This window comes from Apteryx rowi, unplaced genomic scaffold (genome assembly GCF_003343035.1).
Source record: "Apteryx rowi isolate R43461 unplaced genomic scaffold, aptRow1 scaffold_938, whole genome shotgun sequence".
Classification (NCBI taxonomy): domain Eukaryota; kingdom Metazoa; phylum Chordata; class Aves; order Apterygiformes; family Apterygidae; genus Apteryx; species Apteryx rowi.
In genome coordinates this window covers 69,403-141,491 of record NW_020451247.1, presented here as the reverse complement: position 1 = coordinate 141,491, position 72,089 = coordinate 69,403, and the positions used below count along the sequence as shown (strand labels likewise).

The 72,089-nt window shown below is 45.0% G+C and overlaps 1 protein-coding gene across 1 annotated transcript; it reads right to left on the bottom strand.

The window, feature by feature from the left end:
- Positions 1-12,713: 12,713 nt before the first annotated feature.
- On the bottom strand, positions 12,714-45,128 carry DAGLA (diacylglycerol lipase alpha). The gene is made up of 19 exons (XM_026091977.1): positions 45,034-45,128; positions 44,245-44,456; positions 41,591-41,692; positions 40,858-40,996; positions 37,649-37,736; positions 32,960-33,094; positions 32,210-32,287; positions 30,805-30,929; positions 29,449-29,605; positions 29,041-29,124; positions 28,841-28,918; positions 24,584-24,664; positions 22,154-22,296; positions 20,418-20,486; positions 19,252-19,324; positions 17,931-18,127; positions 17,444-17,573; positions 16,199-16,380; positions 12,714-13,641 (listed from the first exon to the last, which is right to left on the bottom strand). Exons 1-19 carry the CDS (start codon positions 45,126-45,128, stop codon positions 12,714-12,716), a joined length of 3,096 nt encoding a protein of 1,031 aa, XP_025947762.1.
- Between the last annotated feature and the right edge of the window lie 26,961 nt (positions 45,129-72,089).

The following is a 72,089-nucleotide window of genomic DNA, read 5'->3' as shown; positions in this document are numbered from 1 at the left end:
CGGCGGCTGCGAGCACGGGCATAGCTCCCTCTGCTGCAGCACAGCCGACCGGCACCGCGCTGCCCGGGCGCCCGGCACCGTGGGCCGGAGAAACCGGCACGGGGCTCCGCAGCTGCACGCGGGGAAGCAACGCGCACCCGCCTCGGCGCATCGCCCAGCAAAGAAATTAAGGCTTGCTCAAGCTCCCACACTGACTTCCAGCAGGAAAAAAAACAATCACATCCAGGCTTTTCCATTTCCGCAGTTTTCCAAGATTTTCCCTTTACACCGAGGCAGACTGACCTGACTCTTCGCCTCTTTGTATTAATCTGGCCCTGTAAGACAAACCAGGGTTACCCACCAATTCCAAACAGCATGCCTATTTTTTTCTACTGTACCATTAATTGAAAGAAAGAAATAAATCCGTATCACACCACTGAGAGCTAGAGACATCACCCAGCTAAAAGCCCTTTCCATCTGTAAATTGTTTTTATTTCCCTTGAGCTTAACACTGTTCCCAAGAAATATCACTTGGTCAAGTAAAATTTTGTGTAATACAGCTGACCAGATCAGTACCTCTTCTAATAAGTAAAGACTCTAATTAAATAACTGTTGACCTTTCTTGGCATGATTTTTTAAAATATACTCTCTGTACAGTCACCTCTAAGTTATTGTTTCTTAACCTTTTCTTTTTCTTCTTTTCTAACTGAAGGACTGCCTAGCATTCTTCAAAAAAAAAAAAAAAAGAGAGAAAAAAGAAGAACCCTGATGAACCAGCTTGTGCAATGCTGCCACCGTGGTTTTCATTTACAAGCAATTAAAACAACTTTAACGACTCATGTTACTGTTAGTTTTCACATACTTTCTTTGTTTGTTTTGGGAATGCATTGGCCTGGCTTGCAAATTGTTTTAAAAACTGTTTTGTGCTGTAGTTCTGGATACTTTAGGGATAAGGAAATATGTTCCTTAGTAGACTAGAAGTTTCTCCTACGGCCACCAACATGTCAAACAGTCTTCCTGAAAATGGCAGCTACATCCCTAGCTACATTCATTAGCTAAGGCCCTTAGTAGTAAAAGAGGGTTTAAAGCAACATCCAAAATGCCTGCTATGTACACATTCATATACTTTCACCTTAGTAATTCTATTAAGTCGCTCATTCCTAAGCATGGATTATTTTATGTTTATACAACGGTAGTGTCCAGAGATTTGTTGCTGTTGGTTGGTTTTTTTTTAGCTCAAGAAAGTGCTTATAGAAGAGGTAATATCCTTTTATCAGACTAACTGATATGGTGGGGGCCAAAAAACCCCAAAGCATCAGACAAGCATTTATACATACCAGCACTTTTTCTAGACATTTTTATAGGAACTCAGCAGTTCAGCCACTTTGTAGCTCTTAATTCCATGACAGTGCTAAGTTTGTTCAGGAACAACCATAAAAACTATTCCATGCAGCCATTAATGGGATTATTTTCTTCCAGGCCTTCTTTTCCCTGCCCGTATTTCTAACGGCTGATCGCAAAGCTCCTGTACCTTTCACTAACCCGTTCCATTGGCTTCCCTTACTCTCCTTGCCTCTCTGTCCCTGTAGTCAGGCTACTGTTTCCCCCTTTCCAGAATATGGTTTACTACAGTATTTTTCATACATAGCGTAAACGGCACCAAACATTCATATCCTGCTTTACAAACCTACACTAAGACGTGTCCATTGCTCTGAAGAGTACTTATTGCCAGATTTCTGTGAAACTCTGCTCACCCATTCGAATTCGCCACCTTCTTCGCAGATGGATCCCAGCGCCTTTCTATTTCTCCACGTGGTCGACGTCCATACTATTCTTGCTTGCATTCAGTCCCTCTCTCCTCTCCCTGTAACTTTCTCACACCTTAAAGGTCCCCTCTTAATCACCCACCTTCGTTCACACTAATGCCATTCTTGTCACACGGCATGTTGAATTCAAATATCTGACAGCTAAAAGTGCCAAGTTTCTTCCTATCCCTCTTCTCCACCAAAGAGAAAGAGGTTGGAGATCACTACTAGCTGAGTCTCTTGCAGTTTCCACGCTTGGCTTCACAGGGCCAAGCTGGAGCTAGAGACTGCCACAAGAAAGGCAAGGCTYAGAAGTGTCAGGCTAGTCTCAAGGGACAGAGGTGTTCCCCAAAGTTTTTCTCCCACTCCTTGGAAGGTTGAGATCCAGAACAGACAGGGCTAGAGAGGTGACACCACCTGAATTGTTCCACAGAAGCCTTCAGAGCAGCTGTAGTGATAAAACACCAACATCATCTTCCTTGTCCCTCTGCAATAAGGGTACAAAGCAGTTTCTTCCAACTTTCAAACACACACAATCCTTTAGGACATAACCTCAGGCAAATCACATGACTATCATTCTCCAGGTCAGGCTTGGGAACAGTCACATACACCAGTCATGCTTCTACATCCATTTTATACACAGTGCCATACAATATACAGAAATTTTTATATACATATATCTTTATATAATATGCTATATTAATCTGTATCTTTCTTTACAGCAATATTAGTTTAGATCTTTCATACATAGGTACAAAAAGTCACATGAGAATGGCACATGAAGAGTGCTCGAGTTTCCTTGTAGTCTTCATGCTGGGGCAGCTCGGAGCAGGGATCCAGAGGGCAGCATTCCTAGGAAGGGCAGTGACCTTGAGCATGGGGACAGAGGCTCCTGTGTTGCTTCCCCACTGATTGCATATGAAAGTGCTCTAAGCCCTGGGAGAGGCAGCCAGAGCAGCTCAGAGCTCCCTAGAAGAACCATTTCTTCCCATAAATACAAAAGGCTTTAGCTATAAAGAGACAGTTGGGGTGAAAGAGTTAATTTCATAGCTACCCTAGTCTGAGTTGCCCCAGCACATGATGTGAGATAGGTGACAGAAGCAGGCAAAAGGGCTTTTTCTATAGAGGCATTGGTGTCTGCTGATAAAAGAGAGGTGTGGGAGGCAAGGGAGCTATTCTACAGCATTGCTCAGTGGAGCCCCCCATCAAAACACAGTTGGGGCTCCTGTAGCATGGAGGTCATCCAGCTGGGCTCCACCCAGCACAGCTGGCACTAAGGAACACACACAAAAAAAAAAAAATGAGAGAAGTAGCTTCTGCCCAGCTTCTCCAGTCTTACTGTCTCTGCTCATGCACAGCCATATGGGAGAAGAGGCCGGACTGGGGGCTGTCATGGCAGGACACGGCAGCAGACAGCTGAGCTAAAGGAAAGGGTTTTAAAGTGCAGAGTGCTCCTCTCCTGCTGCCCCATGCATGCAGACAGTGAGGTGCAACTCATTGCCAATAATCCCTGCGTTGACATTAGTAATGAAGTTTATCGGTAGGACAGGAACTTGGGACTATTCCCTGGACGTCACCTCTGCTGTCAGTTGCAGCGTTTGTGGAGGGAAAGCTGGAAAGCTGTAACCATGGTAGCTGCAGGTGATGCCACATCCCCACCAGACAGTGGCTGCCAGTGGAAACTGTGGATATGCTGATAAAGGAGCTAAGACCCAAGGAGGTGCGTGGYAGCGGTCTAGCAAACGCACAATGATGAGATCATTTTTATACGCACAACACCCCCCCTCCCCAACGTAATGCGTTGAGACAGGACAGACCGTACAGGCAAGTGCCACTAAACAAGTCTGAGCGCTGAGCAATGTACATGCTGCTTTGGATTGCTCCCTCCTCATCTCGGTACTGCCACGTGTATCACATTTCTCTGACTCTGAGGCATCACAACTGCACAAAGCCCGTGACAGAAAGCAGGGCAGCAGAGTCCCAATAAAACCAAAAATGAAGGCTCATTTCTGTGCTGATCTGTGTTTAATGATTTTACAGAAATAAGTAAGTAGCCAAATAGAGGTCCCTTTATCATATGGACGTGAAGCATGGGTGGAATACTTCAGCAAGTGAAAAACAGAGCAAGGGAYGACATGGTGAAGTCAACAGGGGTCTCAAACACAGCAATGACAACAACAAAAATGCCCAACCCCCTAATAAAAGCGCTCACCTTTGGAAGCTATTCTAGAGCCAATCTGAGAACTGTCATTACACCAAAACTGTAGGGAACAGTTTAGAATATGACAAGTCCCTTTCAGCACAAGTCCTTGCACGAACAGGGTCAGCTCTTGAAGAAGGGGAGTTTTACTCATGAATAGACCTGTTAAACACTGACTGAGGTCACATACACCACAGGTAAGAAATAGTGGGCGAGTCTTCCTTTTCTACCACACGTAAAACTTGCCTTGCCTTAGCCAGGCAAGGTTTAAGATTGGAGGGGGATGGCTGGTAACTGTGGTGTGGGTGTGAAGAAGCAGCCTGCCTCAGGTCAGACTTTGCTATTGGCACTTTGAGATAACCTGAAGGAGCAGGGGATAGCAGGGAAATCTGGCAAAGCCTAACTGAGGCAGAAAAAGAGGTACTGATAGTAAGAACAACTCTGCACCGGTCCTTGGCCAAACCTCATCTCCTTGCATCCGCACTCCAGAGAAGAAAAAATGTGTAGAAGTGGGAAAGGAAGCTAGCAGACGTATGATCCCAAGCAGAGGGCTTGTACCTCGAGCCAATGGAAAACAAAGGCACAACATGTGTGAACTCAAGAAAATAAGCAAAAAAGGAAAAGATATCAATAACGGAGACAGCAAAGTCCTTGAAGGCAAGTGCATACTCTTCCTCTTGCCGTTTAGGGCCACCACTTCCTAGGACACAAGGAGGAACTGCTCTCCGATTGTTTCAAATTTTCGGTGCGTATGTCCACTAATAGCCAGAGTTTAGAACAGCAACATTCTCCTGCGCGGAGCACAGGGCGTAACAGCTCTAACAGAAGCACAGGGTGCAGATACAGTGGAGAGATGGTGAAGAAGAAAGCGCAACAGAAGCTTGGCAGTTTGCAATATCTCTCTCACGTGAGGAAGCCAACAGTCTTGCTGCCATGCAGAACACGGCACCCTCCACGCCACGGGTTATTGTTATACAACAAAGGATCTCCTTCCTAAAATATTTCTCAGTTCTAATGACACAGAGTTTACAAATCATCGGGGTTTAGGTTTCCAGCTCTGTCCACCACAGATATGATACCCACTCACCTAGGCAGTGAAGGCGGCCTTGACTCTCAGGCATGGAAGGTAAAACTTTGATTGAAGCAAACAAACTGCAGGCCCCATGCCATCCGACCTGCAGCATCTCACTACAAGGGGCACTGGCTTCTCACGTGAAGGGAACAGAGCAGGCACACAGCCCACTCGGGAGTTGGCAAGGAGGGGAAGAACATAAATTAACGTTGATACAATCCATTTCACACACACCTCTCCTACTTCTCCACCCATAACAGCTGTATGACTACCTTACTGGAGAGCAATAAACTCCCAGACTAAGTCCTATCTCTCAGTTCCAGCCTCTCTCACTCTTCCCACCTGCAAAGAAAGGGCAGTGTCTGCCTCCCAGCACGATGCACTCCCTGCCTGCAACACGAAACACAGCCTCATCCATGAGGGAGCACCATGGGAGGGAACTTTGGCACAAGAGATGTAGTTCTTCCCTAAATTCAGCTTTGCAGTTCAGTACTGAACAGCCTCCGAGAAGAATGTGCAACAAGCCTGGGGGAACCAGTGCTTTCGAATGCTTCAAAGCAGTAAGTTCTCTCAGAGTATCTGGCAGAGCAGTCTGTGCAAAACAACTGCTCCCTTTCTTTAGGCAGGTTGAAGAGGTACCACGTACACTGCAAGCAGGGAAGACGTTGACATTTCATCTGTTAAGAAAAGGACCTGACAGGAGTTTTAGACTGTATGTGTCCTTTTCCATTTTGTGCACTGTTGCCCAAAGCTAACAGCAACAACAGCCGTTCCTGTTAAGTCTATCTTGGGATTCCACATTGAACTTTCAGGTTCAACGTGTTAGATATTTAATCCATTTTCCTTTCACTTCCCTTTACTTTTGTAACTCATTACTTCTGTTGCTACAGAACTCTAACAAGGGAGCATTTAGCCAACAAATATTTACTCACCCCATGCTTTTCCGACTAGAAAGAAGAGGATCACAGCTCTGTGAAAGTTTGTTGGCAGCAGCATAATTATATAACAGCTCTCGGCAAAAATCCAGCTCCAGTTGGGAATAATTTAAACACAAGAGTGGATAACAAATGTATGACAGCATGGAAGGATCTTCAGCAAAAGAAATCTAAGATTTCACTTGTCTGAGTGGAGAAACATAAATGTAATGCTACAGATTCAAAAAAAGCTGAAGGAGCTTTTAAGCAAACAGCAAAGCTGCTAGGCTTGTTGAGGGCTAAGGGTTAAATATCTGCCAGTATTTCTGCATTGCATTTAAAGACTTACAAGCCACTTTATCAGCAAATTACTGGCATATGTGGTTTAATGTGTTCTGCAGGCAGTAGTTACAGCCACCATCCCTAAAAAAAAGGGAGATCGAATGCTACTGCTAACCTTGCTGCAAACTGAGAAAAGCTGCTGCAGGCAGAACGTTCTCACACTGCCAAGAGAGGAGAATATCCAAGCTGTGGCTATGTATAACCACACAGTGAACACTCAGTATCTAGCAGATCTCCAGCCCAGCTGATTCCCAAGGCAGATACAGAAGTGCTTCTGTTGACCATGGGAATTAAACAGAGCAGGCTAGAATGCCTTCCAGAGTCACGGTCATGTTGGGATTTAGGCATAGCAGGCAGCATCTATGAGTATATGCAATACTTATGCGTGCGTACGACATCCATTCACCAGCCGAAACAGGGAGGTAGCTTGTAACTCAGCAGTTGAATTTTAAGACACCCCAATGAATTTCACAATATCTAGAAACACATCTGTTCAGCTTGTAAAACCTGCGGAGGAAACCAGGCATATTTTGCATAGGTAAGGTAACACATATCCTGTTTTGCTCCCAGAGAGATGTGAGAGAGATTCTAGGAAAGGGGGCAAGTATAAGGTTGTCAATACACTGGCAGATGACAAAAAAATGTATTTTCAACTAAGACTGAAGCTACTTCCAGGCTTCTCTGAAGGGATATAGCTGCAAAAGGCGAATTGCAAACACACCAACAAATACATTTCAGCAACGATCAACACATGGCCATTTTAAGGAATAATTCTGATCACTCATATGCCCTAAGCTCTAAATTAAACTGGGTAGCTGTGTGGGCAGTTCAATGAAAACATTGGTCTTGGCCCACCCGCAGATTTAAAAAAAAAAAGAGAGAGAGAGAGAAAACATCCAAATGCATGAAGAATATATTACAAGAGGCCATTTTACAAATCAACAAGATGCTTGCAAACATGTATAGATCTCATCACCCAGTCCAAAAGCAGAACACAGCAAGGATTAAAAAGGAATTTTAAAATGGGAAGCAGCAATAGACAAAACCATGGAAAAGCTTCACAGAGAGTGGGACAACATGCATCTAGAGCAGGGACGAATCAGAAAGACTCAATAAAGAAACAAAATCACTGAAGGCAGAGAGAAGGTTTTAACACCCCTCTTAATTAGCCCCTCATTACAAACACACAGTGGAAACGAGGAGGGGGTGGAACTTATTTGGAAATGATATCAGAAAAAGTAATCCCACATCCATTTAGCTTGCTGGGCTTGCCACAGATCCCCTCTACTCCGTTTCCTTTGGCAGAGACAGGATACACTGACCAAGGCAGGGCAATAAGCCAGCTCCCGCAGCAGAAGTTCCGGAGAGCATATACCGAATGTGCATACCCCCACCGCTCACCGGTTTTCTTCCTTCTCACGTTCCTTTGCTCACCGACGGCAACACCTAGTTCCCCTTTAAATCCCATTCCTGTTTGGGACCTTCAGCCATTAGTGTAATCTAAAGTAACATATTTAATAACCTAAAAGCACAGAAATGGGAGTCAGTGGATATTTATATTTACGCTCACAACTAGCTTTGCCATCTCAGTCCTCTGTGCAGAGCAAAATATCTCATATAACTCCTGTTCACTTCTGAATAAAGTTCTTTAAAAAAAAAAAACTGCAGAAGCTATGAATAAACATGGAAAATACTGACCAGAAACAAGAGAAGCAAAAGCTAGAGATACTACACTTGCATCTAAGAACCTTTCAGTGCTGACAACTCTATGACCTTTCTAGACATCCTTATCTGCCACAGATAGCAGCAGCTCTCAAGTGAATCAAGACACAAATCCAGGGAAGATAGACAATGACAGGAATCCCATTCCACTGTGTTTTGAGTCATTATGAGAATATGGGGGATAGTTGTGCAAGTGGTGCTACCAAGGGTGTGGACGGAGACACCATCATCCTGAGATGGAGTAGCCAAGAAGACAGATAAGGTAGCTCCTGATTACACAACAGGAATAGAGAGTAGATAAATAAAGAAAGATCAAAGGGTGGTAACTTCAGAAGAAAATGCATTTCCAAATGGATAGGACAGCTCCACAGAGGAGAGGGAAGAACATTAAGTGCTGGAGAAGAGATGTCTTTCTGTTCCGCATTTGTACACACGGCACAGCAGGATCCTGTCTATGTGCTTGGCACTGCTGCAATTAAAACAACAATAAAAGCAGTATTATTGAGGTAGAAGAGCTACCAAAAACAAAGTTAGCCAGCACTACATGCTCAGGGCTCAATACCAGAATATTATCGATGGGAATATTTTCTTCCACTTTGGACATACTCAAAGTGTTTAGAGTGCAGCCTACAGATGTGAAAAACGGAGCAACATCAAATCCATCACATCTGGCGAGAGCATTTAGGGAAGGGTCAGAGGCCCTTCCTCACTAAGCTGATGGATGCAGTTAAACACGCACCTAAGTTAAGGGCCTCCCATGTTGCCCCAAATGTTTCAAGGCTTCAGGACTACATCCCACTACAGTCTGCTGAGGATGTCACCAACAAACACGTGATGACAACTGCCACATCCCATCCTTACACAGTTAACTGAAACCTGCCTGCCTGGAAGGTTGGGGAAAGAACAGAGAAAACCCTGCTAGAGCCTTTGACAAAGCTGCATCAGCATACAGGGTTTCACTTACTATGCTTTAATTTTAAGGTGCACAAAGTCCAGTCTCTGCCCTCCAGGAACTGGATGCCCTCAGTTCCACTCCTTTATCCAGTAGCTCTAAATTGCGATTTAAGCATATGCCAATGAACCAGGTGAACTGTTGGTTGCTTAGCTGAGGTCCAGTGTGTCAGGTACCACAAACTGCACTTCCAGCACTGCCTCTGTGGGGTGTAACGTCCCATTGAAATATTAAGGGAGCTTCTAAACGTTAAAAGGCACAAAGTGGCTGCATAACGGCTTGAGAGTAGGAATCGGCAGCCAAGTGGTTAAGAAACCTGAAGAAGCTTCATGTTTCCCAAGACAGCTACACCTCAGAGTGGAAGAAGGGCAGAGAAAGTAGGCAACAGTATGCAGTATGAATGAAAGAGGTAGCTACAGTCTTAGCATTTATTTTTAACTTTTCAGATATGCTCTTCCAGGATGGAATACAACACCAGCCTGTGCAAATGCTCCTATAGCACAGAAATTATGAGAATGAAGACGCACAAAGACATTTAAAGCAGAAATGCAAAAAAACATGGATTTACATTGTGAGGGCCAGCAACTGGGAACCGACCTGTTTGTCAGGAGAGAACAGTGGAAAATGGTGATTACCCATAATATGATGCAATAAGAACCTTAACTAAATGGGCTCTTTTGCACCTTTACTGCCTTGGTCTATGGCAAGCCGGGTCACAAGCAGAAGGCATTTCCAGGCTTTTCAGAAGAAGCCTAATAATCACAGAGCGCAAACAAAGCAAAAAATGCAGCATGCCAGGCTGTTTCCTGATACAGCTGGTCAGGGCAAGGTAGCCGCGTTCCCCCACAACACAGTTCCAATGGCACAGAGAAGGGAAACAGCCATGCACAGGATCATGTATGCCAGGAAATAATGGAGTTACACCCAGATCAGAAGTGACTTTCTAGTGCAATTAGTGCAATCCGTTAAACATGATCAGGTCACTACTAAAACAATAACTCTTTCCTAACAGGGAGGAATCCACCTTCCTTGCTTTGAGTCAACTCCCACCTCCCTTGTGCAGGGCACCAGTAGTTCCACCTAGTCTCAGAGAGAGCCATCTCCTCATACCTAACTGCCAGGGATTGAGATGCTCCTTTCATTAATGTTTGTAAAGTGCTTTGCAGATATAAAGCTCTACCTAAGTGCTAAGTGTTATTACTACTCACTTTCTGCCAATGTTTAAGGGCAGAAATGAACTCCTTTTCCTCACTCTACCAAAATGTCAGCAGCTTGCATCAGGAGGTGAGCTAGCCTGCTAGTCTCAGTCTCCGAACTACCTTTTCTCCCTCAAAACTATCCAGCTTACTGTATGCATTCCTGGACATCACCTTTTTAGTCTTTCTTGGGTATCTGCAGCAATTCAGCCTTACCCTGTGTCTGCAATAGTGGATGATCTCATGGCACTTACACAGCTGTTCTATATGAGTTCCTGAACCACAGAAGCTCTCAGCAAGGGGAATACAACACACTGCTCTTTTCTGAAGGACCTACAAAAAAAGAGTAACTTTTTGTTGCTCGGAATGGAATGCATTGTCTTTTACAAAGTACTTAGAATCCAGAGAGGCTTATTCCCTTCAATTCAAGAAGTTATAGAAGAGGTCGCATTTTGAATCTAAACCACAGGGACAATATTTTACTGCCTGTTTGACAAAGCCCCTGCACTTCTAGAGGTCCTGTAATTTGTAAGGAGTAGAGGATACAGTATCCTACATTGAACTGTTACAAGGGACATCAGCACTTGGACACAAAGTCCAGTTCAGCATTTCTATGCACCTGCTGAAGTCATTTACGTCAATGCACAAAGGATATAAAGTGCTACTGTTCTGATGCGATGGTATTCGATACCACTCTTGCTCTGTTCGTACAGCACCCAGGACATCAGAGTCCAGATCCATGGCCAGGGCTTCTAGTTACTATTTGATGAACATAGCTAGAGGCTATGGATAACAAGATCCCAGGTAGTACTCATGAACGGTTGGACTAAGCTCATGGGAAGCACCGCATCCTCCCACAACGGAAATACTACAGTAAAGGAGGAGGGAGGAGGACAATAACATGGGTACAACGAGAAAGTTAATCAGGAATTTCTTTTCCAGTGAGGGAGGTCAGAGCTCCCGCGAGACCAATTGGTAATTCTGCTGCGCTTTGAGTGCATTTTGTCAGTTAAAGGATTTCTGCAGGTCATGGTATGTTTGACTTTCCAGATAGGTAGTTTCTCTCCTGCCTCCATYGTCGGAAAACTCCTGCCCTATGACAGCTCTGCTAGGCTGCTCTGGGCACAGAGGCTCCGCACAGCAGCGCTCAGGTAGTTTTACCAGCGACATGGTTGGGCTACGTAACGCGTTGTCGTGCAACGGGGAGGCAGAGAAGGGAGGCCGGGTGAGGGATGCATGCAAGCTTCCCCTAGACTTAGATCCAAGGGGTTCTCCCATCACCGTACCCCCACTTTAAAAACAGGGGACTTGCAATTGTACCAACGTCTGCCCATCCTCTCTCCCCTAAATCCCCAGACGGAATGGCACAGGAAGGAGAGAATGAACATGCTTTTCGCTTAGGGAAAGCTTTCCTATTTGCTTAATAAATACCTTCCAAAAAGCTTAGCAGCTCTGTAAACATACGAGAGATTTCAATACTTAGTAGAAGTTCATCTTTTCCCTGAACTCTCAACGACAGAGGCTGGCACTGATCTGTGATTACTACATACGGGTGGTGCGAGGACCCAGAAGGGTCCAGCGGAGGCTCCCAGGCTCCACAGGGGCCTGGCAAATAATGCTGGGTGCTGACAAGCCTTTTAAATGTTGAAGTTGATCCATCCATGCGGCTCTGAGATGAGAATCCCGTCAGTCCTGCGGGAACGTTGCCAGCTCAGAGTAGTCCAGGGAACTGTGAAGTGACAACGGTGACATCCAGGAGAACTCCTTCTGGCAAAGGAGGGAATGCGGCAAAGGGCTTTGGCTCTCCAGAACACAGTTTCCTTTCCTCTCAGAAGAAGCCTGGTGGTCACTGAACACAGAAATACTAAARGGAGTGAAAACACAATGCCAGCCTGATTGTTGCTGTGCCTGGCCAGGGAAGGGGAGACTGCATTTAGGGAGAATACAGCCCCAATGGCTTTAAAACGGGAGAGTGTCCTACAAAAACAATCCCCATGGAAGTGTGACGAATTGGATCTTGGGCCAGATCCAACATGTTAGTGCAATAGGGCCCAAAGTCTCAATCCGCTCATTTCCAAAACCATTGAAAATAGTACCAGGGAGGTGATCTGGTCCCCTTGCTTCTGTCTATCCAACCTTCAAGCTTCAGAGAATCCACTTCTTCACCCCAAAGGATTCCCTGAAGCAGGATATCTCACTCCCACACCTCAGCAGRTGCCCTGGGGCAAGCAATCTGCCCCTTAATAGAAACCAGACAGGCTAAGGTAGGGAAATTGCATCTACCTTCAGTGACTTAGACCCTCTTAGTGTAGCAGGCATTGTGAGGCAATGCTTCTTCTCCCAAATAAAAGCATGGGACCCGAGCACAATCCATCCTCCAGACACCACTGTGCTGCACTGTGGCACCCCAGAAAGAATGTTTCCAGGTGTCTCCTCCGACCTGAACTGCCCAATGACCAGCTCTTCCAAGTATTATCCCAGCACTCAGTCTATGGGATCAGCTCGCAGAGCCGCACCCCTTTACCCCTGCACTAGAGGGCCGAAATCATGAGGTCCTCCTGCTTGGCAGGGCTGGTTACGTGCCCAGAGGGGGTGGAAGTCCGGATTTTGTCAGTGGCCAGGCACTCCTGGCTGCTCACACCTGTGGGAGTGATGTCCATGAGTTCTCCGGATGAACTAAGGGGGAAGGAGGGTGAGACAGAGATGCCCGACGAAGGATCTGTTGAGCCTGCAAACAACCTTGGAGGCTTTGGGACTAAGTTGGGCTCGTATTGTGCCCTTAACAGGATCTCCTGATCACTGACAGACTTGGGCATCTCTGCAAAGTCACTGGAGCTGTCTGACACCATCATGCAGTAGATGTCCTGGAAGGAGCTGCTTTTGCTATCCAAATTAAAGAGGCTGTCTATGAACTCAGCAAACTCCAGTACTTGTGGACTGGGAACATCAGTGAGACGTCCATTCTGGAGCGAAAGCTCCTCACGAGGGGCTAAAGAAACATGGTCCCCTTCACTGCTGGCCCCCTCCTCACTGCAGCGTCGCTGCGGGGTAGTACCACCACTGTTGAGCACAGTGTCTGGGGCCTGAGTCTCCTGGGAGTGCTTGGAAAGGCTATCAGCAGCCAGCAGCTCTGTCCGCGAGCTGAGGGAGGGGTTCTCCTCAGGGATAGCAGGGTCTATATAAAAGCAGTGTGTCTCATCCTTCTCCATGACAGCATGGAGGCTGGGGGAGCCCCGGATGCTCCGAAAACCAGAGGAGCGCCTTGAATCAAAGCTGTAGATGGATTCATTATCAGAGAGGCTCTCCATGGTCGCTAGAGGGGCACGACGGTCCTGCAGCTCCACAGACAGACGTTCCTTTGTATCCAGGAGGAGAAGCTCCACAGGGTCTTTCTGCACAGGAGAAAGTGCCTTTGTCTCATAAAACCCCTCCAAGCTAATTTCAGAATGGGACTTGCTCCTGCAAAGAGAAACAGGGACAACATGGGTTTGCATCACTCCTTAGAGAACCACAAGCTCTCAGAATAGCCAGAGGAACCGAGTCTTGGGCACAGACTTCCTGTGCACACTGAGGGCACACATCACTTCTCTRACCAGAGCCATCTCATACAAYCRCAGGAGACACCTCTTTCATTTCTCCCTCCTCCCAGCTGAAAGCTAACCCCCTACCGAACACTTCTACACCTACCCCCCCACATCTAACTCCCATATTAATAGAGAGGCTTGAGGTATGAGACACTGAAGGACAGGCTTACACTTAACCTATGACTATTTTCTCCTTCTTCTCATTCTCTGAACCGTTCCAGTCTCACGCCCTTCCCTACTTCTCCCTGCTGGCAATCCCTACCTTACTATCAAAAAGTGCCAGGAGACTATGTTACAGCATGGTCTGTGACCAACTCAGCTACCGTTTCCAATGGCAGACTTTAAATAGGTAAAAGAGCAATTTACTCAGCTTATTTAAGACAAGTAAAGATCTTTAGAAAGACTCCAGTCACACTAAGACTTCTATGGATCAGGAAGGCTCCTCCTGATATAGGGTCAAAGACACAGAAAAAGAACTTCCCACACCAAGCCTACACAAAACTTGAGATTACTGGCAGTCAGAAAGTGACTGCCCTAAAACCAGAAACTTGAGAAATATCTGGGACAAGAACCTGGGCTTAGGAAAGGACTGCTGCAGCTGCCAAAAGGCACAGGACAATTGATGTATAGGGAAAGGCTTTTAATTTAAGCCAATATTTGATCCAGCTGTTATTTCAATAGAGCAGACTGTAAAATGCGCACGGCTGGCCTTGCTAAGGTATGTGAACAGGTTTCACGAACCCCCAAAAGAGGGAATCTGACACAGTAACTGGCTCCAGTCTTGAATTAAGCACAACCAAGTTACAACTCTTCCTTCTCTAATATCTCCCCAAAGCCTCTTTGCCCTCTCCCTCTCCTCCTTTCCCTTTCACATCTCACAAGAATCCCCCTCTGCTTTCACTCACCTCAAGATGAAGCAGTTCCTTAGGCTACTTCACTCCAGGGTTTGCTCTGGCTATGACATGGAAACCACTCTCTTCCTCCCTGCTGCTTGACCTAATCCATCTTCTTGGACTTACTGGAGCCTTCACAAACATGAGCTGCTCCCTCCTCTTGCCGTTTCAGTGCTGTGGCTCTGCTCCTGTCTAAGCTCTCCTTTGCTGTCTCTGGCCATCACTCACTCACTCTGTGACAAGAACCTTATCATTTTCATATTATTTACTGTCTTCTCCCTCATCTTTCCTTTAAATTTACACCTCACTCATGTTACCTCAAGGATACTCAGCTGTGCATCGCTTTCAGCACAGACCATCTCATCCTGCCTTTTCCCACATCCTACTCAGACGCTGCACAGCTTCTCTTTCAGTCTCTTTACCCAAAATGTCCAAAGCAGAAGAGATTCCCTTGCAAAGAAACAAGCCTCTCACCACAGTGTCATCTTCTGTTTCCACCCATGAATCCCATTTGCCATCTCCAGCTATGGACCATCTTCCTTCTCATCTTCTCATACCTGTTCTGTCTGTAAATTTGCCTTATATTGCACATTTCTGTGCTGAAAGTCATGTGCTCTATCTTACAACTTTGAAACATATCTTTGTCCATACTTTTATATCTATTTTCTCTGCCTCTTGCAAATCTGTGGTCTCCTTCAGTACCTCAAACGTTATCTGAAAATGTGCAAGGAGTTCTGCCATTTGGAGAGGAGAGCTGTTTACATCTACTAGAAAGAACGAGCTCTTCCTCACACCAATTCTTTGTGTATCCGCTAGATGTACTACCCAGCCTCCACCTTATGGTCTTTGCCAGCATATTTATGTCACTGCTCACTGGCCAGTGGTCTAGCTTTCATAAAATAATCCCTGCAGGAACACTTTCAGAACATGCCTTTCTCCCTTGCTTGCTTTCCACTGGACTGAGCTTCCGGCTCTTGTCCTTCACAAACGGAACACCAATCACTTTCCCCTCACACTGACATTGCCTTCATTCTTGTCCCATACTGCTGGCCCAGACACCTGTATCTACGTTCCCAGATTCTCCTGTTTATAATATTCCACAAGTCACATATCATAAAGAAGCATTAAGTGCGCATATTTCCTGGTAAGCTTATGGTATCTGCTGCTTTTGAGAATCACCACACAGGGTATCTTTGAGCGCATAATTCACACAGGAAAATGGAGATTTTGCTGCAAGACTGCAAGTTTTGGTTTTGTGGTTTCAGGGAAAACCCTAGTAGTCTTGATAAATGGAAAAAAAAGTTTCCATACCTTCTCTTCTAGGTCCTCCTGACCTTGCTGCATCAACGTATTCTTCAGCAAGACAAAGGTTCTTTTTTCCTCTAACATGGCCAAGGCATACTGAAGCTAAGTAGAAGTCCCACATAGGCAGGCCTTGGATCTGTCCCTCCCACAAATGTTGATTGCAATGCCCCAAGAGGAAGAGGACCCACACCCAGAGCCAGTAAGCCTCTTAAGAAATCAAAGATATATCCTTACTTAATACTGCTGTTCCTTCTGTCCACTGTTACGGCTCCAGTTCCAATCTGTACTGAGGGTCCGCTAGGCAAGGGTTGACTCTGGAAGATCAACTCTGGGGTTAGATCCACTTCTGTAGGACTCACCATTACTTTGGCTGCAGAAAGTAAAGCTGTTTTCCCCTTGTTGTAATTCTCCAGGACCTATTCAAAGTGAGCAAAGGAACAGTAGCGCTTTACTGGAGATAGCAGTTTTGCTGTTCTCAGCTCAGGACTTTCATGAAACTGCTAAATTTGCCCATTTGTTTCTTATCAATGCCTTCTGCAAGCACGGAGCAAGATCTTGAAATAAAGGATTATATTGACTAACTTTGACACCATCTACCCTGTCAGAATGCCCTACTGGGAAATCAGCATTGGAAAGGTGACCAAAGATGCTGCCAGAAGCAGCCTCAAGACCCCAGCAGGACAGAGTCTTGACTAAATCTACGTGGCAGAGCTGCATGGCTTAGACATTCTGCAAGCTTAATACATAAGCTTAATCACCCCGCGGTGTAACAGAAGGGCTGCAGCAGCAGGCTGTAAGACTTTTGAAACCCCCCTCCACCCCTGCTGCTGCACAAACAGATGTCTAGTTCTATCACAACTCACTAGATTCCACCTGAAGCACAACCTGGAACGAGCAGGTTCTGAGAGAAGGAACCAAACACCACCCCAACCTCACATAACTGTGGCATGATATTTGGAAAGGGGGCCCAGTTTAGGACACTGGTATTGGGATGAAGATCTACATTCAATTTCCAGATCTCATTAAATTTGACACTAATAGCTTGTGCAAGACTGGTCCAGAGCACAGTCTTCTCCCCCTCTCCACAAAATAAATGGTATTAGGTGTTTAAATAGCCAGCTCTGTTGGGCAAAGACCACCTATTTTGTGTTCATGAAGGCCTGTGACAAGGCACCAGTTTTAGTTAGGGCATCTAAGTGCTTTTGCAGTAAGAATTAATAAAACTGGACCCCACCAGGGGGGCTTCCTGACTTTCCAACACACATGCAGAGCTTTTGCTTGGCACTGAGAAGCCTAACCAGCTCATATGCTTAAATCACCACACCCCTTGTCCATTTGCGACTATAAACTCGTCTCATCAGTACTGTCATGCCAAGCCTTTCCTGACCAAACCATGACTTCTCGTGCATTCAAGTCAAAGACCATGTTGTCCCACCGAATGACCCCTCCCAACCCCTTGACCCTAATTCTCAGTGTTACCTTATTGAGCCCTTCCATGACCACATATGGGAGGTGTTCATGCAACATCGCTGGTGAGATGATCACTTCATTAAATGCCTTATTGTCACCCCAGATAGCAAAGTAAGTGGGATCCTCTTGCTCACAGCAACTAGAAGAGGAGTTGGGATCCAAACAGAGGGGAAAATGGGGAGCAAGGGATGAAAGAGCAGGCCAGTATTTTGGYATGCAAAAGTGAGAAACAAGAGGTTACAGAGACAGAAAAAGCAACAAGAGGAAAAAGAGAGAAAGGAGATATTACGGTACACATGCTACTGCCATTGCTCCAGAAGTCTGCACCAGTGATAGAGTATCTTCCCATCCTCACAGCACAGACATAGTCACCATAGGACAGTGGAAAAAAAAAATCAACTCCCTCATAGATGGAGTCATCTCCTGGGGAGTCTTTTCCAAAAGTAAATTTTCATCCCCATCCACGGACTGGCTTCACAACTCTGCAYGCACTCACCAGCATTGCTCTGCAGGATGATTGTGTACCACGTGGATGATGCGGCCAGGYGGGTAGAGTGGTGTGCTTGCAGACAGGGCAATAGTTAGATCACTGGGATGGGTCCAGAGGCGATTACTGGTTACCGAATTCTCTTCCGTCTCTTCAGGGAGCTCTGACTTTGGTATGCACTTTGTAGCACCCACAATGATTCGCCACTGTCCAACACAAGAACGGGGAGGGACAAAATGGAGAAAAGGGAAGGATTCAGAGAAAAGCAAACCGTCTTACCAGAGACTGTTCGGTAGGTTTATTTAAATTGAATACCTGAAGAGAATGGGGCTTGTGCCCTTGGTTCCTTAATCGTGTACCCAAAGAGAGAGATAACTCTGCCCAGAAAGAAAAGTTGTTTCTTCCTCCTTTCCTCCCCCAATTTTAACCTTAAAAACAGCAAAATCTTGTCTTTCCTCTTTTKGCTGGAAGCTTTCTTAGAGTTAGGGATCTAGAGCAAGGACATTTTTGTCCCCCAAATGATAACTTACCAAATCTTCCAAAATAAACAAAGTAGACAAAATCTGAATTTTTGATATTTAAAAATAAGCAACAGACTATAGAACATAACCAGACAAAAATTCCCTTTAGGCCCTTCTTTATGCACTAACACAAATCCCAAAAAACAAAAACCCACCAAAAGCCCCTAAGTCAAACCACAGAAAAAAAACCAAACATAAAATGCTAACAAGGAAAATAAATGTAAGCTCACTTTTCTCCCTCTACAGATCATTTTTATAATATTTTACCCCTGAAAATCTTAAAATCTTACGGCTTTTCTGTCTCAATGCGACAGTCAAGAAGCCTGAGCAGTAACAACTTTACATACCTATCTCGGAAATGTTAACAAGCTGCTTATCCTAGAACAACACTATCCAGACAGCACACAGCTGTGCCTATATAAACTCACAATTGCTGTACTTCCAAGACTGTTACCATTTGTTACCGACAAGAAAAAGCCACAGTTGGAGCACAGACTTCAAAACAGGCTCAGGTGGGAGAATTGCCTGCTCAGTTGTTTTAGGCCTGTGACACTGAACTTACAGCATGTGAACCAGAATCATCACACAGAACTACGATCATTGGGCTGCAGAGTATGGCCCTAAGCTCTGACTTCTCTAGCTGCCTTCCAGCTCTTGCCATCACTCCTACAGTTACCTAGACAGTAGTCACAGTGGACCTGAGGAGACCTGGGGGCCAGAGAAGTCTGCAGTATTGCTGTGACACTAAGAAAATTTACCATCGCTGTTCAGGGACTTACGTTCAGGTGTTTGTTCATCTTCATTCTTACCTTTGGTTTGTTACTTCTCTGAAGAACATCAAGTAGCTGACGGCGAAACCCCTCTAGCTGTGAGAGACCAATCCTGGAAGAGAGAGGAAGAAGCGTTTACAACGGCTGGACAGGGAACTGCTGACAGGTAACAGAGGATAGTAGGGACACACAGCATGGAAGAACAAGGAACTATGCTACAAGAGATACTACAAGAATGCAACAACGCCATAAYGCAGATGGCTTCAGAGATGAGGTGTGACATCACCAGGGAAAAGAGGTCACAGGAAACCAACGCAACAATAAACAAGTATGAAATGCAGTAACACAATCAGAGTAGTGAACACAGGTGCGAGAGAGGTCAATGAACAGATAAAGAGGGAGATGATACAGGGGTGCAATCACAGAAACAAGCAAGCAGGAAATGATTCAAGTATAGGATGCCACAGAACAAATAAACCAGGAAGATGGTACAGAGCTATATGACACCACTAAACAGATTACTTGATGGACAAGGTTTTGTCCTACAGGTTACCAACAGGCATACTCAAGTAGTACTGTAGTACTTTTCCTCCACTGAACTCTACATGCCTAAGAAATGGCACCATTTATCTGAGATCACGCAACAAGGCAGAGGTGAAAATAAAACCCAGGCTTCCTGGCTCCTAGTCCAATGCCCCATTCAGGGGAACGTATCCTGGGAGGTGATGAGAGGTGAGAAATGTCAAGACACAAGAAATTAGGGAGCTGGTTCAGAGATGAGAGATGATATGGAACAGGTAATCAGGGACAAACAGTATAAAATATGAGCTGACAGCATAACTAGTTTGGGGCAGAGGGTGAAGAAAGCTGATGTAACACAGGCAACCAGGGAGATGGTACAGACATGTCAGATACTGCAATGCATATATTTATAGAGAAAGGATATTCACCTTTTTCTTTCATACAGGCAACTGAGAGACAGGGGAGGGATATGCTCACACAAAGGTGTGTGAAACACCAATATAGGTGTCTACATAAAAGATACAGCAATACAGGTAACTAGGGAGACAAGTAAGAAGCACACAAGGACAGGTAAATGAGGAAACTGGAGAGAGAGATGATCTGAGGGTTTCTGAGAGGAAACAGGTGACTTTAGTATAGAACAGCAGATATTTGTCAAGGAATTCAGAGGCTTCTGAACTTGCCTGGGCACTAGATCTTTGCCAAGCACGACTGCGGTCACAAACTCTTTTGAATACTCCATGGCATCCTCGCTGGAAGAGAAACAGGACCAAGAGGAAGCAAACGGTTTCACTGGCAGCAAACTGCACTCCATTCCCAATTTCTGTCACTGGCCTCTGAGAGACTCCCAGACTTGAACCTGATCAAACAAAYAATCTAAACTGCTCAAAGCCTTTGGGACTTGCACCCTGTTAAGGCAAGGCTGAAATTCACATCCCATGCCCCAAGAAACATTACTCCTTAATGGTATAGTGGACCCTTCCTACAGCTAGAATAGCTCCTTCCTTCCTTTCTTCCTTCCTTGCATATGGCTCTGAATATACTTGGAAAAGGAAATACTCAAACTCTATGCCTCATAGTGATTTTCCTATAGTTTGGGAATGGCCAGGACACAAGAAAAGAAGGAARAAAAGAATACTACATGCTCCTGAGACTACTCTAAAAAGATACTGTAGAACTAAGATGGCCACTTTCTGCAGCAACCTTAGCACCAAGATGAGAGGGAATGACGGCTTCCACCCTATGATCTGGTTCTTCACCAGACAGCTACCTTCCTAGAGACCTTCCTCTGAAGAGCCACCACAGGTAGAGGCCAGCATCACTGACCTAGAGATGATCCTGGGAATGACATACAGTGCAATAAAGATGAGATGTGTGGCAGTCAGAGGCACCTCCTTGAACTCTGAGACAGTTGAGGTGACACAGCACAGCTTGGCATGAACTATCCAGGGATCTCAGGAGGGGAAGCTCTGAACAGAAAGCTATAAAACTGTAAGGGAACATTCTGCAGAACAACTCTTCTATAGCAACAGATGACTGGGAATTGCTATCATAACAGGGCATGCTAATGTCCAGATTCATTAGCAGGATGGTTAAAATCCCCTGGCTGGTGCAGGAGCACGATGCAGTAGCTATCACAAGGGGCTTCTCGCAACACAGCTGCTTTCAAGTGCCCTCATGGTGTCTGTCATGACTAGAAAGACTTTATGTCACTCCATGGCCGTCAAGAGGGATGTTTTTACTTGGCTGCTATGGAATTAACTTAACTGGCAGGTCTGTTCAAATTTACAGGCGGAATTCACTTTACCTCTCTGCAGACATATCTGAGGTAGTCACCCTAGATTCCTCCTACAGCCAAAGGAGAGAAACAAACACCAGCGAAGCACAGTCCATCTGACCTATGTTAGGCATCCACTTCAGGATGAGAGAAATCACACCCTGGAAGTGCCTATTTCTTTCTGTCAGCTGCAAAAGGAGTCCAAACAACTAGATCTGATGCAGACATCTATTTTTGGTCAAACATCTCCTATTCTGTATTCTATTCACAGTGGATGGGGAGAGGACACACTGGCACTGTGCAGAGAACAATAAGGAAGGAAATCACACCCTGTTCACTTCCAGCCTCTCAACTTGCATTTTCCACTAATCAGGGTAAAATTAGAGCTTTAGCCAGATGACTGAGTCACAAACCTGAATATTTGGGAGAGTGGCCATCTGCCATCATAACCTAAGCTCCAGACTACAACACAGAGCAAAGGCCGCCAACAGCCCTCAGCTCCTACAACCTGTCACTCTCTTTTCCTATATGCTCCTCAAGGCAGAGACCGTCTTTGACTATCCAAGAAAACATCATAAACAGGATCTGATCCTGCTACCACTACACACCCTCCCTCATCAGACCTCCTGTACCAACACCTACCTCAGCAGCCCACCTGGGGGAGAATATGCAAAGCACTTCAGTGACGGGTACTGTGGACGCAAGAGGAAGGACAGGATGGCAGCTGTGCCAGCCCCTAGAGAATGACCAACCACAATCAGGCCATAGTGTTTTGTCCCTCTGCCCTGAAAACAAAAAACAAAACAAGAAATTAAGATCAGACTGAAAGAAAACTCCACAACAAACCCCAAAATCGGTCCCTTCCCCCGAGCTGCTGAATTTTTCCCTATACATTAGCACTCCACACTCCTGCTAACCAACTTCTCAACCAATGGAAACCAGTGATAGTATGTTAAATTCTGAAATGGGAGCAGAGTTCTGATTTACACTGGCTAGTCTATGCCACAGGGGCAGCCCAAGCACATTCAGTTCCTGCTCTGCAATAGCCCCACATGTTCTGAAGGGACACTGGAACTCATTCTCTTTTGGAAGTCTCTCCCACATCTCCATCTGTCAGTGTTTGACCTATTAGGTCTTTCCTGAAAGAAAGAAAGAAAGAAAGAAAGAAAGAAAGAAAGAAAGAAGTGGGGGGAGGGGGAGGAGATGTGTCCTCAAACTGTTTGGGTTATTTGGGAATTGATATATGCCTTTTGCTCCTCCTCAGATATGAAAGCCTTCTGATAAAACCTGAGTCCAGGTTCACAAATCTGAGCTCTCCTTTATTCTGGAAATGATGATTTGCTCTCATTAATTTCATTCCTTGGGCATGCTGAAAAACAGAAATCTTAACTTGCAGTTTGAACAGTAATCATCTGAAGTCTAGATGTTCGCAACAGTCAGCAGACTTAACTAATTCAGGGACAACACTAATCTCTGAAGTTTAGTACTGTTCTTGATAATCAGAGGCTGGAGTGTTAGGCATGGCTCAAACCCTAGAAGTTTACTAAAACAATGTTTCAGAAGCCTGAGTCTTGTTTCTCTGCAAGATCACAGAGCAGTGCCAGCACCCTATAGGTTTTATATAGGGAYAGAGAATCATCACACTCCAAGACCTCAGGTCATCACAACGGTGGCCATAATTGAATCTCTGCATATGATGAGAAATCAAACATAGAATAAAAGACCAAATTACATGAATGAAAGTTCTATCATTGTGTTGTTTTTCTTCTCAAGGCACCTCTAAGTCACTATGACACCTATTACAGTCAGTGATGTGAACACCAGGGGAGAATTACACTATATAAACCTCACTTGTTATTCTTTTTTCCTGAACATCTGCTGCTCGCAACGGTCAGAAACAATTTACTGAGCTAGATGAACCTTTGGTATGACCTGGGACAGCATTTACGCCCTGTTCATTCCACTACTTTGGATCTTTCTGAGTTTCTCTTTCTGAGTTTCAGACAATATTTCATTTTCTGCACAAAAGCCTGTTTCTCCATGTCCTATTAACTGAGCTCTCTCTCCATCCTTGTGTGGATCAGGTCCAGTTAGTTACACTATTCCACAGCAATTAAAAATTGGCCCAACCATATGTAATGCTAGCTTTGAACAGAACACAACGTGATATGTACTAGCACACACAGAAGACAAGCAAAGTATAGAGCTATGTCACTATATCCTTGCCAGTCAGGTAGCAATTGAGCTCTAGAGCACATCAGGAAAAATTCCCCCTGAGTAACAGCTCACTCAACAAGACCAGTTTTCATTTTCTGGGCAGAGAGGAATAAAGCACCATATAAAGAAGTCAGATGTCTATGCATCTCTCTGTACATCTACCCAACATTACAAGGCAGACACTTCAGTGTTAACTTAAGACACTTAAGTTTCAGGGAGCAATTAAGCCATTCATCCCCCTTATCCTTTTCTCTCTCCCTTCTGTTATTGCTAATTTCCTATAGGCACTGCTCAGGTTAAGGCATTCTTCAGGCACGAGAAGATGACAGCTGTCTGACAGCGGGAAACCAGTCCGTTCAGAAAAGCCTTCTCCAACCAGGCATAGACTGTACTACYACTGACACACATGCTAAGGTAAGCTTCTTCAGAACATCTCTCTTGGGTTCTCCTATAGCTCTCTCCATCACAAGAAATACAGACACACAGTCAGCATGGAATCCCATTACTGTCTCCAAAGAGAGTCTCTACAGATAAGGGATTTTAGTTCCTATTGATTTGTTTTTAGTGTTCCCTAAAACACCATTGCCACCAGATGGGACTTGTTTTAGCTTTGCCTGAGAACAAACTCAACAGCTCCACAGGACTTTTGGGTAGAAGGCTTCAAAATAAAAAAGCCTTGGAGGAATAAGTAACTAGTTGTCCCCCTGGCAATCAAGAGAGATAGGAATTGGAAGGAAGCTTTGAGAAATTAGTACGACAGATTGAGGAACATGGAGATGAAGTTTTAACACCAGTGGTTTAGGGAAATCTCATCTTCTGTATAGCTTGCAAGGATAGAAGAAAACTAATGTTCACCAGGTCTCGTCCAAAGGCTTGAGAAAGCACCATCTCTTGTTCCAATTTCTTCTTAATGTACTCAGCAGAGAGCACCATTCCCTGAAGACAGACATGAAGACAGAGAACAGAATGTGAACAGCTGCATATCAGGCCTAAACCAACAGGCACCATACTACCTGAACGCTATGCTACRCAAGCTACAGAGCGCCACACAGCATGCGTCACGGTTGAGCAAGAATACCGACTCCATCAGGCACACGTCTTGGCTCACTTATTAGCAGAGCCATGAACTATTTGGGAGTAACAGTAGTTCTAAAGTTATGACAATACTCAAAGGCCCTATTCCTGGACTCRCTGTATAGTCTGGGGGGAAAAAAAATAAAAAAAAAAAAATCACTTCTTAAACATAATGTTGTGTATCTGGTAGTTCAGCTCATGCTGAGAGCTGTGGTAGAGCAGAGAACTTTGATTTCTGGCAGTGTCAGTGTCTTAACTACAAAACTCTACACTTTCATTTAAATCTATGAATGAAAACATGAACTAGCCTAACAAGTTTACAGAGAAACACTACAAACACCAAGACCCTACTGGAGGGAAAAAACGGCAGAACTGTCTGTAGAGGAAGGAGTTACTGGTAACTGGAGAAGGCAGCAGATTAAGTGGATTCAGCTGTCCAAAGACATTAGTTGCAAATTACTAGAGGCTTTTCTTTGACAGAAACTAAGAACTGCTAGAAGATGGGAAAGGAACTGATAGTCTGGTTTTAAACATCTATCATCTCTCTGGTGTTTGCTGCATTTGAAGATTTTCAGTCTAAGTACACTAATTACAGATGCAGTTGGTCTCTGTTATAAACAAGCACTAGAATTTGGTCTGTTGCATAAATTCTTGGTTACCCCTTTGTTATAGTTTAATTCAGTGGTAGGAAAGCCTGAACTGCAAAGGCTGAAAAACAGTAATGTAATCCAGGATAAACATGGGTAAACAGAAACCAGCTACTTCCAATTTGCTCAATTCAGACTTCAAATAATTCACGCTGCCTGGGCTGGCCAAAAAACAGGAAAGTTTATCTACTCTGCTATTTTCAATTATGCCTTTCCATGAAAACATTTAAATACAAAATGAACATTACTGAGCACTGTTTAATCTCAGACATAAAAGGAATTCACGATCCTCACAAAAAGGAAAGAAATGGGTGATTTTCAAAGTCTTCGATATCAAACATATTATCAAGCCAATCTGACTACTGAAGAAAAACAGCAGAACACAGGTGATTTTGCTGAGCCTGTAAACGGGACATTTGTAATGCTATCATCACTATCAAAAAGCAGATGTCATAATATTTCATGTCTGTGCTCAGACCTTTCAGTAGCTAGTTGGCTTCAGCTGCATTTAGAACAGTCTCCGTTTCCAACTCTAATAAAAAACGAACGGTAGACTACTTACATAAATTTCTAACATGGATTTAGAATCCTATTTTTGTAAAGCATGACCTGAATCCATGGTAATGTTTAGTAACGGACTGTTAGACCTTGATAATGATAATACACTATAATATAAACAGTGATTTTAAAATCATGGAATCAGAGTTTCATCACTGCAAAGTTGCACTTAAGCTCTCTGTTAAAGTGGATACTGTTTTATAGATTTCAAAAGAAAAAAAAAAAATCTGGACTTAATTTTAAAACCTCACATGTAGATGACCAGAGGGATTGGAGATCTATGGAAAGGGAGAAGGAAATATTCTGTATTGCTTTGCAGTTTTAAGGCACAAAACTTCTCTGCAATATTTGAAAAACAAAGCATTCTTTTTGTATAATATCACTTCAGTTCTCTCCAGCATGGAAAGTCTTCAGGCTTCCTTGCACACAGGTGTGAATACCCACAGAGGGCTCTATTTGGCAGAGATGATAAAAAAAAGTTATTAAAAGTTATTGCTAGTACTAGCTTCTATCAAATGGGTGAAAGCTGTTATCACGGCTGAGCTTTCAAGCTTTCAGGGCACCCTTTTAGCAGCTGCTTGCTGTCACCTTGGCTGGCCCACCGCCGCAACATAAGCCTCCATTACATCATCATTTTAGTAGTTTAGTTCTGTACAAGTTCAATAGAATTAAGTATGGATTTAGGGCCTGGACTTGTAATTATTTTTAAATTAACTTTGTTATAAATATCAGTGGATTTTTTTTAAAAACAGGGAGGCTACGATTTTTTTTTTTTGTAGTTAATTTCCCCTCCAAATTGTGACAGTCCCCTGTTTTTAGGCATACCAACCCATAAACCTTAGTTACAGTTATGCTTTATGGCCCCAAATAGCTCACAGACCTAATAAACGTTAACTGAGGCATTAACGGTAACCCAAACACTCCAACATTTCCAGCTGTAGTAGTGGTGGAGCGATAAGTTGGCTCATGTAATGTAAACACCAAGAGTTTTAATTTGCAGAATGTCTGATCAACACCGCAGGAAGCAGAATGACAGGCTGGCTCCGCAGGTGGAGTTAACAGGCGATTTCAGCTTGCTGGGTATGCAGGACAGAATCAGCATGAAAAATAATAAAAATCAAACAACTTACAGGAAGCTCCCAAATGGCCAAGTACTTTTCTCCAAATTAAATGCAAGTGCTAGCAAAACATTTCATTTATTTTTGTATTAAAATTGACTTATGGACATTAAAAATGCATTAAGACAGACATTTTAAAATTCTATTATCTCCATTAGTCTCCCCCAGGAATCAACAGTACATTATTGTCTAATGATTAATTTTGAAAATACTTTAAAATAAAGCTATATCTGCATACTAATAACAATAGAAAAGGAAATAATGAAAAGTCCAAATAAAAACTCAGTATAGAACAAAAGGGAATGGTCTGATAATATGTTTCAGATAAATTACTGGCATATGAATATTCCCACTTAAAGATCAAAATAAAATCTTTAACTTCTGCAAATATCTATTACTAGTTTTTGTACACATTTAAAAATAGAACTGGTTCCCATTACTTTCCTTTGGTTTCTTTTTACCTTTTTTTACTTCATACAAACTGTTTATCATAACGATTGTGCAAAGGCATTTTGAACTAAAGGAATTAGTTCAAAAACAAGTGGCATGAGCTTTGACAGTTGACAGCGCTTAAAAATTGTTAAAAAGAAATAAAGGTTTACATATTTAAATATAAATTATGTGATAAAATACTGCCTCATTTATCTGTGTTTCCTTACTATGTACCACTTAACTGCTACACTGATTCATTTGGGGGGAAATATAAAAGGGATACTAATTATCACAGCAGCAGGAACACAACATTGTTTCCAAAAAGGGCTCATTTCTGGAAGACCGTCGGAGATCAAAATCCTTCAGGAAAGAACGGAGAGTCTCAGTGGTCACTCCCGCCCCCAAAGGGAACCACTTCGTTATCAGGCTCGTATCCAGCTAAGCRTTTGAGCATGGGGTTATCAGCTGCTAATACTCCACTTTATAAAGCAGAGTTTACATTAAAGCACCGAGGAGGAGGGGGGCGGCGTTTGGGCAGGACATCAGGAATGAAGCAGGAGCTCCCAGCTCGCGGCTCCCACTGAGTTAGGAGCTCCAGGCGCTGCCCTGAAGGGACCCTGACCAGATGATCAGCAGCCTCTTGCTTCCCTGAGAGGCGGCGTTTCCCAGYCGCCGCTAACTTCGGACACACGCAACCTCCAGTTTCTATTTTTCTTTCCCAGGCTGTCAAATTCCTGATAATCTTAAAGCTCAGCACGTGTGTCGTTACTTTGCTGGACTGGGGCAAAGGTGAGCTCTGTACTAAACTGATTTAGTCAGCCCAGTCCCGATCACTAAGACAGACACGTAGCATCAGTCTAATTACACAGATGCAAGTCCTGCCCCTATCCTTTTATGAGGTTCAACGACTATGCCATTGCAACAGATTCTTCTTAAACACACTGTCAGGATTTCATGGCAAATTCTGAAAAGGTCATTGGAAGAAAAAGTAACTTCAACGCCACAGTACTTTTGTTCTAGGGTTCTACAAATTCCTTTTGCAGTTCTTTTTTCACTAATTGTCTAGTGGTTTGGGTTTTTTTTAATTACAGACATAGTGGTTTCAACTGTTGCAATTTAAGGATTGTTTTTACTCTTATAGCCATTTCACTGCAACCATATAACACCCTTCCTGAGAGCACCTCAAGCAATTAAGACTACTAAAGTTTTTTGTTTGTTTGTTTGTCTTTTTTGTCTATACTTAAAAAGTCAAGACATAAGAATAGGAAGTGGTTTCTACTTACTTTGTGTCCCAGCCATGTTCCATGGTGACCCTCAACTGGAAGGCGTTCTGCATCCCCAGTTAGGTCAGTCAAGGCATCCTGGAAGAAAGAATTCAGCATGTTTCGAACAACAAGTCAAACACCAAGAGCAAGTCAGGAAGGTCTCAGATTAAGATTGCTAAGGGCCCAGGGTATTTGAGGCCACTACACAGTGCACTTACTTTTGGAGACAGAGTTCCTCGGATACTGATGACCACCTTCTTTTTATCATGATCCACAGCAACATAGAAAGGAGTTTCATAAACCTGGAAAAGATCCACTACTGTAACACACTGGTGAGGCATTCCAGCTTACTTATTCTCCTACTCAGGGAAAAGCAGGCAGAGCAGCATGACAAACTATGCCTTAGAGGGAAGGACTGCACTGAATGAGCTCTGATTTTTGGCAGTAGCAAACACTTCTGTCCAAAGGGCAGAATTTCTTGGCAGAGGCTGGAGAAGGGGCTCCAGGGTCAGGAAAGGGCTTAGGTTACCTTCTTTGCACCACTACACCTGAAAGCAYGCAGACCCAGTAACGAGGGGCCACAGGAGCGTGCCCCAAATACGAAAGGGCTTGCAGACTCTCCTCACCGCATCGTGACAAGAAGTGTAAACAATGTCCACTGAGGTCATGTTCTCATCCAAGAAGTGCCGCCGGATGGCAATGGCATTGCAGCCACAGCAGTTATCCTCCTCAATGGTGACACTAGGTGCATAGCGGGGACGCGAGGGACAGAGACAGCAACATCTGCAGAAGTAAAAAGAAAATTGCTTTGTGGAAAAGAGAGGAATGTGGGAGAGACCCTGCATGCCACACACAGGCCTTATCTCAACACCAGCGATTTCCCCTCACTTTTAGGTGTTCTTGCGCAAAACAGGACACAAAACTTGTTTCAGCATCAAAAAAAGGCACTGGGATGGGCTGTAGTTTTCCTTTTGAGCACCAGAGAGAGCTACAGTGCAACAAGTCTCCAAGTAATCACTGCATGATGGGGTTGGGATCTCTCCTCAGGGGATGCTATGCTTAATAGCACGGTCCTAAATTGCTTCAATACACAAAGCAGCTAGCATTTATTGAGCTCTACATCTATTTTTTAGCATTAATTATAACAAAACAACAAAACAGTTCTAGAATCATTCCAGAACAGAAAAGGAAGCTTAAATTTTCTTTGTTTCCCACATGAGACACTTCATACATAAAAGCATCTCAAAAGGTAACATATTCTTCCCAATATACAAGCAACTTATGTGCTGAATCTAACTGTAAAAAGTTCGATCCCAAACAGAATCTGGTGACAGAATTATGATGGCTGGAGGGAAACATTTAAAAYGACAGTGCAATCCTGAACTGAACTATGGTATTACTACCACAAGGTAAGCAATATATAGCATGGCAGAAAAAACCCAATCAGTCAGAGAGAACACAGCACAAACTGCAGCCAAGTCTTGCTGATGCTCCAATAAAGACCCAAATGCCAACTCCCTGCATATCTGGGTTTGCTGATAAATCTGATTACTGAGCACCAAGCAGCTACTTCGACTCAGTGTGAATATAGTCTTATGCCAGATGAGTTTTCTCTGCTGGCTGTTCAAACTGTACAGGACTGGCATGATATTTAGTGCACCAGAGATGAGAGAGCATAAGATGGCCTAGTTTATTTAACAGGGTAAGCAGATAAGCAACTGTAAGAAAGAAGGACTGAGGAAAAAGACATGGGAGTAGGAAAGGYTTGGAAAGTGACTGAGCAAGAGAGATGGAAAGAAAGAATGAGAAAGGAAAAGGAGAAAGAGAGGAAAAAAGCAGAGGAGAAAAGGAGGAGAAAAATAGAAGAGGGATGAAAAGAGAGCAAACTGATAAAAGAGTGGAATTCCAAAGTGGGTGAAAAACAGAAGGGAAAAAGGAAAAAGTAAGAGAAGGGAGAGCAAACAGACAGGACAGCCACTCACGAGCAGGATCTGGCCAGGCGACAGAGTCCACATGTGGGCTTCCTCATCAGGTACATGGGCCAGCCATAGGCAGCCAGGGCAAACAGCATGTAGTAACACACCTCTTTATACCGCTGCATCTCTTGCTGAAAGAGACGAGAGACTCACTAAAGGCCTGATACTCTTCTAGATGGTGAGTTTTTCTACCGTTTCCCTTTTCCCATCACAGTTAGAGAAGCGCGCCCTTTTTTTCCCTGAAAGTCATCCTTCTCTCTCACCACCACCAGAACAGCAGACACTGACTGCACYTCCAGGGCACTACTGGAGAGCAAGCTGGTTACACTGAGCTAGATCCTCCCCCTCCTAAGAACAGCTGTGCCAAATTTTGTGAGYGGAGGGGCCAAGCTTAACAAAGCCAGAAAACAGTTACGGAGACATCCTCCTCTGTATACCAAAAAGCATTCTGCAAGGGAAGGCCATGYCCTGTGGGTTTTGTTCTACCCTACCCTAGCTGAGGAGAGGAGAAACTAGTCTAAGTCTCAAGAAGATGAGCTCCCTAAACGTACTGCTTCCACATAGTTGCAGGCCATAAGATGCCCAGAGAGAAGACTGTAAAGCCACTAAGCCAGTCTGGGACCATATGCCTCCGTGCTGTCTTCTATAAGCCACGTTGATCTCTCTCCCCACATACGCCTATTCAGAATAAGAGATAGTCTGAACACAAGCAGGATGTCAGCATTAAATGCAGCACAGTAGAGCACAGCCACAAGCAGGTTAATCACAGAATCACCTCGGATCAGAGAGGCTTGGATTTGGTCAGCCTCTCTCTTGCAACAGTTATCATCTAATCAAGGGGGAAGAAAACAAGTTTTCCCAATGAAGGGCTGCAGTGACAACATGGAGCCAGGAGAAGAGCCAGGCTTAATTTRCACAGAACAGAACAGACCACAGCCATTTTCATTTTCAGAACCGCCGAGAGAATCGGCGCCAGGGAGGAAGGCTCCATCGCACTCCAGCTCCCTGCYCTAGTCAAGACGGAGCCCAGAACGTCAGGCTTCATGAGCGCTGCTGGTGGTACCTCCATATGGAGCTCTGCATGACACTCCTGCAGCACTGCAGCACTGCACTCATACCTCTGGCTTTGGAGAAACCTCACGCTACCTTTCCCCTTCTGAGGGGAAATAGTACTACCTCCCTCAAAGTGGAGGACAGAGACAAATAACGCTTTAGAAGTGCTCTGAAGTCCAAAAAAGCCTCCAGGAGAGCTAGCATTGTTATTATAATCTGCTGTTATAATCCTTCATTTCTTTAACTATTACAGAAAAGAGGCAGGGGCAGAGAGGAGGAAAAGGGAAAACACAGAAAAAGATGACAGGCTACGTGGGGAAGCATGGTGAGTTTGCAAGATCACAGTCCAGTAACTTACCGCATTTTTCAGGTCCAGATATTTTGTGTTCCTGGTCACTGGCATCCCAGACAGAAAAGCTAAAATGTCATTGTTTGCCTGTAAGTCACAAACATACATAAAAATTCTTCTCCATGCCACCAAGACAAAATTTATGCCTGAGAAACAGAAAGCACTATGTAACCCAGGACAAGAGAGCTTGCAAGTATCTTGATCTGTTTCCTGATCTGGTTCTGATTTCTACCTCATCTGAGCACTGGCGTCTGAACCCCACCTCTGAATATAACCTCTTCTACTGGGTTGGCAATTTGCAAATCTCAATGCCAGTAACTGCTTGGAAATTTAGGAATTTTTCCCTAAAGTTCCTCCCGTAGTTTCATCCAGATGATGGAGTCGTCTTTACATAACTAGAAGGGGGAGGAGTAATCTCCCCATTCACTTTCAAGTAACTGCCCCCTTCTTTAAGGCTGTTGGCGCATTTGGGGTCAAGAACACAATTCCATACGCACCACCTGCCTAGAAAAGAGGACAGGTTTCACGATTGACTCAGTGTCAGCTGAACCCTTTGCAAGCCTCAGAAAAGTTGCTTGAAAAGGTCGGTATTTTTATTTCACAGCTTAGTGACTGGCAATAGCCCACCGCACAACAGAAACAAGGTGGGCAGAGACGTGTAGCTCTCACACCATGAGTCACAGAAGAGCAGCAGGTAAGTCAGAGGCCAAATGAGATACCCACCGCCTCGGTGCAAAGCGACGTGCCCCCTCCACCCACCTCATCCAGCACAGCATTGCGTTTTGCCCGCTGCCGTTGGCGCAGAAGAACCAGGCCTGCAATGATGTCAGATGGGACGATGTCAAGGTCTCGAAAAAACTCAGCAAAAAGGTAGGCGATTTCAGAGTAGGCGTCCTGCAAAAATCCAGYGAGATAAGGGTTTAGGAGGAGGAGTTTGGTTGTGGGGAACCTCAAAACAGGACACAGAATGAGAATCAGTGCGGCAGTGATGGCCTCATTTCTGTAGCTCTGTCTCCAAAACATCCAAGAGATTCCTTCAGGGAATACCATTTCTGGTCTAATCACTTTAATATATCTTATTTATTTTATATAGTCACACTCAGAGGCCTCAGCTGAGACTGAAATTATACTGTGCTGGGTGCTTCTGCGTGGACAAGCAGACAAACACTACAACAAAATAGAAAAGACAAACAAAAAGGGAGAGAAAGGAACTATTTTCACCTCCGTATTGCAAATAAGAGGGAGTAAGCAGACAACTGAACACAAATTCCAATCCAGTGTCGTCTCAGAGTCCTTCCTCCTCAAAAGCAATTTCATTTGAACAAAGGTTATTCAGAAAAAAAGAAAAGCACATAGTCTGCCCTACTTAACAACCTCTTTAATTCCGTAACTCAGTCCTGGGATCATTTGCCCCATACTTAAGTCAGATCTCACTGTCCCAGGCACATGACAGAGAAAGTGGGCACYGTTTGAAGCCTGTCACTGGATAGTCGCTGTAGCTGTTTATTGCCCACCATCACCCTGTTTGCTCCATGACTTCAAAGAGTTAACCACCACAGACAGCTGCTACATGTGGCAGCTCTTGGTCCTGAAGGAATTGACAGAGTTATCAAGCTTTTCCAAGTTTATCTTCAACCATGCCCAGCCTCATCCAGATGCAAGCAAAAGGGCCTTGAAGAAGAAAACTCGGAAAAGGGGATCTCTGAGCCAYTAAATGCAGAGTTCCCAGCAGAGAAGGAGACCAGTCCAAAAAAAAAAACATTGCAGAGGGACAGAAGTGGAAGTGACCTGAGAGAGGATGAACACAAAGGCTGTAAAGCAGAGTGATAAACTGGAAGCAGGTTTTGAGGAGCAATGTTATTTTCCATTTGGCTCTGTCCTACAAAAAAAGCATAAGACCTGAAATGAGAATGGTTTGGAAGGATGGAGACTGAATAGACTCTGAGATAGAGCACGTGGTCATTGCTTTGACAAGCAAGCTTAAGGACAAGGGTGACCCAGAGGTTGGACCAACAAAAAGTGGGACTGAGCAAGTGCTGTAGTACACAAATGGTCCGTATTTTGACTGTTGCCATCACCCATCCTTTTCTCTGAAGGTTTGTCATAGCCTTATTCTGACCTTTCAGCTCCTGTTTTCATAGCATCCTTTACTCAGCACCTTAAGTCACAAATGTGACTGTAYATGCGACTGGAGTCTGTCTGGACAAACTCTGGGCTGTGTGCTAGAAGAAAGGTCTTCAGGACAGGATATCTCTCTCTCTCCCTTTTGACAGGTTTTCAAGAAAGTAAATTTGTTCTTTCCCTAGAAGAGTCTTGGAGGAAATGAGCTACATTCTTCTCTCTGACAAAATCCTGGAGTGCAAGATTATTTCCTGCCATTTTTCACTTGTCTGCAGTAGCCAGCAGAATCATCATTAAGAATGGGGCTTCAGGTGCCAACACTGCGGGTTTCCATAACAGCTATACCTTTGAAGAGCAAATTGACTGGCACCAGCCTCTTCTACAATATTACAACCGCACTATCCTCAAAGTGCTGACCCCATAAATTCTAGCACAGTTTCTTGAACGTGCAGGAAATGCAAAAGGGCTCCAAGTAAAAGATGACAAACTCCCGTAAACCCAAAATAATGACACCACTTAATAGTCTGATCAAAGTGAAGGCCATAAAGTTCAATGTGTATTTCTTGCTCGGAAGGAAGAGTTTCTGCTGGAGCTCCCGATATTATATTGTGGGATTGATTGTGACATTTTGCCACAAACCCTGGAGGCTCTGGGGCCTGGCAGAACCTACGGGGACGTAGCGCTGTGTAGGTCACTCCAAACACGTAACAGCAGATTCTTGCCCTGATGCCACATCCACTCTGCAGAATCTTATTTGCCAGCCAAAGGAATGATCATCCTCCGCTAGAACGTTTTTTTCCATGAAGCCTGGGAGAGGCAGCAATGGATTCATTTTTGATCCATTACATATGCATTCATTCCACACACTGCCATGCCAGGACACACAACGTTAGACTCTGTTTTCTCACAGAAAAGAACCTGGAAATTGCTCAAGCTGAATGTAAAATGGAAATCCTATAGCACATGGAACTTGGAGATTCTGGTATCTGCTTTCATTCTGAACTAGAAAGGAAAAAAAAAAAAAAAAAAGGAAGAAAAACACTCACTGCAGAATGTAAAATTTGTTTTAAATAAATAAAAAGCTTAACACAAAGTGAAATATTTTGCGTTCCTGAATGAAATAATTTGAAGGTTGTTCAGAAACTGGGCAACACTGGTGCCTCTCAGGGCTTCCCTTTGAGGTGCCCCTATTCTCCTTTCAAGGCTCCTGAGCCAGGCTGCAGCACCCGTGCTGCCCCCTCAGGACAGACGTCTTTGGACACGTGGGCAAGGCTACCCTGGTCGTGYGGTCAGAGAGAAGGGAAGCCGGGGCACCTGGAAAGCGCCTCTTTGGTGAGGCAGCCCGGGCAAGCAGGGGAACAGGAGGTAACCCCCGAGGGAACATCGCTCTTTGAACTGCCATTGCACAAAGCGCCTTTCGCTTCAGTTTTCCAGGTGGGTTTTCCCAACCGSCTCTAGCAGAGGACCTGTAAAAGCTGGCAGTCCTGGACTACTACTACTACTCAGCGGGACAACAGGTCGGGGCTGGGAAATTCCCTGGGAACATGGTGGCATTTCATCCGGTTCTCCAGGAGCGTGTGATCAGGAGGACCAGCGTGCCAGCACGCRCTGCTGGATTTCTACAAAAGGACTATTACGACTCCTGCAGCCCTTCACACTTTGGAAACTGCATCCTGAGGATAACTGCACAACACTGGCCAACAGTTCCTTTTAATCTTGCCTTCCACGATAAACACAAATGTTCAGGTAGGCTTCACCTGGATCTCCATCATTTTACACAGCTCTTCATTTTATTACACCTTTCACTGTTGAGATTAAYATCCCAGTCTCATTTCTCTTCCTGTACAAGTTCATATCCCTTCCGTCTGCTCCTTTTTCTGCTGCATCTTTAAGGAGACCAAACATCACGCTATATTTAGCGAGGACATATCACTGATGTGGTCGGTCCCTTAGTGTTTTCCATATCATTTTCTGTGCCCTTCTACYGAAGCTTTTAAGGTTCTTTGGCCACTGTTGTGCACAGACGTCTTTTTTGAGCTGTCCTTGATAACTCCTAGCTCTTTTCCTGAGAGGTTGTAACTAATTCAGAACCAATCAGTGTATGCAAGTAATTTAAACTATTTCTTCAGATCTGCATCACTTCGTCCTTCTGTATTATGACTTTCGTCTAACATTGGTAACAATTCCCTGGTTCTGCCTGGTCCTTCAGGAGAAGTTCTCAAATACTCGTAATTCTGACCAACCTAAATACTACTGAGTCATCAGCAAAATTTGCCACCTTATTATTCACTTCTCCAGCAGTTTATTAGGAGTCCTGTTGAACACCACCCTAAGGCACAAACCTGCTCTCACTGCCTTCGATACAAACATACTGATAACTTTTGTGGAAGCAAAATCAAGCTCCTTAGCCTGGTATGTTGGACAGATATCTGCATGGGAAAATCCTGACTGTAGCACATGAAAATTTCAAAGCAACAATCTTCATTTGAATCTATGGATAAAGTAGCAGTTTTGGCCTGTTAGCAGTCTAGAAGCATTCTTTTGCCTATTCTGACAGGTTTATATTTTCCTGCTTTTCCTCTGAGACTGAGGCAAAAAATAGGAAAAACCGCTTAAGCGACCTATCTGATAAAGGAGAAACGGTGAGGCTGACCACAAAAAGTGCTGTCAAGTGCTGAGTCTAAACATGGTTTAACAAAACAAACAAACAAACAAACAAACAACAACAAAACCCAAAACCCCAACCCACCAAACAAAAAAAAACCCTTAAAAGTTCACTGCAGCAGCAAGGTAAAAAACAGCTTCAGGGGAAGTAAGAGCTTAAAACTGAACGCATTGCTTTTCAGGGCTATTAACATTCCCTCCAGAGAGAGTCCTGTAATATTCAAAATCAGAAGGTTAACACTGGCCATTTCCAAAAGGCAGCTGTGCTCTCCAGGGATGTTAAACCTTTATCTAGCGGGAAACATTGGCTTGTATTGAGGCATGGAAGATCTGATCCAGGTGCCCTTCTAGGCAAATGCCATTTTTCTGCAAGACTACTCTGGCTAGAAGGAAGGAGAATGAATAAGCGTACAGCAAAACCTCAAGCCTGTTCCTTCTGAAAGTACTCAGCTTGCTGCTTCTTGGAGGGCATTTCCAGTTCCTGCATACACTACCGTTAAGGCTCACCGGTGTGCCCAAGTCTCAAACAACATCCACACGGAAACAAGACGCACATCCAGGCTTGACAGTGGGAATCCCGCACTGCTGCTCTCTGCTGAGTTCCATGTATCGTCAGCTATACACGGAGCTTGCTCTCCGATAAGGAAGATCATCGGTACCTACCGACTGGGAGTCTTTCGTCCGTGTGCAGCAAAGAAATACTTTGAGTCGGCGTGTCCAGCTGCTGGCTTGCCCTTCCTCCAGGCGATGCCTGCAATAAAGAACGAAAGGGTAGGTATGCCCATAGGGTCAGGCAGGAGAACAKGATTGCACACCAACAACAGCAGGATCCAATATATATACACCATGCAGCCTGTTCTCTATCACCGGCAGCACGCGTACTAAACCATATTCTTATTTATGCTGATCTAGGAGAGTCAAGGGGACTTCACATAGGCCAGAACCCGGCTCACGTTATAGGGAAATGAGGTCATCAGTGATCTAGCTGTTCTGGACGGGACAAAGCTTCAGTATTTATATACACGCTGTCCTGCTCGAATGGGATGGCTGTAATCGGGCTACTGCTGTTCTCTGATCTACTGGAAGCAGGATGTCCAAGAGCACCTGGCCCTCCGGATAGAAGGAGGGTCTAATGGTAACTCGGCAGCTGCATCAGGTCCTAGGATTTACTGCCGCCACCAGTAAGAGAACTTACTTCCGGAGGAGAGGGGAGGCCACAAAAGACTGAGCGCTTACTATAAGAGCGAGACAAATTTTTCTAAGAAATAGCTTATTTGGCAGAACACTGTTATTTATATATAACGATTTGCATTCTTCATTCAAGCATGGTGCATAATTCTAAGCAAAAAAAGGAAAACAAGAAGAAAGGTTCTTTTTTAATTTAAAAAAAGGTTAAAAAATCCTGAATACAACAGGTTTAGTTCAACTCATATTTAGTTTATATGACATTTCAATTTCAGCTTCAAAATTAGCTAATTGAACAACCTTATTTAAAATGAACTATAGGTGAGTTCACTCCACTGTTGTGAGCTTGTCCTTGTTACTACACTTGCAGGGTAATATTGCCTTATTTTTGACWGGTATACTTGCAACCCACAGCTCCTCTGAAGCAGGGTCTTCTTTTTAATTTCAACACAGACTAACTTAACATGGGTCAGGCTGATCAAAAAAAAACATTTCCATTTTCTGTCAGATGATCACATCAGGAAAAGCCCAAGAGCAGAGAGTGGGAAGAAGAACATGCYGATAAAGGAGTATTTACCTGCAATGGAAGGTCAAAATTCTGCTGGGCAATCCATCTGCTCACGTCTGAACGTTTTAAAACAACAACTATCCATACCCTCCAAGTAAGATTCGAAAAGTGGAACAGGAATACRGCTGTCCTAAGACGGAGCTGGCAATGATCAATTTGCTCCACAAATGCCAAAGAACTCGGACAGCAGCGCTAAGAACTTCACCACTTCACYGCGGAGGTTGAGAAAGCAAGTGTGCTCTGAGCTATTTTCACTCCAAGTTTTCCCAAATACTTCTAACACTGAACTTCCACGTGTTTAATATGGGCCTTAAAGCGACTTTCTTAAAAAAGTATCAGCAAAATAAGTTGAGCCTTTTTTTCTTTTGTTTATTTTTTTAGTCCTGCAAGAACATAAAATCTCACACGCGTCAAGATGCCACTAATAAAGGAAAACTACTGCATAAGACTCCAATAGCTACAAAAGAGTACCACAAAAAGGAAGCCACCAAAATCACGTGTCTTCTTAATGTGACAAACAAGTCAAGTTTTCATGAGTTAAGATAGAGGAAATACAGCTCAAATTTGAAGTATAGCAATAACCAGACTTTGTATGACACATCAAAAGGCATGTATCACTTCAGACTGAGGGATCTCAATAGGAAYGGCTGGCCCTCAGCATCTTGCAGGATCACGCTCCAGAAACAGGTGGAGAATTTCAAAATATTTCCTTTGGAAATGATTGGCACCGAATACACAGTAACATTTGACGTTTCCGTTTCACATTACATCCCACAGCATTTTGGTTATTAACATCTGTTAACACTCCATTTCTAGAGCGGAAATCCACAAACAGCAGGCACAAGCTCATTGAAATGCTACAGGCCTGGAGGAAAAACCAGGTCAGGACCAAAGGGACAAATACCTACAGGAAGTTTTCTGGGATCTCAAAAATCTGCACAGAGGACATGACTTGGTTTTGTTTTGTTTTACTTTTTTAAGTTCTCAGACAAAAAGAACTTTGCAAYCTGTGGCACTCAGTTTCCTCTGAGAAAAATAACGGATTGAGTCAAACAGCTCTGATACGGGGTCCTAGATCCGCAGTATCTCAGCGCAGCTTCTTCATTCAGGGCTCCCTGGGAGCGTCCTGATTACAGTGAAACAACTGCACACATTAGGCTAACAGGGCGCTAATCCTAAACATTCAAGACTAGTGTTAGTGCTATACTCAGAAGGTAAGGAAGAGTGTCTTATCGCATTGCAAGAAGAAACAGGTTCCCCTCAAACATATCTGTGCTTGCTGCRTTGTCCCCAGAAAGGCCTGAAGATTTTTCTCTCAAAGACAATCTGAAGGATCCCATTTAAAGACACTGGAGGACTAATAAACACCCCTTGAATATACGTTCCCAAAGAGAAATGCGTGATTTCCAGAGGATTTTTAAATAGTCTCATTTCTTCATTCAGAACCTAATGCCCTCAGCCCTACAAAGCCACATTCTTTGCTGACAGCTACATATGTCAAGACTGTGTAAGAAAACAAAGCCTGTTTGTGTTGCCCCAGTACTGGGGGGTGGGGTGGGGAACCTTCTGAAAAATGCCTTGCTTGGTGAAAAAAAGCTTTCATATCCCCATCTGGGTAGCTCACAAAGACGCAATCAATTCTTAATTAAAGCATCTAACTGCCAACACAAAAGAAATTGCTTCTTAGCCAACACCATGTATAAGACATCTCAGGCCAGAAGGTCATAYTTTAAGAAGATAAAAATAAAGGAAGAAAGAGGCTTTGGAAAAAAGATGCTATCTTGGCTTAAGTTAAGTCTAAGTACTGCCTCACTATTAGTAGGCAAAACACAATGCCACGGGGTGGACAAACAAGCTGTTGTGATCAGCACTGTGGCACAAAGGGCTTGTAAGGATTTACAGATCCGCTGACTAACATACGATCCAGCCAGATCTCATGTTGCTTTGCCTCCTTTGAATACAGATGCCCACACACAGCACCCAGCAGTCTGAACCGCATTCTTCCAAAACGACCCTCAACAGCAAAGGGAAGCTTGAAACTGAATGCTCCCTGAAGGCAGGCAGGAAGAATGCCAAGAACTGGAGAAAGCAGGGCGCCCTTCCAGAAATGCTGCTTTACCGCAGGTTGTAGGTCCTCAGGTTGCGCTGTCTCCGCTTTGTGGCACGCAGCTTGACAAAGGTCCGCCCCGTTGGGTCAAAGACGCACAGGACGGTGATGCAGACGCTCAGGATGACAACCCAGTTGCACACTACCATTCCTGTAAAAAAAAGAAGAGAAGTCAGGTGCTCTGCTCCTAAGACTTGGCAGTGCCGTCTCCTGTTCTCCACACACATCACACCCGCCTCTCCAGTGCTGCAGGGCAGACAGAGGAAGTTACCCYAAATACTCTTGCAGCCAGCTGCAGCAAAAGAAAATCCTCTGGAAAGGCTTCTGACCACAGCTAGGTTTTCCAGCTGTTTTAGGAGACTACCCATGCAGAAGATCATAAAGGGCTTGTTGAGCATCTAGGGGGGTTGCAACACTAGCATCAGGCGCCCCCAGAAGACTGACTGAGATTCAAAGGGAATTCCAGGAAAACAGTAAAGCCATTGTGAACTAAAGGGGAACCAGATTCACTGGACAGACCCTTCCACGGGAACATGGCTTCTTGTCTCATTGTAGACAGCACAAAAAAAAATGAATAGAACAATTGTTCTGGGCAGTAGCATCTCAAGACAACAAGCACCCCATCTACAGCCACAAGCCACTTCCAACAGTCAATCCCCACATGCATGAATGGATTAGCTCTCCAGGACAAGAGGATGTCTCTGCATACACAGGAACGCACGCACACCGCATTCCAAATACATACCTAAAGTGACGCTCTTCGCAGTGATATCGTTGCATGAAGTGTAGTACTGCGTTAGCCAAATGATGCCCACAATAGCATACACAAACTCGATCACCAGGATAGCTGAAATGAAAGGAACACAACGGACAGTAGCAGCATCTCACTCATGATTAACAACTGCCTGTCCCCATCTTCTGTAGAGGATACGCAAGAGCACTGCGGAGGGCTAACAGTTGGTAACTAAATGCTTCCCTGCAACAGGTTCTTTACTCYAGCAGGACAGTTGCACAGAATTAATTACTGCAGAACTGGGCCCCAGTGCTTTGGAGGATAACCTTCAAGAAAACGAGTCCCGAAAACGTAACGTCTCCTTCACACTCACCACTCCTAAGTGATGCAAKGACCACGTACTCCACACAGAGCTGCAAGTGCCCTAGGCTGCATCAGAGGCATGAATCAGATAGCCATATCTTCCACCCATTACAGTAGAAAGACTTCCCTATGTACCAAGAAGCATCATGTAACAGTATCTAGGTCTTAACTACCTCAAACAGCTGGCCTGATTCAAAACAAGAGATGAAATTATAGGAGGTAGCGTGTATTCAGGATTAATTCTGCTTACTACACTTCGCAAATTTTCACAGCACCTCCATCCTTTGCAGTCCTTACAGCAATAGTTCCCAGGACACAGTCCTCAAGGACACATTTATTGGCTCCTCAGTTCTCCATGTTAGCCTGATAACGAACAAGAAATTGAGGGTTGACAGTGACTCACTGGAAAAAAAAAAAGTTTGGAAACACTGCTTTAAAGTGCTCATGTTCACACTTTCCCAATTCATTACAAGCCCAAAGTATGGACGGGGTATAAGTTATAGAGAAGGTAATTACCTCACTTAGCAATAGCTAGCAAGTCTCTGGTGGAACTGACAACTGAACCTATTTTCCAGCCTAGCAGATCCTAACCATCCATCTTCCCATCTATTCAGTATGTCGGCACAGTTTATCCGTTCACAGGCACCTTACTGTGGACTCTCAACATCTGGAAAGAACAGTTCAAGGAATGACATAGTAAATACAGTTTTCAACAGCTGTGGGCAAGGAATCAGGGCTGAACCTAACTCCTTATCAGTGCAGCCTACGTTTTTAAGTTGCGCTAGGCCTTGTCTACCTCGGCTTGTCTCCCCTCTGAGGCTAGCTACTGCAGAACAGAAGCAGCAGTAGCAAAGACAAGACTTTCCTCGGTTCATAACGGAAACGTTTCCCTAGATTCATATGCACTACACAGTACATGCTTAAAATGGGACGGTCACATGAACTTTGTCTACACTAGGGTCACGCTCCTATGTCTATCATAAAAGAGCTGATAAAACCATTGCAGTTAAAAAAATAAAATAATAAGTATATATAAGACCCAAGATACAGTTTAAATACAGACCCTGAACACAGGTACAGTTTAAGGCAGACAAGAATGATACTTGAGTAGAAAAATGGTTCTTTTTGGATTCTCTCTCCTTCCCTTGCCCCATTTGGTCTGTTTTTAACACAGTGTCACTCAAACTGTCAGGCTCTACATGCTTCCCTAGGGAGACTCCAGTAGGAGAGAGAGAGAGATTTGTTTGCTTTTCATGTTAATGATTGCACTTAGCACTCAAAGGCCAAAACGCCTCTCAGACAGAGCTTTCAAGCAAGGGTACCCAGATTTTAATAAATTCTGCATGAAAACAATACAGCCAAAACAGAATAGGCCATAAGATGCTTTGTTTGGAAGGGGCTTGACTCTGTCTCTCTGTAAGATTTTCTCTTCAGACTCTTCCAAAAAAACCCAAAAAACAAAAAAGCACAACCCCCCCCCCCCCACACACACACACACACACACAAACCCCTCACTCTGGGCAGAAAAGTCTGATCGTGTTTCTGTACCTGGAAGAAGGGAAAGAAAGGAGGGGAGAAAAGCTAAAAGAGAAACCAGGTATGAGAAGTAAAGGAAAAATCCTTTTTCTGATCTAGTTCTTGAAGGTTCAAGGGGGGTGCGTGAGACAGGAACTGTTTTTAGGAGGACAAGACCAACACCTAGGAGAGAAGATGCAACGAGTGAGCAGGCGGTACACCTATTTATCTCATGGTGCCTGGAGGTAGAGTATCAAAGTGCAAGTTGGTGGATGGATAGATGCATCAGACGTGTAAGGCAAGAGGTCAAGTACATGTCTCAAGGTAGGTGGGTGCAGACTTAAATATACATGTGACAGGTGAGGACAAGCACAGGCCTCAGTGTGGGAACAGCCATGATTTACACAGGGATATGCTTGTATCATAGGAAATCTTGTGGAAAGATGTGGGGGAGAGGTAGAGATACATCTCACTGTGGGAGAACTACTCTGCTGCAAGGCAGAAGGGGAGCATATTTTGTTGGAGGAAAGCGCGGTACCTGCATCGCAATGAGGGTGACAAGTTAAAGATTTGCTAGGAAGATATTTGGGGCGTTGCATGAGAGTCTTACAGCAATGACAGGGTGCAGTACACATGATGTATTCAGATGCATATCACATACAAGTGGCCATCTGGATGTCCTTCAGGAGCTGTGTGTTTGTCAGGGTGTAGGGAAAGAAGTCTTCTGCGATAGCAGATGGTAGTGTGGAGGCTGAGTCATTAGGAGGCCTCAGGCCGCTGCCTCTTACCTAGTCTGACATAGAGCACATACTGCATCGAGTCCCGGGGCTCCGTGTACAGGATACTGCCTCGCATGCTAAGCCAGATGATTGCCACCTCCGCGATCATACAGCTGAGCAGGATGCCCAGGTAGCCTCGGCCGTGGTCCACCAGGTTAAGCGAGCAGGTCTCGTTGGGGTTGTACACCAGCCCAAAGAGCACCACAGAGAGGATCACAAACCTGCCAGTCACAAACCAGCTTGTTACCAACAAGCAAGCCGAACAAAGCTGCATGCAATATCCCACGCCTCTTCTCCTCACAACGCTACTGAGGATCCTCAGCACCCCGCGCATTTCCTGAGAGCTAACTCAGCTGCTTACAAGCTATAATAATTTGTTCTGGAACTCTCCTCCCCACAAGCCACGCAGAGGCCTTGCTGCCCTCGTCAGAACAATTTGATGATTTTTGTCGAGCCATGTTATTCCATGGGATCTGCTACTCCAATCATTTTCCCTGAGCTCCTATACAGAAACACGGCCCCAAAATACAGTGGACAACCCTGGAGAGCACAGGGAGTATTCAGGAAACTCTAGTCAGACTTCCTCTCTGACATTGGAACTAGAACTTTAAGTAGCATAGATCCAAAGAACCAAAAGCTGGGAATACACTGGTATCTGTCAGAAACGCCCCATACCAGCCCTCCAGCTGCATGTATAAGCACAGGAAGAATCACAGCTGCAAGAAACAGGAGTAGCAAAAAGAATTCATGAGACGACTCAAAGCATCATTCTCTTTAGCACCTGCTCTTCTYGCTTACCAGGTGGTATGAAGGAGGAAAAGGAAGACGGCTGGCAAAACGAGGTCATCGCTGCCTACAGACCAGCGACGGCGGAACACTACAATCCCTGGCATGGCTAGCGGGTCTGAGGAGGTTCAGCAGGCACGACACTCACCTCCTGGAAAAGAAACAACAGAATCAAAGACGCTGATCTCTCCCCCCACAGCAAGAGAGCCATCCACAGCCACAACCGCATGCCAGCAGAAGGACCACACCTGAGAGCTACCGTATTTTATGCCACAGGCGGCAGAGCTTTCATCTAGCACCAGGGGGCATAGTATGCTCAAGAAGGAGAGAGCAGAAGAGTTTAGGGAGTTAAGAGTTTAAAGAGTGGGTGTTAGGTGAAACAGCTGTGTAACTCGCACTGACCATAATTAACACTCACCCAGCTCCACTTCACAGGCTGACTTGGAATCCCGTGTGGGTAACCAGTCGGTGTCGAGTGCTTTTGACAGGTTATAGCAGCCTGAACTCTGTACAAACTCCTATCACCATGTTCTCCCGCAGGCGCACCTGCTGCCAGCCTCTTCTCTTGTTGCCCAGCAGTGCTTCCCCCCCACTTGGCCAGGTAGRCCAAAAACACACCTTAGCATCCTAAAACCTGCCACAACGCTTCCGTGCTGACCTGCGCCCTCCCGGGCTACCGCGGAGCAGGGGACACCGCATCTTGGCGCGTGCCCCTCGTTCTGAGCCATCTAGAGAGCGCCAAGAGCTGAACGCCCACTGAGTCTTCCCAGTCATCTCAGTCCCAAGTTACCGCATTTCTTCCTATTCCGGCCCCCCCCATCCTTCACATCCACATACTGCTGCCAGGGTACTCCAGTCATGACTTGCACGAACCGTGCCATTCCCAAGTTGCATCTCTGAAGTAGTAGCTGCTCTTCATCCTGATCTGGTAATTTGCTGTTAAATTCACAGAGGCAAAAATGARAACATCCACATTTGTTACTTGTGATGTAATCAGGATTTCCACCAACATTTCAGAGGGGATGTCATCTGCTGTACCTCATGSACCGTATAAAAACAACTGCAACTTGCTTATTATGTACTAAATTCTGGTGCTCTGGATAACAAAGCGGGAAGAGTGATATGATCACATTTAAACTAATTTGTGCTTTCAAAGTCACACAAGTGGTGGTTTTATGACAGACCACCTAGACTGTATCACAGCACAAAACAGCTGCAGTAACAGAAGCTGCCCCATCCCACCAAAAGCTGTTCACCAGCCAGGTTTGGTTATCCCAACCGGCTACCTACTGTGTTCCTCCTCCTGTACTGACACCCAGCTGAGCCCTAGCCCAGGTGGACTAGATCTCCCCATACATTTCAGGCACAAAGCACTGAATAACTGCAGAAATCTTTCACACTTTTCAGGAGACTCCACAGTTAATATCCTGACACGCTCCCAGTCTGTTACTCGCTTCAGTAAAGGAAGCACTACATTTCACAAACAAAGCAAAATATGAAACTGCAACAGCATTTGGATTCACATTTCCTTAGCACAGAATAATCAGAGCATTCAGTACACTGCAGTTTTACCTTCAAACTTCTCTCTCCTCTGGCCATCTGGCAACCACTGCTAGCCTTGCTACGAATAACCCAGCTGCCTATCACGTACCACCTGTATGGCAGCACTTGTGTCTTGAATGCCGCTAATCCTCAGCATACGTGGACATGCTTTTCAGCACACTCATTTACTCTGCTTCTGGCCACTGCAGCACCCCTCAGCCTACCCTCACTCTCAGTGCGTAATTCCCACCGTCCCTTGGCTTATGGCTGAATCCCACCAGTGCACTTTCCGCAACTCTTCTGGCTCTAGAAATGCAAGCAGTTGTGCTCTGTACGCTTTACCACCTTCTGCCAGATCAAGAAGCAGGCTATCTGCAAGAAGAGTGAACATCTAAAGTAAATTCCTTATCCAGAGCAACAGATGGGGACGGAGCAGAATAGCCTGTCATTCACTGTCAAACACGAGAAATACTCACAGTGGGACTGTCACTCCTAGSCATCTTCTTACCAGGCTCCCAGTATACCCCAGAAAGAGTTTTAATTAATTTTCTARGATCATCAACGCAAAATGTAAGCCAAGATGTCTGGGGCCTTGCCCCCAGTTTGGAAACGAGAAAGATGATAGAAGGCCTATGACTATAAACCACCACCTCCCCCAAAGTTAATGCTCTTAGTGTGAGGACTCTTTGGCTTCATCCCAGGGTACAARATCCCAACAGTTATGTTTTAAGAAGCCTTAAGACAGGATCCAATAAAGGAACAAGGAGAAAAAGTGCAAGGTCAGAGTGCAAACAGCCCTGAGACCACTGACCCTAGTTTTGCAACAGCAAGGAACTTCTTATGCTGCCTCTAAAACTACTGCACACAAGAGTGAAAAATTCACAGGTCCTTGAAACCTGAGCCCTGGTGAAAGAAGCCCCAAGCTCCCAACACCCAAATTAGGGGGAAGCACATGCAGGCACAAGCTCTGAACACAAGGAGTCCAGACCCCTGACCCTCAGCTTAGAGTGAGATCTATAGGAAGCAGAAATCTTACATGACGTGAGGTCCAGCTGATGCACATTCTTCTCTCCCATAAGCGCGCTTCAGGAAAAGTACATATCCACGGAGCCAGACATCACAAGTGAAGGAGGGAAGAGCAAACTCTTCTTGCAGCCATTGAAAATCCCAGTCAGAAAAGGAAAGGACGGCTTGGTGACTGTCTGCTGACAAAGCCAGGCATTATCTTCGGAGCAATTCCTTCCCTCCAAGACAGCAACCTCATTGAATCAACTGGGGCTGCTCAGAGGGAGCCAGGGGTCGTGACTTCCCCCCTTCCACACCCCCGGCACACTCTGGAAGGAAGTGACATCATCCCTATTCTGAGGAGATTGTATGTGAATTGTGGGAAGGGAGACTGGGAACAAGAGCGGGCGATGCTGTCAGAATCATGGGGAGAGCTGCACAGAGATGGGAGCAGAGGAAGCTCTCCGCCAGCAAGCGCGGCGGCGCAGAAGCCTTCTCCCTCCCGCCGCCGGGAAACAGGAGGGACGGAGCGCTGCAGCAGCGACTCGGGAACGTCCTGGAGCCTCGGCTGCGTGCGGGAAGCCCCCCTCTCCCCGCAGCGCACGGCATCAGGCACAGCGCTGCTGGAGCGGAGATGGGAAAGGCGCTGGGCCACCGGTCTATGCTCTGGCACTCGCTGAATGGCCAGGGGGAGGGGATTTGGACGGGACACAAAAGGGGCACACAGAAGGGGCCACCCCGGTCACAGAAAGGAGGGACTGTTCCACAGGAGCAGCCTCTCCCGGGCCTTTTCAGCCCTTAATTCCTTGCGACATGCTCTCCAGGGTATGACAGGATGTGGGGGAAGGGATTAAGTTAGCCGTCTGTAGGGGAAGGCTTAGAGAAAAGAGCAAAGGAGAAGAAAAATGCTACAGCGAGACGAGATTCCAGCTAAACCTAGGAGACTTAGTTTAATCCAACATCCCACCATGCCTGTCATTAGCCTCAGAAGAAGGTATATGAGCAAACACAAGCCGAGCAGAGCTACAGCCTAAGGAAAAGGGCTATACGTAGATGCTATTGGAAGGGACACCACCCACGCCATGCCAACACCCCGGGAGAGAATCGCCTACTCCCCACTACCCAAATCCACACGCAGGATTCGCTGTACAGCTCACAGTATCACTCAGACACCTGAGGCACAACATTTGCACCCACGCAGCCCAACACGCTAACCTTCTGCAAGCCTTCCGCGCAAATGCGTATCCCTGGATCCACACGGGCTGCAGACTCGCTCATGCATCCCCACCTATACAGCCCCCAAACCTCCCCCCGGTCCTCCCCGCTTTACCCCCTGCAGTTCAGACCCCTACTTGTTATTCCTGTAAAGCAGAAAGTGGGAGGTCAAATCAGCACGCTGAAATTAGCTTCCTTGCAGTGCCAATAGTTTCTTTTTATTTTGACAGATCACTGGAGAGCAGGCATCGCTGGTGATATCTGTAAGCAGGCATTAGCAGAAAGAAGCCCTGCAAGCCCAAGTCATTTGTCATCTTTCCCCTCTGCATGAGGCGGTGAAGTACTTGCAACCGACGTGACACAGGTACGACAAATTAAACCCATCTCATCCGTGTTTCACATCTGTGAGTCCCCTACATTCAGCCAGTCTCCCCAACTTCTGCCTCAACTCGAGAGTCTTACAGTATTATTAGACCAACAGAAACCACCCAAAAGAATAAACCCGTTCAGAGCCCAGGAACCAGACCATCATCTTCACCGCTTAGCGCTACGGGGAGTCCAAAAGAAAGGGACATTCCAAGTCCTCTGCAGACGGCTGCAGGAGTCTCTAAAGCACGGGGCCCTTAGCTCTTTTGTAGCAACATCCAGCAACGCGTGCTGGCACGCTGGTCCTCCTGATCACACGCTCCTGGAGAACCGGATGAAATGCCACCATGTTCCCAGGGAATTTCCCAGCCCCAACCTGTTGTCCCGCTGAGTAGTAGTAGTAGTCCAGGACTGCCAGCTTTTACAGGTCCTCTGCTAGAGCCGGTTGGGAAAACCCACCTGGAAAACTGAAGCGAAAGGCGCTTTGTGCAATGGCAGTTCAAACAGCGATGTTCCCTCGGGGGTTACCCCCTGTTCCCCTGCTTGCCTGGGCTGCCTCACCAAAGAGGCGCTTTCCAGGTGCCCCGGCTTCCCTTCTCTCTGACCGCACAACCAGGGTAGCCTTGCCCACGTGTCCAAAGACGTCTGTCCTGAGGGGGCAGCACGGGCACGTGCAGATAACGTCTGAATAACCATCAAATTATTTCAACCAGCAAGTGTCCTCTAGAGCAGTCTTCTCCCTCCTACCACACAGGATGACAACTGCAAGGACTTCTCTATAGCATTACACATCTTCCCATGTCTCCTTGTATCAGACAGAACCATGTTTTGTACCTTGTCTGTATGTTTGTGTTTCTTCTCCTTCCGAAATTATTTGTTAGGATAATTGAAGCTMTCTATTTCTTTTAGAGATGCCAAATGAAGAGTTGCTATACTGAAGTGCAACAACATTTTAAAATAACCACATTTGTCAAATTCAGGCAACCAAAAGTAACATTCTGATCAGCATGCTTAACCATACAGTTAGTGACCCTCACGTATCTGCTGGCTCATAAAATACCGTCTCTTCCCCTGAAATGACACATCGCTAATGTAAAGGGTTCAGCCCCATTAAGGCATCCCCTACTTGATCGCCCACGTTCTCCCTTTTCCTCACAAGCCCGTCCCACGCAGGYTCTCTGTCTCAGGTTGGGTCCTCACCACCGCAGCTTACAGCTTCCTATTAATTATGCTTTTCTATAAACATTTCCTGCCCTTGACGGAAATCATCAATTGGAACTTGGATCAAACTTCATCAGTCCTCAGCCAGCTATTTTTAAGGCCTTAAATGGAGCTCTTCCTGCTCCAGAGCTTGAATTCTTACAATCTGGGGATTGTTCTTCCCTGGCAGGGAAAAGAGGGGATGTGACTTCATTCTTAYGAAGCGTCCTGAAGTTTGCTGGGTGTTTGCTTGCCTATGACTGCACACGTACAAATCCATCTCCCCTTCAGAACCTTTTGCGAGATTCAGCGTGCAGCGGACAGCAMGGTCTGTTGCCACACCGCTCTCCTGCACAATTTACCTGGAACGACCACTAGCAAAAAACACTAGAAGCAAGCAGTGGGACAGATGAAAGAGATAAAGTCCAGATCATAGAAAAGTGCCCTTCCAGGACGGGAAGATCTCAGAGCATCTCTGTAACAGGGAAGGACACCTACTCAACACACGATGTGGAAGGGAGGCTCACAGTATAATAAGGAGACAATTTCCATATCACCAAAGGAGCATCCGAAATGTATTCTGTCGCTTGCAAAAGGCAGCCCTATCTACTGTGAGTGATGTCTGCAAGAATTGCAGGCAAAGTTCCTTCCCCGGGAGGAGATGGTGCAGCAACTGCCAGAAATTTTTGAGGATAGATCTACCATGACTGATTATGACTAAGGGAACAAATCTATATTTTAAAGACTATGGTAGGTATTAACATAACATCTAGGAGCCGTATTGCCCATGAAGTGCGGTGGAATCAGTGGGGTCTTTAATTTTGGCATACAAATTTCACACCTGCTTTTAAGATCTCCTTTACAATCTCCCATTTTCCACAGAGAAGGAAATTAAACGAGACGTAGTGCCAGAGCCGTGAGACTAAGCCACCAGATTTGAGAAGGAAAAGGTTCGAAAAGCCTCTTGAGGCTTGGCATATTTCATACTCAGGATAAGGCCGCTGCACCACAACAGTCTTTCTACAATGTCACCGTTACAGAACTAACGTGATTAGGTTAGATCTGGCACCACAATGCTGCCCACCGACACAAATACCCAAAATGCATTTTGGAGTATAAACTGACCTTCAAAACCTATATGCCCGTCCAGCTTAAACTGTAGATGCCGGCAAAAACACACCCTGGGAAATGGAACAGCGAAGGTCACAAGAATATATTGATAGGAACAAGAACAGGCTGGCCAGCTGGCCCAATACACTGGCCCATCTCCAGCTCAGCTTATTCCTCCCTACTATTTTTTCCACAAAGTCCCTTTCCTTAGGCTACACAAACACATCAAGATGTTTTCTGAGTGCATATGTTCCTTGCTTAAATTCATCCCCTTCACCCTTTCCTCCGAATACTTTTTGCATTGGGTAGAAATAGGTCTCATGAGTCCTGTACAATCTTCAGACCTAGATAAAATCTCCTACCCCTCACTCTCTCGAACTTCCCAGACTTGCAATCTATTCCCTGGAATTTCAAAAACCTCTTATCAGAGTTTTCTACAAGGCTCCTCCTCCCTCATGAGGAAAACGCAGCTCTCAAAACCTTATTACTAATGCAGAAGATTTGGGATCACGTTTGCTAGCCTCTTCAAAATAGTTATCTTCCTGTAGGACAACGCTGCACACAACACACCACGGAGGGTCCAACATTTAAGTATCACCTGCTCCTGAGCAATAACAGTACTGATAATCCCAGGCAATCAAGGCCATTAACTGAGGTCTCAAAATTTGGAAGTATTTTTTTAAAAGGGATACTACTTCCAAAAATTCTTAGTTAGTTTTGGGGCTTCTGAACATAAAGGGTTCAAGTTTCCAAGCATTTTGCTGCAACTGCAAGGATTAAAACATTTTTCCYCCATCTAACACCACAACGAGAGAAAGCAAGCGTCTAAGAAAACACAACGAATGCAGGGGAAGCTGGCAACATTCMTTTGCCTCCATTCGACGGAGGCCACACACAAACACGCAGCATGCAAGGTGATACCAGGTAAAATTCTCAAGAGCAGCCTGTGACTTAGTACCTTGCTCGCTTTTGGAGGGCTGGCTAGCCAYGCCACTGCTGTCCTCGGGCATAAAGCTATTCTTTGCTAGCTTGAACGCATTTTCTGAAGGATTTTTTTTTTATTATTTGTTTGAGACATATACACAGAGACACTGGAACAAGCAATGTATCTGCTTGGTATCTACTTGCCAGCGTTTTTTTCCTGGAAGAARAGGATTATTTTACAACTCTCATTGTTTTTAGAGCAAGAATATGGAAAAGTCCTAAGCAGACTKAAATGATACTGAAATACTATTATTTACAGCACTCGTTCACAACTTTACAGTCATCAGGTAAAAGCAGGATGAGGGATCCACTGAATTAAGGGAAAAGCCGGGAGAGMTTCTCCGGTTTGGAACACGGCCCTTCCCTCAACTTTACTCCCCTACCGGTGTCAGGTTAGCGTCCGTGCCCAGGGCTCGCAGCTGTACGGAGGCGCATCGGTCGCGCCGCACGCAAGGGCGCCCTCGGCGAGGAGATCCCCAGGCGCTCCCTGCTCTCCCCGCGCACCTCCGCTCAGCGCTACGCAATCCGAACGGTGCTCTCCTGGCAATACTCTCAGCCCATCTTTCACGAACAGAATAAACGTTTCCAGTAAGTGCATTTAACAGGTGTATTTGCCAAGGGTGCTGCCTGTTGTGTCTTCACTGTAATTAGTAAGATGCACGTGTAAATGGGGGGGGGAAAATGGGACTAACCGGATCCGAAGTCTCTCCTTTTTTCAAATTGGCATGCCCCACAGCCAGGATCTCGGGCAGCAAGGAACCAGTTTGTAGGGGTAAGCGCCGTCCTCCTCTTAAAAGCATCTTCAAGTATCAAGTAAGTTAGATCATGAAGACAACGATCACTTTGAGCGCTCAAAATAAAGGAAGAATCATGTTCTGAGAAATACGGAAACAACCTACAAGCAGGTTCACTCCGCAGTCCTGAGCTTACTCAGACTTTTTCCCTTTGACCCCAGTAGGAGCAGAATTTAACTCTGAGCTTCACGCTTGCCAGACTACGAGAAAATAAAAAAGCCTTTATGAATAACTTGTGAAGAAACAACAAAAGGCCACCAAAAAGAGCCGCTTCATTAAAGAGATAGGAGCGGAGAAACAAGAACAACCCCGGTCTGCTGACATTAATTTAGTCAAAAAAGCAACACCCAAGTGTTGTATCAATGCCAACATATCTGCAACCACCTACATTTTGTGCTAGCAAAGCCCATAATCTGAGCTTTCTGACAATTCCAAGCTTGAGCAAAAATAATATCCAAATTGCTGGGGGGGGGGGGGGAATGTATTAAAAAGTGAAACTGATTTTGTATTTTTAATAGAACTTACTGTTCTACGGGGTAATAAAATCTGCTAATGTTTAATAGTCAGCGATGAGTGACAGGAAAAGCTTGGCTTGAATGGGGCAGGGAAAAGCTCGCTAGGATGAGCCAACGCGAGTCAGTAGACGCAGCAAGCACCTCCGTTTCAGAAAGGCTGAGCAGCTGGGCCCCCCAAATCTACCTGACCTCAGCCAGCAACGCAGACAACTAGGACCTCAGCTAGCCCCCGCTCACGTGCACGATATTCTGACGACTGCCCGACGACAATTCATCTTTCCTGGACGCAGCCACCGGGGACCAAAGTTCTTCGTTTTTGTTGCAATACCCCACGGCCGCATTCAGAATTTACTCATGCACGGTTAGAAACCACACAGCTATTAACCTGTCTGTAGGAAGAATAATAACCGCTGGGTTAAGTCAGCCGGGGCTGGCTACAGCGGTGAACGCTGCTTACGCCATTTGGACTGCCTCATTTCTTTGGGCAAGCTGTTTGTCACTACGATACTGGCAAATTCAAAGCTGTCGGCTTTACTCCACCCTGGAACGCTTCTCAGATCAGCCACCTTACAATACAGACCGAAAAGAAGGGGGGGGGAAAAAAAAACAAAAAACACCCACCAAACCCAGGAGGAGCACATTTCAAGGTGAAAATGAATAAATAAATAAAAAGAACTCATCAGTGATGTATCCCTGCTACAGCTAATCTTGAAACGTCCTGCTTTTAGGAGAGGACAGGACAAGCCCAGCCACACAGAGAACTAACTGCTTCCCTGCTGCGCTATGGCCGGGCTGCCTCGTTTAAGCAAGCGGGCAAACAGTTTTCCTGCTGTCTTGACTCACTGCTTGGGGAATTCCCCAGATGATGAGTCACGTCACAGGGAGAGCCACCAGTCGCTCTGCAGGAGACGCACGGACCACCACTGCCAGGAAGTAAAGAACGAAAGGAGCGGGAGAACAGAAGATGGGTGCCAAAGTCAGGAGAACCGTGTGGTCAAGAGTCCTTGGCGGCGCTTTGCCGTTCCCCTCCCCAGCGAGCACACCAGGAGCACACCGTTCAGCRGCAGAGAGACGGCACCAGGCTCCTGAGCTAGGAGAAGAGCTAAAAAGGAGTTTCCATAAGGTGCAACCGTCAGGACGGAAGGAGGAAATGCTGGTTCCCCTCACATTCAAAGACCCCATGATAGACGAAGAGAAGGTGTCTCTGGATGGGGAAGAGGCTGGGGAATTAAAATAGCACCTCTYCTCCCTCTCCCCAGCCATAAATGATACCAACCGGGGGTGAGAGAAAAGGGGCATGCACAGAATTCCAGAACCTCTCGCTCCACCCGCCCTCCCCACGCTGCCAGTCCCACGTTCAGCAGGGTTCACGGAGCGCTCTCCTTTTTTCTGCTTCATAACCCGCAAGAACTCATCTTGTGATGTTTCGTATTCTCACAGGTCACTATTACCTGATTTGGCAGGTACACACCTGATTGYGAGTCAAAAATGTGGAGAATCACTGCCACACAGCAAGCTCTTTGGTAGGCTATATCCTAATGCACCTTTTCTTAATAAGATCTGTAATCGTTAAATATGGATGCTAACTACCCGAAACTGCCAGGATTAAGAGTGTTGGGAAATGGCTYCGGAGAGTCTGTAAGTCTTACTTGGATACAACTGATGCTTACTTTACCGGAGCTGCATATTTGCCCGGTTTATTTCAGCGATTTTGCKCAGTTGTGTCCCCGACCGCTGGATATTGGGCCAACAGCTCCATCTCTAATAAAACATTTGCCCCCCCCGTGGTTTCTCTGGTCTCTCTATTTTTACGTTTGCACTGAAGTATAGCATCTGCTGATCTGCGCAGATGGCTTGCGCCTCTACCTAGTTCCAGGTTGCTTCTTTTGTTTCATATTCTTTATTTTGGGAAACAAGGACATACATGCATCTTGCATTCCTAAAAACTAGACCGAAAAGATAGGGTCATCAAGGCCATATATTCCAAAGGTCACGCATATTCTGTTATGTCCTTAAATCACCCAAGATGAGATCTGAACTTGAGAGGTCTCTCTAGTTTGTTGTAAATGACTCAAACAGTTAAGCTCTCACTAATTTTCCTTGGGAGGTTCTTCCATGCCATTCACCACTAAAGATTGCATCTTACCACTCCCAGCAAACTGCGCTTTGCTAAAGTTTATCTCATTACATCTCTACTCCCACAAACAGCTCCTTGAATACCGTGGAGCCATCTTCTCATAATCATCTTTCAAGAAGCCACTCTAAAACAAAGACGTTCGAAACGCCTGTCTTTTACCAGTTCCTCAAGGCTCTCCATCCTTTTCCTTCCAAGGTTCTAACAAAATTCCCAGCGAGTTCAACAGCAAACAGACACCACCACRCTGCTCAGTGGGCTCACCTCCTTCTGCAGCACAGCAGTTTTACTCCCGTCAGAACTTGAAAGAGGAAGTATTCTCAGATGCTCTGTGACATAATTCCCCCRAAAGATGTTGTTGCTGTATTTCATTGCAAATGCATGTAAATCTGCCTTTTTCTCTTCCTCCCCAAATACTCCCAGGGTTCCTACTTTCCAGGTTTCCTCCTTGCAATATCTTAYTCTTGCTGAGAGCATCAGTGTGAACTCTATCAAGCAGAATCTTTTATGGCTTGCCCATAACTGTGTACTTCTTAGAGCCTTCACTGAAACTTAATCCAACAYTGGGATATGCTGCAAGCAGCAATTTCATTTATTCTTGCGAATGCATTTAATAAAACAGAACCCAAATCAATATTTATGACATCCTATTTAGAAACCTAATTCTATATTGCCATCCTTTCTCCTCTTCAGTATAACTTTGGCTCCACAGAAGTAGTCTCAGGTAGCTTCCAAGGGAGGGCTTCTTTGGGCACTAATCCAGGCCACGTGCCRGTATCATGAGGTATATCTAGTTTCACTTGAATATTTTTCCTAGGGCATTAAAGCAGCAATAATCAAACGCCAAAGTAACAGGAGCTCTGYGTGGTGAAGGACGTCCGTGTGTCACTGAATGTACATGAGTGTTTGCACGCGCTGGCAAAGGCAGACRTTTGTACCAACACAACTGTCTGCACAGCCTTGACTGCCTTTACATACATCTCACACAGCACAAATACCACATCGTATTTGCTAAAATCCTGTGGCAGAGGATCGTAATTTCAACTGGGAAATTCCCTTGCCTTGGATAATACCAGCCGTATCACTTACGCATACAAAATGTAAGAGACCTTACGTCACATGACGAAAGATCGTTGCCATCATCTGTCACAGAAACACGGATATTAACCCTTTGTTTCTGYACACTGACCCTTTGCTGTTTTCAGTCCATCACTTTTACTTGTGCACTCAGCAGGAAGCTTGTTAGATTTTTAAAGGAAACAGACTTTCCAGGTGAATGACAACAAAACGACTTAATATTAACTAATGGGCTTTTCTCATCCTAGACCAGCCAAAAGTAACAGAGATGAAAATCTTAAAAAGACTCTTTTTTTTTTTTTTTTTTTTTTGACGGCATAAAGGGAACACTTAAAAGTCTGACTGTGAATTTTCAGATACAGACTTTTGTTGCTGGGACTTCAGAAGGAATCTGTGGTTCTGCCGCTGCCTTCTTGTGGATTCCACCTCTGCAGGAGCAGAACAGTCCTTGAAACAAAACAAAGGAACAGGCTAAATATTCCCAGAAGAAAAACCCTCTCCTTATTCCTGCCTGGAGAACAGAGTCTTCTAAAAAAGCTGCCAGCTCTGACCCAGCTCATATAAAGCTGGCTAATTACAGTGAAAATCTGAAGAAAGCAAGAGAGGGAGGGAGGGAGGGCGAGCTAGACTCCAGCTCTCCGGCTCACACAAATGACAGCTTGAGCAAACTTTTCCTGCCTCAGCGGTTGCTGCTATAAATAACACCCTCCAGGGCTCAGTGCTGCAGCAACCCAAAATCCCAGTCACCTCGCAGAGACCCTCTAAAATCCCTGCTGCTCTGCACACGCATCGGCTTTAGGAACTGCCTGTCCTTCCACAGTCCTGCACGCGCCGGCACCTCTCCCCTCAACACAGCGCATCTCATACGCAGTCSCACATCTGTTAGCCGTGGCACCTTYCCGTGTTCGGAATAGTCCTGTTCTCACGCACACACACACACACACACGTATGCACGCTCCTTTCCAAAAGCCTCCCTTCTCTCTTTACCCCATCCTTCCCATTTTGTGCATCTTCTCTCCTCTGGCAACCCACTCCTCCATTATGCTGCCATTCYCTCCCTTTACTCCCTTTCCTTTTCCAGTCTCCACATTTTCTATGGCTTCCCTTGATTGCATTGCTTTACAGCTCTTCATCTACTTTTTCCCTTTTTTTTGGTACTAAGAGGCCCTGAAACCTCCCGATATGAGCAGGGCTCCTCCTTCCAGCTGCTCACAGCTGTTCTTTAGCCCGAAAAGCTAATTCTTCAGGAAACTAGAGAAGATCGCTGAAGATGAGYGCAATGTGCCTGCAAGGAGTGAGGTCAGAGACTGCTCAGTGCATGTAGCTCTAGCTCTCCTGGTTTTGGAAATTAAATCCAGAACCGAGACCCAAGGGAAAACAAATCTGGGCAGTTACTCTGTGACTTATCAGCTGACTTTCCCTCCAGCCACTTTCCCTGGCTGGTGCTTTTGATGAAGATGCTATAACCACACCTGCATGACGCTGCTGYGGGAAGCACAAGAAAGCAAAGGAGAGCACAAGTCCCACACTTCTCCACACCGCCAGCCACCGGGGCAAGCAGCCCAGCTGCCTCCTCCCAGGATCTCCTGTCCATTCAATGCTTCCCTCCCTAGCGACAGAACCAGGAGGTAAAACTGCAAACCTGGGCTGAATCTTGCCAAGCTGTAGTAGCTAGCTTAGATTTCAGATTTGAGGGTGTGCGGTAGAAGGCGGCAGGATGCCTATTTTCATTTTGCTTATGTAAGCAAGGCGGAATCAAGCCCATGGTTTCTCTGATCTTGTGTCATATTTAGGCCTTATATATATCTTCCCATAACCCAGAGCTTGAAAGCGCTTCTCTTCAGACAGAGCCTCCATTAGCTATACTTCTAAACACCAGTACACACGTCCCTCCCCCACGACACCCACACTTAGTACATTCTGCACACACATACAGCACATAATCTGCATGCGTAGATCATCTCCAAAAACCTCCAGGCCTTTGGTGGCTGTGCTGTGCCTTGCAGTTACACAGCACATGCATCCCGAACCTACCCTCGCTGGCAAATATCCCTTCCTGCTTCTCCACAGGGAGAGCCAGTACAGAAAGCAGCTTCTACCTCAATAATTAATTAATTAGATAGCCTCATTTTAGGAAACCTCCTATTTAAGTTCTGAAATCCCCTAGTTTTCCATCTGTGAATCCTCTGATTACTCCCACTGTGCCTGATGCATATTTATTCAAACTTTTTTCTCTGTTCTGTTACAGAGCTATTCTTCCCTCATCATAGACTTCCTCTGCCATTTTCTTTTTCTCTGCAGGTTACCAAAAATTTTGTGCTAACGTATTACTAGCCTCTTCCTATCTATTCCTATTTCTAATATGCYGGAAGAAGCCAAACAATTCGGAAACAGATAGCAAAACACAACCATTTAATTTGACAATTAAACCTCTTCATCACTTAAAACTCTGGAGTTGGAACAGCTAATAAGCATCAACTTTCTAAGTCTCCGACAAACTCAGTGCTACAGGTAGCTCAGCCTCGTACTCCTCTTTTAGGTCAGGGTACTTCACATCTCCCTCTTGTAACATCCACAAGTTCTCACGTTTATTTCCTAGATCAACATTCCCCCCTTTTTTTTTCAGGTGTTTCCTTGATACATTGTCCATCTGTATCTTTCTGCTCTGTCTTACAGCTTACAGGAAGCCCCGGTTGCAGAGTGTTTTCCAGCTGACAGTCCTTATGTCTCTAAGAGCAACACCGTATCACAAGCTAGTTACTGCTAATTTAATTAGTCCAGCCCCAGAAAGGGATTACGTGAACGGGGCTACAGAAAGGAGGCTGGGAGGACTGCTGTGTGCTCCTTCCCACAAGGGTACGTATGATGTGGCTCTTAGTTAACTGTTTAAGATCTCACTGTCACCATTCGAAGCGCTACTAGCCTGTCCCAGACGTTGCCTTGATATTTTAATGAAGGCAAGAATATTTTTCTCCCCATTGCCACCATCCCCCTTATTTCCACATACTTCTTGCATTCGCCTGTTAGCAGCCGCTGAAGAAGGCAGCCTGTCACTGCAGGGATAGCATCGCTGTGCTCTCGGCCATTCAGCTCTGTACCTAGAATCAGTTTAGCAAAGATGGACAGAAGCGAGGTGAAAGGAGGTGAGGCAGAAGCAGATCTCCTGCACGACTCAAGGAGAGTAGAGCTGCAGTCTTGATTACAGCAACAGGAATACTCTGGGATAAAACACTCCCTGGCTTTGAGCAGTTGKGCAGACATGAACTGCAGAGCATGAATTACAAAAGTGTCTGTTTCTGTGCCTGATGACCGGAGACTGACTGTGCAGAAGGAAAATTAGGAATTCCTCTTCCCCGAGCTAATGGAGCATAGGAAACATGGACTAGCCACACATAGCAGGAGTCCACTAACGCTGGTGTTGCAGACTGCAATGACTATGGTAGGAAGTACAAAAAAGCAGCAGGAAACTATTCAGAACATGCCTCAAAAACAAGGTTGCTAAAATACAGAGAGGAGGAGCATGAAAACACGACGACAAAGGGAGCGGATATCACAAAAGGAGAAATGGGAAAGGAGCTTGATATCTTCTCCCTGCCAAAAATAAACGAATAGAAATTTTTACAAGCCCCATCTAAATGACATCGGCTTGGGGCCGGTGAACTGCAAAAGAGAAGGAGACAAGGCCAGCCATCTTATTTGTGAGCAAGTAACACGTGAAAAGATCTGTCAGACAAAACAGCTCACTGACACAGCTCATCTGGCATCCAGCTAGCGACCTTTCTGAAGGAGGACATCCAATTTCCAGAGTGGACGTAGCTGTGCTATTCTCTCTCCCTCTTCAAAGGAGGGTGGACTAGCATAACGTGCTCCTCCTAAAACTATCATTGAAGTGCTTGTTTGTCAGGACACAAGAAAAATGCTATCCTTCCTGAAGGAAATCAGCAGGCTCATCCTCAGGCTTATACTTAGCCTCGTTATCTGCTCCAAAGTACAAATAAAAAGAGCTGTGAGGATGCATGCTCTGGGCTCTAGGTTGCTGTACAACCTGGAGGAAAGCCAGCCAGTCCTAGTTCAAGTCCCTCTTGAACTATAATGAAATAAGTTCTACCGGAAACTTAGAACAGCAGAAATCTAGCAGCTTTGCTGAAACAAAAGCAGGCAACATCGCTTTCCATCAGCAGAAGGAGAAGATCAACAGAAGCTAACCCAAAACTTGTTTGGAGAACTCACCAACAGAAAGTGGCCTCCTGCTTATAAAATGAAAAGGACCAGTACTCAAACAGCTATTTAGAAAAGGATGCTTTTTTAAATTGATTTCCATAAGAAAAATTAGTCCCCCTTTGCTCTAGTCTGCCAGAATTTCAAAGCTAAATGAGTCTGCACACTTGAATTTATAATCCAAACAGGATTATAAGAACAGGGGGGGGAAGGGGGGGCAAGCAAAAAGCTGTTTATTCAGATACACTCCAGAACAAGTGACTGGTTCTGAGCCAACAAGCAGAAAGACAGTTTTAGGCTATTAGATGAGAAAGTACTTTCTCCTCTCACGCTGCAGGCAATATATCATTATCCTTGTAATTAAATTTAGTGCCTTTGTGGCAATGCTTTCTGCAGGACTTACCTAGGTTTGGACTTTTTTCCCTTTTCCTTTGATTATATTACAATTAAGCATAAAGCGTCCAATCATTTAAAGTTTCTTAACTGGGGCTCAGAAGTAAAAGCCTAAGACAGCCTTTGGTAGGAATGCTATAATAATCTTGGAACAAGTCAGGAGCATCGGTCCGAGCACAAGATCTGGGGTTTATTAACCAATTCTTCTGTTATTGTTGCAAGTGAACTTTCAAACCTTGCAAAAAAAATCTTTAGCTCATCCTTTTTTCAGATATAGCACCTGATTCAGATCCTCATCCTTGACTAGAGCTCCAAGGTCTCAGAACAACATTATATTGCAGATACCACATCTGATTAAGGCATAATAAAACACGTGAGTACCAGGCATAAGCCTAGCCCAGCTCTTCCATAGCATAATCCTGTGTTACTTTTTCCTCAATTTCTTCACTTGCTCACATGAATTCTGGACATAGCACAATCCCTTGAAGCTGAGACTGTCTGCAGTTCTCTTCCCAGTAATGTGGGAAAACATTTCCACTCTTGAAGAAGAGGAATCACAGGAATCATAAGAATAGGTCCTGCACCTAGGGAGGAATAACCCCATGTACCAGGACAGGTTGGGGCTGACCTGCTGGAAAGCAGCTCTGCGGAGAAGGACCTGGGAGTGCTGGTGGACACCAAGTTAAGCATGAGGCAGCAATGTGCCCTTGTGGCCAAGAAGGCCAATGGTATSCTGGGSTGCATCAGGAAGARTGTTGCCAGCAGGTCRAGGGARGTGATYCTSCCCCTCTMCTCAGCCCTGSTGAGGCCACATCTGGAGTACTGCGTCCAGTTCTGGGCTCCCCAGTACAAGAGGGATGTGGCACTATTGGAGCAAGTCCAGCGAAGGGCCACAAAGATGATTAGGGGACTGGAGCATCTCTCTTATGAGGAAAGGCTGAGAGAGCTGGGCCTGTTTAGCTTGGAGAAGAGAAGGCTGAGAGGAGATCTTATCAATGTGTACAGGTGTCTTAAGGGAGGGTGTCAAGAGGATGGAGCCAGACTCTTTTCCGTGGTGCCCAGCGACAGGACACGAGGCAGCGGGCAGAAACTGAAACACAGACAGTTCCATCTGAACATGAGGAAAAACTTCTTCACTGTGAGGGTGACAGAGCACTGGAACAGGTTGCCCAGAGAGGCTGTGGAGTCTCCTTCCTTGGAGATATTCAAAAGCCATCTGGACRTGGTCCTGGGCAACGTGCTCTATGCCTCCCTGCTGGAGCAGGGGGGTTGGACTAGATGATCTCCAGAGGGCCCTCCCAACCTCAGCGATTCTGTGAATTACGTCTGCACCCTGCATCCTTGCAGAAATGTTTTGCTTGACTTCCAACTCTGCACGGAATTCACAGAGCACTGAGTCTAGCCCACATCACTAGCAAACCATGATTTAGGTATCTTCAGATGAGGGTCAGAGATCTTCTGTGTATACAACAGTAAGCAAGGCCAAAAGCTACAGAAAAGCATACTGCCTTGTCAGATAGCTTGAATTATTTTTCAAAATATCACTGTAGTCACAATCTCTTCGAAAAGGGGGTCTCCTGAGTACTCAGTAACAGATCACATTATACATTTAGATGCCAGGTAGTTCTTACATACGTTCAAGGTATTCTGGCTCATAGTCCCTCCCACAGCCCACAGGCAACATGCTTTCTTCAATGAAAACCTATGCCTCAAACATCTGACATGGTCCAGTTTTGGTGACCTCAAGAATACTACAAGCTTGGTCAAGCATTCATCAGCTTCCAGCCTTTCCCCCATGAGATGCAGGTAGCTATCATTCAATTCAATTCAATTTTCTGCATTCCTTCCTTGAAACTTGCCACGGCATTAGGGTACATATCAAAAGGTTCATTACAAAAAGAAAACTTATCAAAATACTGCAGCATTTTTACTGTGTGGGGAATGCATTGTCAGAATCGGTGATTAGTTTACGGTTGGAAGCATGAGCATTAAGAACTCCTATTTTATACATATTAGCCTCACTACTATTTTTCATATAAAGACCCAATTTTTTTGTAACTCGTAGGATGCATAGCATCCATTATATCATGTGGCAGAAAGCTGCACAGATAAATTATGTTTTTATTTTCACTGCAAAGAGGAAAACAGCAGCAGGAGACAGATCCAGAAAGCGCAGCCCAGCATTCAGCTTTGAGCAATGACTTGTCCAGAACATGATGAATTTGAGCATTCTTCAAAGTGGAAAAAATGAATGTCCACAGGCTTCTTCCTCTGCTTCGCTCCCCTCAGTCACCGCCAGGATCATAGCGTGCAGCAGAAGAGCAGGCACTAGCACATAGTATTCTACTTCGATCAAAAGAATTATACCAACAGGCCAAAATGATCCTTGTGGAGCGAGGAAACAAGAACGCTGGCAGAATGACCCTATCAATAATTTACCCTCCGTTCATGAATCTCTCCCAGCACCACTGAAACTTTAAAGGTGTTCCAGCTGCCAGACTGAAGTTAATCTGGGAAAGGCAGTAAAAAAGGGTATATAAAGGACCCATCGAGAATAACCTCACCTCCTTCCCATAAGCAGATTTTAAATTGCAAGACCAGCAGCTATACATGCCCTCTCCCTCTCCTCCCTATACTTTACCATAGTAAGCCATGGAGAAGACAAACAAAGCCAACCATAAAAGYTACATATTTCCGGTAGTGATTGTCTGTACGTGAAAGAAACAGGGGAGGGGAGGTGGAGAAGAGGAACGATCTGGTTTCTGAAATGTGTTAGGTTGTGATGAAAAGCTCACCTCCACACACCCAGAGAAGCGCTGGCCGGCAGGGGCTCCTCCCAGGCCCATCACGGGAGAGCAATGAGTCCATCAAAGGCTCATCTCCAGAGGCACAGAGGCAGGTGGGGGAGCCCCAATCACCCAGTCAGAGAAACAAGCCCTTATCCTGCCCCCCCACACACAAGGGCCATTGGCCCCACAGGCCGGGAAGCAACACCCATCACCACGAGTGAATGGAAGCAGCTCCCTGGAGCACCTCAAAGATTCAGGGGGGTTACTGCACAGGGGGTACGGGACATATTTTGGGATGCAGCGGAAGTGCATTCACGTATCCCATAAGACTTACTACAGGATGTTTAGTGAATGCACTAAAGGCAGCGAAAGGGAGGGATTGAGGTGGTTTGGGAAGGGGTCAGTCACGCAGGCAAACAGGTTGCTGGTCAGCACACTTGTCTGGCCATGCCCTACGYTRTCYGTCCTGTTTTCTCATWAAACTCCATTTCTAACTATCTTCCTGGGTGAGAGGACTCTCTATTCTGGGTGTACATGCGTGTATGAAGGCCTAAGTGCCAGCAACTGGAGTCAGATCACAGGGTCACAGGGGCCTGTACATCTGTGGCACCAGCAGCACCTGGATCAAGTGAGGGCACATGAGTGCTTGATTGCTAGAGACTATTGAGCTGGACTAGTTGGCAAATAGGTTAAGCGCACATCCATACCTGACTCCCAAGGCATCTCTGAGGGCGAGACCACTAGAGAATTTAGGTAATGGAGGGACCAGGGGGTCCAGGCCAGCTACCAGAGGGACCATAAGGTCTGCAGGTTGGCTGTTGGTGCTGCTTGTGCTTATGCAAGCGGTGAGTACTTCTGCCTGTGCTGCTCTGTGTGGCTGACCATGTGTATATGTATGTGTTGTATATGTGTTCGCGTGCGTCCCTACTGGGAATACCGGCTGGACCTGGGGACACAGCGCTGCAGTGGCCTTGCCTCCGTTTGGCTGCTGAATTTGGCAACCCCTAACAAAATGCACATGATTAACTTACTTGTTTAACAGGTCAGTTGGACGAGGAGTTGAAAGCGATAATGTATCAGGACGGAAGTCAAGAAACCCACAGAAAGAAGTTAGAGATCCTGAATAAATACAGTAAGAGTCTGCCACTTTAACACCCCTCCCTCGGCTGACAGCAACAAGGGAACATGTTCTTGCTCTAGGTTGCCAGCAAGGGCTGCAGAGTGACCTTTGCACTATCCATCTTTGGAGAACACAAAAGAAGAGTTATGTACCAGAAGTACACAACTAATACTCAATTTTTCCCAAGTGTGCACAACTTTAGGTCATCCTAATTTTGGAGTAATCAGAGAAGATTTTTTGCTATGTGATTTTTGCAGTCAAAAATGAAAATTCATGGAAAACATTTTTGGGGTGAGGTTTTTTCCCCCTCCACAAGTAAGCTGTAACCACACTCTCTAAATAGTTCAAAGTCATCAATAAATGCCCTCCATCCAAAGACTACAAAGAAGGTAGAGCTATCTGCCTTAAAAAAATCCTTTAACTGGACCACCTGAAAAATTTTCTGCAGATGTATGTGATCTTAATTCAAATTTCACTAATTCAAATAAGAATTTTGGTAATGCCAAAAAAAAAAAAAAAAGATTATGGAGATAAGATATCACTTCCATTGACCGCAAGCGAGTAAAGTTTTTAAGTACCTAGCAGGTATCATATTTAATGGCCAGCTAACAACCAACTGAAGACCCCTCCTTTTGGGGGGCAGAGAAGCCCCATTATAGCAGCTATCCCCCTTATAATACGATCAGAAATAGCACCCTCCAGACAAGAATACCCAGATGCACTTACTGCAACCCAGTCACAGTGCCTCTACAGTGACAGAAATGGAACTGGAACTTCCCAAAGGGAAAAACTCCACAGAGTAACTGCTCAGAGTCCCAACATTATTGGGTTTTTTTAATCACTGTATCCAGTTAAAGCTTCTCAAAGCAGCATCTGACAAAGTATCACTGCGCAACCTCAGACGCCACACTTACTACTTGGTTGAAGAGCAGATGTGAGCCACGGTCCTCATTTTGCTCGTTGGCCATACTGTGTTGACTTTGTTAAATTCAAAGAACCAGAATGCACAGCTAAAAAGATATGCATATATGACAGAAATACTAAAGTAAACTTTCTGTAAAAGATAAGTTCAAAATGATAGGTTTTACTCTTGTAACAAGGTCCATTTTAAGACCAAAATTCTCTTTCCTTGAAGCTTTAGTCACTATGACAAACTGCCAAAGTCACCAGACTTCCTCTTTTTAAGAAAACCTTTAAGCTGTTTAAACTCATGACCTAGGAAGCACACCTAACCAAGAGCCTGTAAGGCACCAGCTCCCAGGGAGACACCTACCTTCCCTTGATTTCAACTGGAAACTAGTCATTTGGTTAGGTGCTGGAAACCTAAATCCTTTCATGAAGCTGACTGTTATGCCTTTTTGGCATTTCCTTTTCAATTCTCAGAGAGCACAATCTAACTTTGGGATTCCAGTTCCTTTAAAACCACATAATACAGCCGTTGTCCTTGATGCGCACACAAATCTTACATCACCCAATCTTCCTGAATAGCGAGAACTAACTTACCCCAAGTAAGTCAGCTGATCTCTGCAGGAAGAGAGGCACGCTAAACAGGACTTGAAGTGGGCAAAGTCCACCAACCAGGAATCTGTCCAAGGGAAACCAGCATTTACTAGGAAGTGCCTTTAACAATAGGCTATAGTTCCGCGCAGTGGAAACAGAAAATTGGATGTCTCTGCCTACAACATCTTCTTTACTTCAAAAAGGGTGGAAAAGTGCATTCAGAAGCATTTTTACGTTTCAGTTTGGAGTATTCAGTCAAAACGGGTTACTAACCCTGCCCCACAAGCACCATTGTTAAAGGGAATAAAGTCAGGTTTGCATTCTCATCCAGCAGATATGTGCAGTCTTTTTGCTTCCCCCGATACAAGAAAGGCATTGAATTACTGAGTCCATAAAACAGCAACAGGGCGGACTCACGCATCTCATTGTCCACTCTGTAATTAACTCTGTGACACTTAAGCAATGCGGCAGCCTTGAGGGCACTGCACACAACATCACATCTCTTCTTCAGCGCAGTAAAGCTTGCTGTCAGGAGCCAATCAGGGAGAAAATGAAGTATATTAGTTTCCCACCCAAATCAAAGATTACATCTTTCTCCCACCTTTCTCGATAAATTCCCTTACAGTTAAGGATTCAAGCCCTTGCATCTACTATCTGTTCCCATAGGAACGTAGAAGAGCCACAACTGCTTCAGACCTCATCTCCTTTTCTAATAGCAGAAATATCTGATGAAGTCTTGCTGCTGTGCAGCAGGAACATTACGCATGTTTGGAGAACTGATAAAGATACATTTCTTCCTCATTTCTTCTACTCTTGCTCCCTACAGAACGGGAGCAGCAGCCACCCAGTCCTGGGGGTCACAGTCTTCGATAATTGTATCTTCCTCCCTAGTCTCCTCTCCTAATTGGCATCTGCCACTTTTCTCTCAGAAAATCTGGAGTTTAAACAAAAGACTCCACTGTGAAATGCAAACTCCAGGAAAATCCTCCTGCAAACAGTCAGCAGTCAGGTGCAAGGCAGTTGAGCAAACACCACCAGGTTCATCATAAAGTACAAAGAAACAAACAGACGTTTCTTCTGGAAGCAGGATCTCTYGCTTCTCCAGGCTTGGACAACAGGGAATTCCACTCTCTTACCCTCCGGCACTACCTTCTGCACACTGAAAAGCTTACATTTTCAGACGCAAAGAGGGAAGATCAATCTGGAATTCCTACTGTCAACACCAAAGCTGTAGCCCAGCCATACCGGCACGATGAAGACAGTCCAGAATGCAACAGAATAGGAAGAGGGTTTACTCACACCCCCACCCAAAAGATTTACTTCCTCAAACATTAAATCAGACTTATTACTGAAACCTCGTCCGTTGAAAGGGCCAAAAGTTCAAGTTGCTCTTTCTTCAGGAGCATTTAGCCCTTGTGGTTTAGATCAGAGGCTGAAGAGCTGTGTTTTCTCACGCTAGTCAGCAAAGGGAGTGTTTTGGCATAACACCAGGTACCTTACAGCCAGATGACTTGTAAAGCAAATCTATATTGAGATTTTCATGTTATAAATCAGGTAATTTGAAGTGAAAAGGCTCCTGTTTGCYTTAACCACACCCTTTTGTGCATTTGCAGTCAAAGGATTTCATTTCACGGCCACAATATACAGGGCAGTAACACAAAATGCAAGATATCTGCAGCTACAACAACAGGAACAAGTACAATTTCTTCCCTTTCTGTTAAACTATGTTATTTTCCAAACAGCATGCCTCCTTCCCTAGCGGTGTGACCATATGATGAAAGGCACCATTCCTTATGCACACATTCAAGTGGGAAGCAAGACCAGAGCTTTCTGTCATTTGCCATCTTTTGTTCAATTAAAAACCCAGCCATTACACTGCTTTCAGGTCTTTTTTTTTTGTTGTTTACAGTATAAATTAAAAGAGCAAAGTAGAAAAAGATGAGCAGAGCAATTGGAAAAGCAGCTGAAGTTTTGATAGAATAAATATAACAGCAGCTTGGGACACACGAGACATTGACTTGCACATTGCACGACATTGTGATGTTTCACAGAATAATTAGCTCGAGTAGCTCAGAGAGGCACAGTCCTGGATAATCCATGGGGCAGAGACTTCCATGGTCCCTTAGGCAACCTTGTCCTCTCTACCAACTTACTCAGCCAAGTTACCTTAGTCAGAGGAGCTAACAAAAGCACCCTACACACGGTAGTAGGTGTCGCATGAATTATTTTAACAACTAATCTAATACTTTATATTAACATGCATACTCTAATTTCAGAGAACAAACAAAGTTGATGTCCTTCCACTCTCTACGAACAAATCCATCAGCTCTGAAATATAACTAAAACACCAATTTTAACTCAAGAAATATTTTGGGGTTAGGAGTCCTTAAAAACAGTCTTGGAATAAACATGCTATTTCACTTCCCTAGCTTCCTCAGTATAACCTCAAAATATAGAACAATATTAGTCCTTATCAGTCTTTCAGTTCAAACCGCCAAAAGTTCAAGTCCRGCAAAGATTCATTTCCTCTCCTCGTCCCTGATGCTGGCCATTGCCCTCATCAATTTATTTCTACGCTAATTCATACYGTCTTGAGACAGCCATCTAACCCAACCTTCTCAGAAACTCCTCACTTAGCAGGCCCAAATGCACACAAAAACACAGGAGAACAAAGAGTTGATGAGCTCTGTCAGGCAAAGGACAGCACACAGCAGCAGGCGGAATTCCTCTGCTGTTTACCACTCCCAGCAGGAGGAAAATCACTATTAATGTGGTGATATCACCCTCTTGGGCACCTGATCAGGTAAGTCATCACAAAATAGGTGTTGCACATCCCAAAGAAYCAAGGTCAAAGATACAACATACTTTGGAGCGCCAAACCAACAGGAGGCTTTCAAGCCATTCCAAGCAATCAACACCAGAGGAATCGGCACCACCATACACACAAAAACGTAGGTTCGTTACATCAGGAAGGGCACTGTTAGCCTTGCTTGTTTCCCCAGTGTGTRTCTTTAACTACCCAAAACCACGGAGGCCTACGCACGCACAAATACACGTCCTGAAAACCTGCACGCCAGAATATAGAGAAACTGCTAATGTAGGCACATACATGCCTACCACCCACCTCGCATCGGCATCTCAGTGGATCTTCAGGCTTTCTACCCATCCTTTGCTGCACAAGATGACACACACGCTCACCTTCAGTGGCACAACTAATTGCACATGCTTGACACTTCCTGGGCTAGCGTGCAAACTCGCATACTGCACACCCAAATCTCACCAACTCTGTAAATACACCAGCAGTCTCCTATGAGGCACTGCAGATGCACATACCACACTGTTACTCAGCCACCAGTTCTCAGAAGAACGAGCATTTCTTTCTGCAGCATCCCACATGGTTCCCACCTCCAAAATATGCCTGTATTAATTCCTCCACCCTTATCCAAGAGAAAGACAAAGTTATACCAAGGCCTCGGAGAATCAATTTTCATTAAAGCCAGCATAGAGCTGTAGTCCTATAAAGCAGGGTGGACAATTAACTAGCTACACGCAACCAGCAAAGGTCCTTTTCCAAAACTCTTCCAGGCCTGTAACGTTTGGAGGCATGCAGGACAAAACTGCATTTGTGGATGGCCCAGTTCTCCTGTTGGGTTAAATCTGATTATGGCCCCTGAGGTGTTCAAAAGGGTTTGCTCTTAGAGATCAGGAAGAACACGAGGCCTTTTCTGTTGTCCCCAAAAATCAATGAGGATAAAAGACAGGTTGCCAGAAGTAAAGTGTTGATCCAAGACTAGGCATAAAATTCAGAGGGGAAAGAATACAGAGGCTTCCAACTGAATGAAAATTTAACAACACATTCATCCAAAGGCATCTTGCCCTACAGTCCTCCAATGCCACTGATKTTTGAGGAAAGCTCTAGTCTTTCAGGTAGTTACGTTTTAGAACATGAGCATAACATCTCAGGAAAGGCATCTCTCTTCCTGCACACGCACTCCATTATTAATGTGCTGAGTAGTTTTAGCCACATATTAACCTTGGAAAGACGACTTGAAAGAGCAGCCTCTTTCTCTGCTAGAAAATAAGTGAAAATGACAAAGGCGAGGGCAAGAGCAGTCCCACAGCATACATAGACAGAATCTATCATTTCAGAAATGTGACATTATTCTCCATGTGATCTGTTCGGGGAAGGAAAGGACCATCTACTACAACAGTGTCTTCAGGAACATCAGAGAGAGAAGATGTTGCAAATTAATGTTTCTTGATTTTCTTTTAAGGAAGAAACTTACCCACCATCCAGGAGAGCAAATGGGATCTTTTTCACCTCCTCTGACAAGGGACCATGGACACATGTTACCCCARTAAGTAAAAATACAGAGGTTCACATCAGAATGTTCTAATTTAGTGAAGCAGTTGTCACTAGCAGATGTTTGGATACCATGGAGATGGTGACAAACAACAGCATCAGCACAACACAGTAACATAAAGGGCACCGTAGCTGAAAAGGTTAAAACTGGCCAAGAGGCGATGCAGTCACACAGAACACTGGAAACAGGAGACGTCATCACGGTGGGGATATCTTGGAACACAAGAGACAAACCATTAGGGTAGAAAGACTGGCTGGCGCATTTTTAAAAGCGGTCTTCTTTTGGGTCCAGCAACAGACGAGCAATACAAAGCAGTCCCCTTACTATTCCAGAACCATTTAGTGACGGAAAACTGCACTGAGTTCACTTCATTTACTGCTTCTCACATCTGAATTTTCTATGATATCAAACGCTGAAATCAGAGTTGTGTTTCAACAGGGAAAGAACGTACAACATTYTGGGCATTAAATGCAAAAATGAAAGTTATGTGACAGTACTAGGTTGAATTTTGATGAAGCACACTTTTGAAGGGTCCTGATATGATCAAGAAGGAAATATAGCATGAAAGACAACAGAACAAGGTAGGATTCACTTCATTCAGGGCACTCATAGGTTGTCTGACATGCTGCAAACTCACAAAAAGAATCTGACTTGCTCTTATCTTACGGGAGGTGAAATAGTTAATTTCCCACGAGAGAAAACAATACAATTTTGCCAGATCTTTTGGAGGATCACGTGGGGA